This window comes from Oncorhynchus tshawytscha, linkage group LG07 (genome assembly GCF_018296145.1).
Source record: "Oncorhynchus tshawytscha isolate Ot180627B linkage group LG07, Otsh_v2.0, whole genome shotgun sequence".
NCBI lineage: Eukaryota > Metazoa > Chordata > Actinopteri > Salmoniformes > Salmonidae > Oncorhynchus > Oncorhynchus tshawytscha.
Window position 1 is genome coordinate 21433496 of NC_056435.1, and position 72089 is coordinate 21505584.

General features: G+C 42.1%; 1 protein-coding gene and 1 non-coding gene across 3 annotated transcripts; one reads left to right on the forward strand and one right to left on the reverse strand.

Moving 5' to 3' along the window:
• Nucleotides 1–2038: 2038 nt before the first annotated feature.
• LOC112254133 (matrilin-4) lies at nt 2039–58816 on the forward strand. 2 transcript variants are annotated; one of them, XM_024426400.1, is made up of 13 exons: nt 2039–2281; nt 6998–7139; nt 7359–7561; nt 7882–8272; nt 8690–8812; nt 9281–9403; nt 26175–26297; nt 29768–29890; nt 51577–51699; nt 53004–53408; nt 53702–53854; nt 54162–54266; nt 57678–58816. In XM_024426400.1, exons 2-13 carry the CDS (start codon nt 7067–7069, stop codon nt 57734–57736), a joined length of 2004 nt encoding a protein of 667 aa, XP_024282168.1. In that variant the 5' UTR covers nt 2039–2281; nt 6998–7066; the 3' UTR covers nt 57737–58816. The 2 variants fall into 2 exon arrangements, with proteins under 2 accessions (XP_024282168.1, XP_024282169.1); XM_024426401.1 differs by having other exon boundaries at nt 2039–2271.
• Nucleotides 3792–3846, reverse strand: LOC112255604. Its single transcript, XR_002954325.1, has one exon. It is a non-coding gene; the product is annotated as a U7 small nuclear RNA (small nuclear RNA).
• Nucleotides 58817–72089: the final 13273 nt, after the last annotated feature.

A 72089-nucleotide genomic window follows, 5' to 3' on the forward strand; every position in this document is an offset into this window, starting at 1 on the left:
ATTAAAGCACACCCTTCTCATTAACCTGTGGTGAGATATTCACAATTGTCGATGAACAAATAAGGTTTTATGTAAGATGGTTAAATAAAGAGCAAAATAATTGATTATTATATTAGTAGTGCCCTTGTCCTGTAAGAGCCTTGTCACTTCCCACGAGCCTGGTTGTAATAAACTCATTCGTTTAATAAATGTATCGTATAGTGTGTGGCAGGCTTACAATGATGGCAAAATAACTACATTTGAGGGTGCTCTAACCTTGGTGCTAGAGCGGGAACGCAGCTGGAGATTGAATGTTTGAAGGGGTACGAGAGTATAAAAAGTTTGGGAACCACTGCCCTGGACCCACTACAATTCGCATACCGCCCCAATAGATCCATAGATGATGCAACCTTAATCGCACTCCGCACTGCCCTTTCCCACCTGGACAAAAGGAATACCTATGTGGGAATGCTGTTCATTGACTCCAGCTCAGTCTTCAACACCATAGTGCACACAAAGCTCATCACTAAGCTAAGGACCCTGGGACTAAACACCTCCCTCTGTAACTGGATCCTGGACTTCCTGACGGGCCGCCCCAGGTGGTAAGAGTAGGCAACAACACGTCTGCCACAGTGATCCTCAACACTGGGGCCCCTCATGGGTGCGTGCTTAGTCCCCTCCTATACTCCCTGTTCACCCACAACTGCGTGGCCAAACATGACTCCAACACCATCATTAAGTTTGCTGACGACACAACAGTGGTAGGCCTGATGACCGACGACTATGAAACAGCCTATAGGGAGGAGGTCAGAGACATGGCAGTGTGGTGCCAGGACAACAACCTCTCCCTCAATGTGAGTAAGACAAATGAGTTGATTGTAGACAACAGGAAAAGGCAGGCCGAACAAGCCCCCATTAACATTGACGGGGCTGCAGTTTCAGCAGGTTGAGAGTTTCAAGTTACTTGGTTACAACCTCAACAACAAACTATCATGGTCCAAACACACCAAGACAGTCGTGAAGAGGGTACGCCACAACTTTTCCCCTCAGGAGACTGAAAAGATTAGGCATGGGTCCCCAGATCTTCAAAACGTTCTACAGCTGCACCATCATCTGTATCAGTATCGACACATGCCTCAACAACCCACTTAGCAATCGTTCTCTCTGCGTAGTGTTTTGGGGAACACCGTTGTGTTGGAAAGATGCATCGCTAAAACACTCAGAAGCCCAAGTTCCATTGCTAACATGAAACCGGGCACAGTATAATAAAATTGGGGTTTAAACGCACAGGACAACAACTGTCCATCACTGGCAAATCCCTAGGCCAAACACATTATAGCAAAATAATAAAAACATCCAAGCTTACTGTATGTACAGTAGTTTTCCCACTGACTTTATGTACCAGTTCAGTTTATATGCTCGTCTCGTTTCTGTAGACATAGTGATGTATGTTAAAATGTCTCATTGAATTGTTTCACAATAACTTCACTCTTACAACTATTTTCCCCTTATATAGACTTTAAGAGGTGAGTGGGGCTCTAAGTTCAGAGAATGTTTTGTCCAGATCACTGAGCTCTTATTTGACCCTGGGTTCACAGTTGACTTGAGCTGTCTGCCTAAACACCAGGGTGCCAGGAGTTTAAATTAGACTTTCTCCTAGAGGTCACGGCATCAGGAGCACAGACCTACTGTTTTTTTACACCATGCATGGCTACATAAGTCATGAAGTAAACAAAATGCACTCCAACAGTTACGAAACTAGGCCAAAATTACTGTTAATGTTGTTATTGGTAAGTCGTTGTTACAGTATTAGCATTGGTCATTTGGAAAAGCACAGTGGGTAGCCTAGAGTTAAATAGTTTCATTAAACTTTATTTAGTCATCTCTAAGTTTGAATTTATTATATTCCACACAAAAGGCGCAAGATCATCCCAGTCCTGGCATGTGTCCCTACTGTGCCTTCCCAGCGGTTCCTATTTCAAAGGGGGGTGGGGTCTACACTTGCACTGTCATTGCCTGTATTTTAATACCTGCATGAGCCTCCACTCCTTCATTCCATGACAGAATACCAGTTGAGACGAGGCAAAAACCTCACAGGAACACTCATTCCTCCCAGCTTGGTGACTTGAATCTTGGATACCTTTGCTTTTACTTGGACTTTTTGTGAGTCACAACAAGCATTTTGTGTGTTTTAAAAAGTTGCATTTACAGCAGTAGCTTACCTGTTCCATTCCAACGGCCAAGGTTCCGTCCTACCCAGCATCATTCCCAGGAGAGTGAGCGAATCCCCGGGTGGGTACAGGTGAGTAGGGTCCATGGAATTCTGCAGCGATGCTGAAAATGTAATGGAGAGAGCATGTTTTTTTTCAGTATTCACTGACTGTTTATCTATAGACCAGTGTCTGTGTGTTTTGTTTTGCTACTCTATAGGCAAATAAATATTTTGGTCAAACAGGCAACATGACCCAGTAAGGAAATGTCTGTCTGACCCTTCATTAGTGGCACTATGGGATTGTCATTTCTGATGTTACCATCATAGAGTATAATAAGAGTTGCCAATATGAATTCTATCCCTGAGGTGTAGCTAATTTATATACACCTACACTGCTCAGTCATATCAAAGCTATGTATGCACTACTGTGCAGTCACGGTAGTCTACACTTGAAGATAAAAAAATGCTTTGTAGTAAAACTATTACAAATATTTACAACTTATGTTGTTAGTATTAGTGTTAGGCAAATACATTACTGTAGTAGAAATTGCAGCAGCAGTTGCTGGTAGCCTATCGGTCTGTGCTGGACTAGATAATGATTATCTTTAAAGAGTTCATTGGGATAGGTTGGAATTAGTCAAATCTATATTTGCCAATCTGTGCTTATTAGGCTAATGGTTTAATGAAATGCTATTATTAAATTGCAGCTTAAAAAGTATACCTTAAACAAAACTTGGCTTACACTATCATTTAGTACAATTCTTTATTTAGAAACTATCATCAAACAGGATAATATCGAACAAACCCACATCTCCCAGTGAAATTGTGTATAATGAGAATTGCGGTTAGTTTAAAAAACAAAAAGTGATTCTATACAACTTGGTTATCAATGCAACATTGTGTTTTGTAGAGCGAGTGTGTTGAGGGTGCTAACTGCCGGTATGTGTGGGTGCACAGTGACTGCCTGGAGAAGAAGAGGCAGGAGAAACTGCTAACAGTAGCAAAGTCCACATCTGCTTCCAATCGAGAAGGAACAAGAAGCTGCTGTGTCTTAATCTGAATATGTGCTCAAGCTGTCACTCAACTCCCTTCCAGCCACAGAGCCAGCCACAACTGTCTATTCTCTTCACTCACTATGAATGTGTAGCTCACTCTCCCTTCCTCCCTCTCTCCCCCTTCCTCTCACACCTCTTTCTCCCCTCTTGTAGAATTTACGTAATTAACTTGGTGGAACTTGATGTGCACCAGATTCATTCATGTAGAAATTAATTGACCAAATTTTGCCTTGTCTTTTTGGGGGAGGTAGAACTCATTAGAATAATCCCAAGCATATTTCGCAACCGTACCTTAACAACTGCTGGCTTAGGAACTGGCAGAGAAGCTCATCGGTGAGAAAGAAGCCCCACAGGAAAAATAGTTGAATTACTATATTTATATACTATACTATTCACTGGTGTTTTTGCACAAAAACATTACAATGAACACTGTGGTATTTACTGTTGTGTTTTTGCTGATATGACTGTAGTATTTTGCGGACATTAGTGTAGCATACTGTAGTCTGTTTATTTTATTTTTTTATTATCCTTTTTTATGATCTTTTTGGGGCTTTCTCCTTGAAGAAACCTACCGGACAAATACTAAAATAGTAAATTTTCCATAACCTGTAAGTAGGTAGGACTGGGGAATGAATGGCTAGGTTCAAAATATATAGTCACAAATATGAGGGAGGGGAAAGGGCATATGCAAATTGTATAGTATTCTACTACAACATTCTATAGTTAGCACTACACAATCAAGGGATAATACAATGTGTAGTATAGTATTCTACAGTATATTTAAAAAATATATAGTAAGCACTACATGATTGAGGGATACTAAAGTGTGTAGTATAGTATTCTACAGTATGCTACAAAATTCTATAGTAAGCTCTACACACGATTGAGGGATAGAAGTGTGTAATATAGTATTCTACAGTATATTACAAAATTCCATAAGACGTACTACACATGATCGAGAGATACTAAAGAGTATAGCATACTACAGTTTACTACTATAGAATGCTATAGTAAGCACCATAGTATTTTTTTTGTAAACAGTAGTATTTTGTTATGTGGGGCAGATGGGATCATAAAGCTCCCTACTGAAATCTTCACTATACCATCCATTGTTAATGTCACAATCTTGGAAATGAGCAGACCAAGGCGCAGCATGAGAATAGTTCCACATATTTGTTTAAGTGAAACTAACAAAATAACAAAACTTACAAAGACCGTGAGGACGTAGTGCCCAAACACTACGTCTACCAGCTGCCTCTAATTGGGAACCACACAAACCACCAACCTAGAAATCTATAAACTAGATAACCCCCCAGTCACACTCTGACCTAAACACCATAGAGAACCGAGGGCTGTCTATGGTCAGGGTGTGACAATTAACTGGAAATAAATATTTTGAATGTAAAGAAGTGTTTCATTTAGTAGCTAGGACGAATACAACTCAAAGAGCTAGAACTGACACAATTAATTCATTTGGGAGGTACTTGAGTTTAAACATGATTACCTGAAAACATTTTGTCAATCTGACATAGTAATTCAGTTATTATTTCTCAATTCAATAGGTGACTCTAGGATGATGTCCTTCTAGGCAGAGTTGCAAAGAAAAAGCCATCTCTCAGACTGACCGATAAAAATAAAAGATTAAGATGGGACACAGACACTGGACAGAGGAACTCATCCTGAAGGCCAGCATCCTGGAGTCGCCTCTTCATTGTTGACGTTGAGACTGGTATTATGCGGGTACTATTTCATGAAGCTGCCAGTTGAGGACTTGTGAAGCATCTGCTTCTCAAACTAGACAGTCTAATGTACTTGTCCTTTTGCTCAGTTGTAATGTACTTGTCTTCTTGGGCCTCCCACTCCTCTTTCTATTCTGGTTAGAGTCAGTTTGCACTGTTGTGTGAAGGGAGTAGTACACAGTGTTGTACCAGATCTTCAGTTTCTTGGCAATTTCTCAGAACAAGAATAGACTGACGAGTTTCAGAAGAAAGTTATTTGTTTCTGGCCATTTTGAGCCTGTAATCGAAACCACAAATGCTGATGTTCCAGATACTCAACTAGTCTAAAGAAGGCAAGTTTATTGCTTCTTTAATTAGCACAACAGTTTTCAGCTGTGCTAACATAATTGCAAAAGGGTTTTCTAATGATCAATTAGCCTTTTAAAATGATAAACTTGGATTATCTAACACAACATGCCATTGGAACACAGGAGTGACGGTTGCTGATAATGGGCCTCTGTACGCCTATGTAGATATTCCATTAAAAATCTGCCGTTTCCAGCTACAATAGGCATTTACAACATTAACAATGTCTAGACTGTATTTCTGTTCAATTTTCTGTTATTTTATTAAATAAGGCAAAAAAATTGCTTTTTTGTTAAAAACAAAGGCATTTCTAAGTGACCCCAAACCTTTGAATGGTAGTGTATATATATATATTTTTTTTAAAAATGGGAATCACATTCTTATCAATAGGCCATAATGGATTTTGGCCCAATAGGCCTGGCATATTGCCACGTTCAAGGAGCTTTCCATTTTGATTGGCTTATTTTGCCTAAAAACCTTTAGGACTACCTATATAAAAAAAACTGCATCTCTGCCCAGCCTGGCAAGAGTGACCAAAGGGATGTTATGCATCCCCAGTGGCTCTGCAAGTGTGGATGATATTCTCCGCTGCTGGCCTGCTCTCCTGCTCTCCAGTCACCATAGCATGAGCCTGAAGCCACAGACTGGCCAAACTCGTGTTTTAAAAATGAATTCAAAGGCACTAATAAGTCATTTTTTGTTTAATTTGTATTAAATTCTAAGTATGTCACAGCCTATATGTGCAATTTATAGACTATAGTGATTTAATACAAAGAAATGTTTAAATACTGACCACTTTCCAACAGGATTTCCAACAGCAGAACTCCGCTCACATACTCTGGTAGTGGGGCACACTGAAGCTTCTTTGTACCTGCACACAGTCACATGCACAGGGTTACGGCAGGAGGCTTCTAAAACACACGTCTAGAGTTATTTCTGCACTGAGTCTGGGAGGAGAACAAGTGAGACTGATCAAGACCACAATGCATAAGGCTTTCTCTGAGCAGGATCTGGGCTCTTTGCGAGGTCCTGATCTATCTTTTTCATCACACTTAGTTCTGTCTGTATCCCTCTTTTCTTCTTTCCATCGCTCTCTTGTTATCTATGAAATTAGTCTGTGGGATTTCACATACGTTTTCATATCAGAGGGATTCATGGCTCATGTCAATTGGCATCAGTTTAATGGTTCACTAAAACTTTGCTGCCAAGTAGGCATAGCACACTCCACAGTTGTTTTTTGATGTGGTATCTCCCTACTCTCTCTGAGGAAGTTGCTTCCATTGGGCATTCACAAATTGACCAAAATGAGGCTAATGAATGACAACAAGCACTTTTTCAAGGTACAGCTATCTAAGTGATAACGATAAACCTCACCAGGACCCCTCTCTCAGGACCCAAGAAAATAAGTGCTTTTTGTAATGTCCATTTCGTATAAACATGTCCCAGACATTGCTCTTTTCCAGTGATTACTCTTGTGCTGCGTTTGAACCCCTTGCATGTGGTGATTTGAAGGTGCAGCTGTCTGTTAGGATAGGACTGACTCCTGTATACCTCCGCCATCTTTGTGGCGTCAAGAGTTTTTATGGCAGAGCTGGGCAGGAATGTGCTGGTGGTAAAGTACCCATGGATGTCTCTGACATGTTTTGTTCTGTATTCTCTCATTGCAGTGCAGTGTGAAGCCTGCCTAAACCCAGACCAGCTCCGACAAGTCCAGCTCCCAGCCCAGCACCCTAAACATGAGGCAGCTGTGTGTCTGTGTGTCTGTTCTGCTAGTCTTGGCCACCCTGGCTGTGGCTAGGCCAAAAGCAGGTTAGCCTAATCCAACAGTAAAGTAATAAAATTACCATGAATGCATTGCAGTTCGGCACACATTCAATTGCTTCTTACCTCATAATGTTGTGTTAGATTCAATTAGAATGAGATCTGGCTTTGCTAGGAAGTTAATGAAATTCAAACAAAATTACTGTTTACTTGTATGCTTATGCCGTAGATAATTTCATATTCATGCAGCTTGTGATGAATTTGCAGCTGATTTTCAACTCAATTCCAATCCGGCACTGGAGCAGAAGTGCAAGTCTGGCCCAGTGGACCTGGTGTTCATTATTGACAGCTCTCGCAGTGTGCGACCCCACGAGTTTGAGACCATGCGCAAATTCATGATCGACATCATCCACACACTGGACGTGGGATCGAACGCTACCCGGGTGGGCCTGGTACAGTACTCCAGCCAGGTCCACAACCTCTTATCTAATTCTCAATTTATCTGTGTTTTTACACCTTAGTGAAGGACTACGCTTGGAGAGGGAAGATAGTTCTTGGCATGTATTTCTTATCTTGTCTTCTATTTCCAATCGTAGTTATTGTAACTCCACAAAGTCTAGAGAACTATCACTAAAGGCTAAAAGCTTTTGCAATGCCATGTTTTTTTCCCTAGGGTTTAACTAAAGTTTTCACTGTTAAAGACTCAGTTGTACCTAAATATAGATAGGTAGACATGCAAACCCTGCAGATGAAGAGGTGACTGATGCTTTGTATGCTTCTATGACTCTAGGTTCAGAACGAATTCTCTCTCAAGACCCACGCAAAGCTGCAGGGCATGGTGAAAGGCATCAATGAGATCATCCCCTTGGCACAGGGCACCATGACGGGCCTGGCCATCAAGTACGTCATGAACCATGCCTTCACGGCAGCTGAGGGTGACAGACCCAAGGTGCCCAATGTAGCTGTCATTGTAACGGACGGACGGCCCCAGGACCGTGTGGCGGAAGTGGCGGCCGAGGCTCGGGATAAGGGCATCGAGATCTACACAGTAGGCGTGGCCCGGGCGGATATGACCTCACTGCGCGCCATGGCATCGCCACCCTTCGAGGATCATGTCTTCCTGGTGGAGTCCTTTGACCTGATCCACCAGTTTGGCCTGCAGTTCCAGGACAAGCTCTGTGGTGGGTTGGGTTGATATGTAATATTTTTGAATTATCATCAAACGTGTGTACAGCAATATGCGCGATGTAAGCAATTATCAAGATACCACTCAGTTTCAATCATATTGAGAAAATCACACTTTACAGTTGCTGAAGTGTCAAGGTCATCAGTGTTCACAAAGGTATGTATTCGTACCTGAGACTTTTAAAGCTTAAAACGTTTATCCGTTAATTTGTCTTCATAAACTCAACTCATTTTCAGCTCTCGCTATAAGTTACATCCTTGGCAGCACAATATCAAACATTTAATTCTAATTCTAGCTTTGGGGAACTTGATCATCTTCCAAAACAGTATGAGCAAATCCTTGATATTTCCTAATGTCAATGATATGAGAGTGATTGAAGGTAGATTTCTTTGCTCACCTGCTGGGGTTCCAGGGATGGATCTATGCCTGGAGTCTGACCATGGCTGCGAGCACCTCTGTGAGAGTTCCCCTGGCTCTTTCCACTGCCTGTGTCGGCCAGGGTACACTCTCAACAAGGATTCCAAGACCTGCACAGGTAGGCTGTCCATTGGGCTAGACATGAGACAACTTAATGCTTTTTTTAAATTAATGAACGATATATAATGTCAGTCAAGTGCATGCATAACTGTAGTGTATTCATTTTCATCACTTGAATTTAATTTCATCACTTGAATTTAACAGTAACTGGGCCTGGTTCTTGTATATGCCAATGGGAAATTTGTAAGAAAGTTTTAATTGTGAGCATGTAGCCATGTATCTATTCAATATGCATTGCGGAAGTTCATCTTTACAGCATCATTGAAATTTAAAGGCAATGTTCTAGCTTAAGTGGGGACTGAATTCACGGTAAGCGCTGCATATGTCATCTCAAATGGAAATTATCTTCACATTTCTATCACAGAATCTGTAACGATTCAGATTGAATAGAGCCCTAGGTCAAGTTAGGATTCAGCAGTTACTGATTTACCATCAACCGTGATTTTTGTCTCTTTGTATGATACAGCCATAGATCTGTGTGCTGAGGGGAAGCATGACTGTGAGCAGAGCTGTATCCCCTCCCCTGGAGCCTTCACCTGCGGCTGCAACATTGGCTACACCCTCAACAACGACAAGAAGACCTGCACAAGTTAGTGAGGCCATCATAGCATAATCCATCCAAACCCATAGACCAGTGGTCACCAACCTGTTCTGAGTCAAGAACAGTTTCTGAGTCAAATTGCAAGCAGGGATCTACCGCTCAGATTTTTTTTAAACATTACTTAAAAGCCTATGAAACATTAACCAATTAAAAACAGTTATGTAGCAACGATGTTTGTGCAGTAGGCAATAGGCCGAATACATTATCACTGCATATTGGCTATGCTTGAATTACCCTGCCAATGTTGTTCTTCTCAGACCATTTAGAAATTCTTTTCAAAAATGTTAGGTATATACCTAAATCATATGTTTTATTACTTCTGAGGCACAGATGAGTGAGCATAATAATTAATTTATAGGAACACATTGATATACTCATTTATTGCAGCTGCAGCGCTGGTTTTAGCCAGAATGTAATTATTTATTTTTTAGATGTTTTATTATTATTACTTGTTAATTTTTTTCTCACAAAAGTAGTGCACTGGGCTATTAATAGTCCTGTATTAGCAGACCGATATAACGTCTGCAGAACGGGCAAAAGTATTTTCCCAGCATTGTGAAACACTGAATTTGGCCTTGTTGCTATTAGCCCATAGAAACACTTTGAATAACAGCTTCTTACTTGGATAAACAGACAGTCCCCCCAAAAGTCTAAATGAAGTTTATTCTGAAGTGTCATGAAACTTTAAAAAAAAATGCATTTAACCTCTTATTTTAGGCTCTAAACTATCTCCATATATATGTTTCTGTATATTTTTTAAACTGGTACCCGGCTACCTTCAGACTAGTTATGTGAGGCTTGTGGGCGTCCTAGAGCAAAACAACCAACATGTACGTGTTCGTGAGAGACTCACCTTTCCACCATATTAGTGTGTAGCCCAAACAGTTCGGACGCTACAGAGGCTTTCGTGAGAAGACTGATTTTCGGGATGTCTCGTGGTTTGACAAACACTGCTCTAGCTCTGACACCTTTCACCACAGTTGCGGATGCAGTGGAATGCGATGCAACCCATGCAAAATATGCGGAGTTCTACTTTCAGACACATGAAATTGTTCAAAATGGGAACACTTTTTGTTTTTACTGTCTATGGCTCGAGGAAACTGTGCAGACACAGTGATCTGAGCTATCTGATTGGCCAGCAGTAGGCCTATAGGTGCACTTGATTTGCTCTCTGGGCCTGCCGTGTAGTCGGAGTTCTACCTTCAGACACATGAAATGGTGAAAAATGGGAACACTTTGCCATTCCCGTGCTAGGGCTGCAAATTCAAGTGCACCTTGCTATAAGACTCTAAATTGAGCTCAGATGCATCCTGTTTCTACTGATCATCTATGAGATGCTTCTACAACACGATTGGAGTCCACTTGTGGTAAATTCAATTGATTGTTCATGATTTGGAAAGGCACACACCTGTCTATATTATCATCCATGAGATGAGGCCTTATACAGCTCATTTAGTGCCAGCATCGGTTTGTGGTGGTAAATAGACAACTCCGAAAAATATAGATGAAAACTCTTTAAGTAAATAGTGTGGTATACAGCTTATCATTCCACTGATACCGAGGGGCTCAGCGGTCTAAGGCACTGCATCTCAGTGCTAGAGGTGTCACAACAGACACTGGTTCGATTCCAGGCTGCGTCACAACCGGCCGTGATTGGGAGTCCCATAGGGTGGCGCACTATTGGCCCAGCATCATCCGGGTTAGGGTTTGGCCGTCATTGTAAATAAGAATATGTTCTTCACTGACTTGCCTAGTTATTAAATAAATAAAATAAAAAATATATAAATGAGATACTCTACCTCAGACGAGCAAAATCTTAAGACTTCCTCAATATTTGATTTTGTTCAGCTGTTCTATTATGCTGCTGGACCAAAAACTCAGCCAGCTGTATGTTAACCATGTCGGCTTCAGCCACGACTTTGTGAAACTTATGATATTACAGTTTTTAATGTCCCATTGGTTGGATTGTCTTGATCGGAGCTCATCCATTTAGTTATCAATTGATTGCACGTTGGCTAATAGGACTGATGGTAGAGGGGGATTACTCACTCGCCGTCAGATCCTTACAAGGCACCCCAACCTATGTCCCCAATATCTCGGTCTCTTCTTCTTGCGAATGGCGGGGATTTGGGCCTTGTCCATCGTCTGAAGTAAATCCTTCACGTCTGACTCGTTAAATAAGAAATATTTGTCTAGTACGAGGTGAGTAATCGCTGTCCACAAGCTCTTTCGGTCATAAGAGACGGTGGCAAAAACATTGTGTACAAAATAAGTTACAAATAACGTGAAAAAACACACAATAGCACAATTGGTTAAAACGGAAGCCATCTCCTCCGGCACATTCATCAAGGGTAGATGCAGGCGTTCTGTACTAACAACAGCAGTCAAGCACCCAAATGACCTTGCTAGCTACTTTCAGACAAAAATGAGGGAACAGCTCACTGAACATAACTTGCACTAGCAGAGCTGGTTAGGCTGATATGTTATCCAGAGTGTTGGTGAGTGCAACTGCGCTGTCAGATTGTCTGCCAATGAGTAGGGTTGATCCGAACACTCTGACCTCACAACGGCAGTCAAGCACCCAAGCTAACTGGCTAACATTGGCTAGCTTGCTAGCTACTTCCAGACACAAATGAGAGAACACCCCACTCTGACCATTTTAATCGCCCTAACAGAGCTGGTTAGGTTGTTTTCATGTTATCTAGAACGTTGGTGACTGTAACTGTGCTGCTGGCAACAATGTAATTACGATTTTTGGCCAAGATTTACTGACAGCGGCCATATTCAGTGGGTTTTGAGCATTAGTCAATTCAGCGCTCTGGCACACTCAGACGAGAGTCTTTTGTTCAGATGTGTAGCTAGCTAACAATGAGCCATAATCCCAACTCATGTGTCACGTTCGTCGAATGGAGGAGACCAAGGCGCAGCGTAAGATGAATACATTTTAATGAAGACAAAGAACACTTAAAACCTGTTGTGACTAGGGGGCAGTATTTTCATTTTTGGAGAAAAAAAACGTCCGTAGTAAATATTTTGTCAGGACAAGATGCTAGAATATGCATATAATTGACAGCTTAGAATAGAAAACACTCTAAAGTTTCCAAAACTGTAAAAATATTGTCTGTGAGTATAACAGAACTGATGTTGCAGGCGAAAGCCTGAGAAAAATCCAATCCGGAAGTGCCTCATGTTTTGAAAGCGCTGCGTTCCAATCCGTCCCTATTGAGCAGTGAATGGGCTATCAACCAGATTACTCTTTCTCCGTATTCCCGAAGGTGTCTACAGCATTGTGACGTACTTTCACGCATTTATGTTGAAGAATACGCGTAAGCGGCTACATTGCGCAAGTGGTCACCTGATGCTCTCAGAGAGATTCTCATGTAAAATACAGAGTTAGCCATTACTCCAATCGGTCCTACTGAAAAACGAATTAATTTGGAATATTTTTCGCCGTTTTCGTGATTGTAATTTCCGGGCGATTTCTCAGCCAAACGTGAAGAACAAACAGAGCTATTTCGCCTACAAAAATAATATTTTTGGAGAAAAGGAACATTTGCTATCTAACTGGGAGTCTCGTGAGTGAAAACATCCGAAGCTCATCAAAGGTAAACAATTGAATTTGATTGCTTTTCTGATTTCCGTGACCAAGTTACCTGCTGCTAGCTGGACAAAATGCTATGCTAGGCTACCGATAAACTTACACAAATGCTTGTCTAGCTTTGGCTGTAAAGCATATTTTGAAAATCTGAGATGACAGAGTGATTAACAAAAGGCTAAGCTGTGTCTCAATATATTTCCTTTGTGATTTTCATGAATAGGAATATTTTCTAGGAATATTTATGTCCGTTGCGTTATGCTAATTAGTGTCAGGCGATGATTACGCTCCCGCATACGGGATGTGGAGTCACTAGAGGTTGTTAACAAACTATACATAAACAACAAACCGAACGTGAAGCTATATAAAACTAGTGCAGACACAGGCAACTAGACATGGACATAGATATAGACAATACCCTGCCTAAATATGGTTGCCAATCAGAGACAACGATACACACCTACCTCTAATTGAGAACCAATCTAGGCAATCATAGACATATAAAACACCTAGATAGTAAACAACCCCAAAAACCTACAAGACCCCTAGACAGTACAAAAAACACATACATCACCCACGTCACTCCCTGACCTATCCAAAACATTAAAGAAAACAAAGAATATTCAGGTCAGGGCGTGACAGTACCCCCGACAGTACCCCCACAAAACCTAATCTAAAGGGGAGGGTCCGGGTGGGCCTTTTTCACGGCAGCGGCTCGGGTGCAGGACGTGGACCCCGCTCTACCTCAGTCTTGGCCCACTTAGGTGGCGACTCTGGAGCGGGGAGCCTCGTAGCGGGCGTCACTGGGCTGAGGAGCGGCTCTGGCAGCTCCAGACAGGAGGGAGATTCCAGCATCGCCGGCGTGACAGGCGGCATCGGCAGCTCCTGGTTGGCTGACGGCTCTGGCGGCTCCTGGCTGGCTTGACGGCTCTGGCGGCTCCTGGCTGGCTGACGGCTCTGGTGGCTCCTGGCTGGCTTGATGGCTCTGGCGGCTCCTGGCTGGCTGACGGCTCTGGCGGCTCCTGGCTGGCTGACGGCTCTGGCGGCTCCTGGCTGGCTGACGGCTCTGGTGGCTCCTGGCTGGCTGACGGCACTGGCGGCTCCTGGCTGGCTGACGGCTCTGGCGGCTCCAGACAGGAGGGAGACTCTGGCGGCTCAGGACAGGAGGGAGACTCTGGCGGACCCGGACTGGAGGGAGACTCTGGCAGATCCGGACTGGAGGGAGACTCACCGGGCTAGAAATCCGCACTGGAGACACCGTGCGCATCTCTGCATAACACGGTGCCTGACCAGTTACACGCGGTAAGCACAAGGAGTTGGCTCAGGTCTCCTACCTGACTTAGCCAGTCTCCTCGTGTGCCCCCTCCCAAAAAATCTTGGGACTGCCTCTCGGGCTTGCGTGCTAGCCGTGTACCCAGTCAGCTAACGTTAGCTAGCTACCAGTACACTTTAACTTGAAATGAAACCACTTTCTGTCAAAATTAAAAACATGTTATATCTGAACATTTTGCTCGATAAACTATCTTACATACATCACGGATGGACGCATCTCCTGTAGGATACCATGGTTGCCCTTAGTTTGCAGATGTAATCCAGAGACAGTTATTTTCTACATCTCCTTACCTATCATACTTTAATTACATTGATTTCAAAACTCAGTCCTCCAGAAATTGGAGAGCATACACCTAACGTTAGCTAGCTAACAGTACACTTTAACTTGACATTAGGCTCATGCAGTTTTACTATGCGATACATTAAACAAAAAAAGCTGTGTTAGACAGGATTACCTAGACATACTGACCAGCTGAAATAGACAGAAGCGTGCTGCATGACAGACCAGTCCAAATTCAAGTTTGTTATTAAAACCACTTACAGATAGGGGGCAGTATTTTCACTTTGGATGAATTGCGTGCCCATAGTGAACTGCATTAAAATCTGTCCTAAATTGCTAATATATGCATATTATAATTAATATTGGATAGAGAACACTCTAAAGTTTCTAAAACCGTTTGAATTATGTCTGTGAGTATAACAGAACTCACAGGGCAGGCAATCTTCCAAACAAGTTTTGAAATCCCGAAAGTTGGGGAAACTTTGATGTCATCGCCCCCTCCCTTCCCAACAAGTTATGGATCTGGAAACACTTCCTACATCTTCCACTAGATGTCCTCATTCAGTAGAAAGTGTAATGGAGCATTTGCTGTGAACTTTGACCTAATGGGAAGGAAAGTAGTTGGTGTCGCAAAAGAATACCATTTTGTTGTGGCGCGTTTGTCTTTGAGTGCTTCGGCTGTTCCAATCAGCCCCAGATGAAAACGAATGATCCGGTTGGAATGCTATTGGATATATTTGATTATAACATCCTGAAGATTGATTCTGCACTTAGTTTGACCAGTTTCTTCGACCTGTAATATGTCTTTTGGAAGTTTTGGAAGTTTTCATGCAAAGTTATCCTGGACCAGAAGTCATTTTATGGGCATGTGAGCTGAAAGTGGTAGCACATGCTGCTACTTGGACACTAGAATTTAACATTATGAAACAAAATGATTTATTGTTGAACTAGGACTCCTTGCACTACATTCTGATGAAAAGATCATCAAAGGTAAGGGAATATTTATGTTGTAATTTTGTATTTCTGTTGACTCCAACATGGCGGAGAAATATTGTTACGTCTGAGCGCCGTCTCAGATTATTGCAATGTTAGGCTTTTTCCGTAACGTTAAAAAACAATGTGACACAGCGGTTGCATTAAGAACCAGTGTATCTTTAATTATATGTAGAACATGTATCTTTAGTCAAAGTTTACGATGAGTATTTCTGTTATCTGGCGAAGCTTTCTATAATTCCTCCGGATATTTTGGAGGATTTTCTGAACATGGCGTCAATGTAAACCGAAATTTATGGATATAAAATGCATATTATCGAACAAAACAAAAATGTACTGTGTAACATGTCATATGACTGTCATCTGATGAAGATTTTCAAGAGGTTAGTGATGGATTTTTTTTTTTATCCTGCTTTTGTGATTTTTATCTTTTGCTGGAAAAAATGGCTAAGTTTTTTCTTTGGTTTGGTGGTGTTCTAACATAAATATATGTTGTGTTTTCGCCGTAAAACATTTTAAAAATCTGACACGCTGGGTAGATGAACAAGGTGTTTGTCTTTCATTTGAGGTATTGGACTTGTTAATGTGTGGAGGTTAAATATTCCTAAAGAATATTTTTGCATTCCCTGTGCTACCCTGAACGGGGGGGTGGAGTTCCCGTAGGGGAACCCAGCGCCTCAACAGGTTTTAAGGCACATGAAAATTCACATGTTCGCGAAGGCATTTCTGCCAATCAAAACGCATTTTGAGTTTAAAAATTGTTTACGTTCAAATGGCTCGCCTGTGAAGTAGTGACCCGCAACATACGCCTAGTTTCCTGAAATGCGTCACTTATAAGGTCCCACAGTAGACAATGCATGTCAAAGTAAAAACCAAAGGAATTTTCCGTAGAGCTCTGAGACAAGATTGTGTTGAGGCACAGATCTGGGGAAGGGTACCAAAACATTTCTGCAGCATTAAAAGTGCCCAAGAACACAGTGGCCTCCATCATTCTTAAATGGATGAAGTTTGGAGCCACCAAGACTCTTCCTAGAGCTGGCCGCCCGGCCAAACTGATCAATTGGGGGAGAAGGTCCTTGATCAGGTAGGTGACCAAGGACCCAATGGTCACTCTGACAGAGCTCCAGAGTTATTCTGTGGAGATGGGAGAACCTTTCAGAAGGACAATCAATCAATGAAATTTATTTTTAAAGCCCTTTTTATATCAGCCGAAGTCACAAAGTGCTGTACAGAAACCCAGCCTAAAACCCCAAACAGCAAACAATGCAGGTGTCGAAGTATGGTGGCTAGGAAATAATCCCTAGAAAGGCAGAAACCTAGAGAGGAACCAGGCACTGAGGGGTGGCCAGACCTCTTCTGGCTGTGCCGGGTGGAGATTATGACAGAACATGGCAGAGATGTTCAAACGTTCATAGATGACCAGCAGGGTCAAATAATAATAATCGCAGTGGTTGTAGAGGGTGCAACAGGTCAGCACCTCAGAAGTAAATGTCAATTGGATTTTCATAGCCCATCATTCAGAGTTAGAGACAGCATGTGGTGGAGAGAGAGTCCATAACAGCAGGTCCGGGACACGGTAGTACCTCCAGTGAACAGGTCAGGGTTCCATAGCCACAGGCAGAACAGTTGAAACTGGAGCAGCAGCATGACTAGATGGACTGGGGACTGTAAGGAGTCATCAGGCCAGGTAGTCCTGAGGCATGGTCCTGGGGCTCAGGTCCTTCGTAAGAAGAGAGAGCAAAAGAGAGAGAGGAGAGAGAGACGGAGAAAAAAAGCAAGAGAATTAGAGGGAGCATACTTAAATTCACACAGGACATCGGATAAAACCGGCGAAATACTCCAGATAACAGACTGACCCTAGCCCTCCAACACAAACTATTGCAGCATAAATACTGGAGGCTGAGACAGGAGTGGTCGGGAGACACTGTGGCTCTGTCTGACAATACCCCCGGACAGGGCCAAACAGGTAGGATATAACCCCACCCACTTTTCCAAAGCACAGCCCCCACACCACTAGTGGGATATCTTCAACCACCAACCTTCTACCCTGGGACAAGGCCGGGTATAGCCCACAGATATCCCCCCATGGCACGAACCCGAGGGGGGCACCAACACAGACAAGAAGATCACGTCAGTGACGCATCCCTCCTAGGGCCAGCATGGAAGTGCACCAGTAAGCCAGTGACTCAGCCCCCCTCGTAGAGGGTTAGAGGCAGAGAATCCCAGAGGAGAGAGGGGAACCGGACAGGCAGAGACAGCAAGGGCGGATCGTCGCTCCAGTGCCTTTCCGTTCACCTTCACACCCCTGGGCCAGACTACACTCAATCATAGGATCTACTGAAGAGCTGAGTCATCAATGAAGACTTAAAAGCCAAAACCGAATCTGCGTCTCTCACATGGATAGCTAGACCATTCCATAAAAATTGAGCTCTATAGGAGAAAGCCCCGCCTCCAGTGTTTGCTTTGAAATTCTAGGGACAGTAAGGAGGCCTGCGTCTTGTGACCGTAGCGTACGTGTAGGTATGTACGGCAGGACCAAATCGGAAAGATGGATAGGAGCAAGCCCATGTAATGCTTTGTATGTTAGCAGTAAAACCTTGAAATCAACCCTTGACTTAACAGAAAGCCAGTGTCGAGAGGCTAGCGCTGGAGTAATATAAAAACATTTTGGTTTCTAGTCATGGTTCCATCAGCTGTGTTCAAATCAAATCAAATCAAATTTTATTTGTCACATACACATGGTTAGCAGATGTTAATGCGAGTGTAGCGAAATGCTTGTGCTTCTAGTTCCGACAATGCAGTAATAACCAACAAGTAATCTAACTAACAATTCCAAAACTACTGTCTTATACACAGTGTAAGGGGATAAAGAATATGTACATAAGGATATATGAATGAGTGATGGTACAGAGCAGCATAGGCAAGATACAGTAGATGGTATCGAGTACAGTATATACATATGAGATGAGTATGTAAACAAAGTGGCATAGTTAAAGTGGCTAGTGATACATGTATTACATAAGGATGCAGTCGATGATATAGAGTACAGTATCTACGTATGCATATGAGATGAATAATGTAGGGTAAGTAACATTATGTAAGGTAGCATTGTTTAAAGTGGCTAGTGATATATTTACATCATTTCCCATCAATTCCCATTATTAAAGTGGCTGGAGTTGAGTCAGTGTCAGTTTAACTGACTGTTTGGCTGTTTAACAGTCTGATGGCCTTGAGATAGAAGCTGTTTTTCAGTCTCTCGGTCCCAGCTTTGATGCACCTGTACTGACCTCGCCTTCTGGATGATAGCGGGGTGAACAGGCAGTGGCTCGGGTGGTTGATGTCCTTGATGATCTTTATGGCCTTCCTGTAACATCGGGTGGTGTAGGTGTCCTGGAGGGCAGGTAGTTTGCCCCCGGTGATGCGTTGTGCAGACCTCACTACCCTCTGGAGAGCCTTACAGTTGTGGGCGGAGCAATTGCCGTACCAGGCGGTGATACAGCCCGCCAGGATGCTCTCGATTGTGCATCTGTAGAAGTTTGTGAGTGCTTTTGGTGACAAGCCGAATTTCTTCAGCCTCCTGAGGTTGAAGAGGCGCTGCTGCGCCTTCTTCATGATGCTGTCTGTGTGAGTGGACCAATTCAGTTTGTCTGTGATGTGTATGCCGAGGAACTTAAAACTTGCTACCCTCTCCACTACTGTTCCATCGATGTGGATAGGGGGGTGTTCCCTCTGCTGTTTTCTGAAGTCCACAATCATCTCCTTAGTTTTGTTGACGTTGAGTGTGAGGTTATTTTCCTGACACCACACTCTGAGGGCCCTCACCTCCTCCCTGTAGGCCGTCTCGTCGTTGTTGGTAATCAAGCCTACCACTGTTGTGTTGTCCGCAAACTTGATGATTGAGTTGGAGGCGTGCGTGGCCACGCAGTCGTGGGTGAACAGGGAGTACAGGAGAGGGCTCAGAACGCACCCTTGTGGGGCCCCAGTGTTGAGGATCAGCGGGGTGGAGATATTGTTGCCTACCCTCACCACCTGGGGGCAGCCCGTCAGGAAGTCCAGTACCCAGTTGCACAGGGCGGGGTCGAGACCCAGGGTCTCGAGCTTGATGATGAGCTTGGAGGGTACTATGGTGTTGAATGCCGAGCTGAGATGAACAGCATTCTCACATAGGTATTCCTCTTGTCCAGATGGGTTAGGGCAGTGTGCAGTGTGGTTGAGATTGCATCGTCTGTGGACCTATTTGGGCGGTAAGCAAATTGGAGTGGGTCTAGGGTGTCAGGTAGGGTGGAGGTGATATGGTCCTTGACTAGTCTCTCAAAGCACTTCATGATGACGGAAGTGAGTGCTACGGGGCGGTAGTCGTTTAGCTCAGTTACCTTAGCTTTCTTGGGAACATGAACAATGGTGGCCCTCTTGAAGCATGTGGGAACAGCAGACTGGTATAGGGATTGATTGAATATGTCCGTAAACACACCGGCCAGCTGGTCTGCGCATGCTCTGAGGGCGCGGCTGGGGATGCCGTCTGGGCCTGCAGCCTTGCGAGGGTTAACACGTTTAAATGTCTTACTCACCTCGGCTGCAGTGAAGGAGAGTTCGCATGTTTTCGTTGCAGGCCGTGTCAGTGGCACTGTATTGTCCTCAAAGCGGGCAAAAAAGTTATTTAGTCTGCCTGGGAGCAAGACATCCTGGTCTGTGACTGGGCTGGATTTCTTCTTGTAGTCCGTGATTGACTGTAGACCCTGCCACATGCCTCTTGTGTCTGAGCCGTTGAATTGAGATTCTACATTGTCTCTGTACTGACGCTTAGCTTGTTTGATAGCCTTGCGGAGGGAATAGCTGCACTGTTTGTATTCGGTCATGTTACCAGTCACCTTGCCCTGATTAAAAGCAGTGGTTCGCGCTTTCAGTTTCACGCGAATGCTGCCATCAATCCACGGTTTCTGGTTAGGGAATGTTTTAATCGTTGCCATGGGAACGACATCTTCAACACACGTTCTAATGAACTCGCACACCGAATCAGCGTATTCGTCAATATTGTTATCTGACGCAATACGAAACATCTCCCAGTCCACGTGATGGAAGCAGTCTTAGAGTGTGGATTCAGCTTGGTCGGACCAGCGTTGGACAGACCTCAGCGTGGGAGCCTCTTGTTTTAGTTTCTGTCTGTAGGCAGGGATCAACAAAATGGAGTCGTGGTCAGCTTTTCCGAAAGGAGGGCGGGGCAGGGCCTTATATGCGTCGCGGAAGTTAGAGTAACAATGATCCAAGGTTTTTCCACCCCTGGTTGCGCAATCGATATGCTGATAAAATTTAGGGAGTCTTGTTTTCAAATTAGCCTTGTTAAAATCCCCAGCTACAATGAATGCAGCCTCCGGATAAATGGATTCCAGTTTGCAAAGAGTCAAATAAAGTTCGTTCAGAGCCATCGATGTGTCTGCTTGGGGGGGGATATATACGGCTGTGATTATAATCGAAGAGAATTCTCTTGGTAGATAATGCGGTCTACATTTGATTGTGAGGAATTCTAAATCAGGTGAACAGAAGGATTTGAGTTCCTGTAAGTTTCTTTCATCACACCATGTCTCGTTAGCCATAAGGCATACGCCCCCGCCCCTCTTCTTACCAGAAAGATGTTTGTTTCTGTCGGCGCGATGCGTGAGAAACCCGCTGGCTGCACCGCCTCGGATAGCGTCTCTCCAGTGAGCCATGTTTCCGTGAAGCAAAGAATGTTACAGTCTCTGATGTCCCTCTGGAATGCTACCCTTGCTCGGATTTCATCAACCTTGTTGTCAAGAGACTGGACATTGGCGAGAAGAATGCTAGGGAGTGGTGCACGATGTGCCCGTCTCCGGAGTCTGACCAGAAGACCGCCTCGTTTCCCTCTTTTTCAGTTTCGTTTTTTGGGTCGCCGCATAGGATCCATTCCGTTGTCCCGGTTGAAAGGCAGAACACAGGATCCGCGTCGCGAAAAACATATTCTTGGTCGTACTGATGGTGAGTTGACGCTGATCTTATATTCAGTAGTTCTTCTCGACTGTATGTAATGAAACCTAAGATGACCTGGGGTACTAATGTAAGAAATAACACGTAAAAAAACAAAACACTGCATAGTTTCCTAGGAACGCGAAGCGAGGCGGCCATCTCTGTCGGCGCCGGAAGTGAACTGAAGTTTATTTAGTGCTTTATCCAGGCAGCCGGAAAGTAAAGCTTGCCAGTAGTCTAATCTAGAAGTGACAAAAGCATGGGTACATTTGTTTGCATAATTCTTGGACAGAACGTTTCTGATTTGTGCCATGTTACTTAGATGGAAAAAAGCTGTCCTTTAAACATTCTTGATTTGTTCGTCAAAAGGGATCAAGGTCCAGATTAATGCTGAGGTCCTTCAGTTTTATTTGAGATGACTGTACAACCATCAATATTAATTGTCAGGTCCAACAGAAGACCTCTTTGTTACTTGGGACCTAGAACTAGCATCTCTGTTTTGTCCGAGTTTAAAAGTTAACTTCATATGGTATAGGGGACGCATGCGTCCCACTTGGCCAAAAGCCAGGGAAAATGCAGCGTGGCAAATTCAAATAAAATGATATAAAAATCCAACTTTCATTAAATCACACATGTAAGATACTAAATTAAAGCTTCATCCAGCCAACATGTCAGATTTTAAAAAGGCTTTTCGGTGAAAGAATAATAAGAAGCTATTATCTGATGATAGCACAACAGTAAACAAAGAGGGTAGCATATTTCAACCCTGCAGGCACTACACAAAACGCAGAAATAAAATACACTGCTCAAAAAAAAAGGGAACACTAAAATAACACATCCTAGATCTGATTGAATGAAATATTCTTATGAAATACTTTTTTCTTTACATAGTTGAATGTGCTGACAACAAAATCATACAAAAATGATCAATGGAATTCAAATTTATCAACCCATGGAGGTCTGGATTTGGAGCCACACTCAAAATTAAAGTGGAAAACCACACTACAGGCTGATCCAACTTTGATGTAATGTCCTTAAAACAAGTCAAAATGAGGCTCAGTAGTGTGTGTGGCCTCCACGTGCCTGTATGACCTCCCTACAACGCCTGGGCATGCTCCTGAAGAGGTGGCGGATGGTCTCCTGACGGATCTCCTCCCAGACCTGGACTAAAGCATCCGCCAACTCCTGGACAGTCTGTGGTGCAACGTGGCATTGGTGGATGGAGCGAGACAGATGTGCTCAATTGGATTCAGGTCTGGGGAATGGGCGGGCCAGTCTATAGCATCAATGCCTTCCTCTTGCAGGAACTGCTGACACACTCCAGCCACATGAGGTCTAGCATTGTCTTGCATTAGGAGGAACCCAGGGCCAACCACACCAGCATATGGTCTCACAAGGGGTCTCATCTCGGTACCTAATTGCAGTCAGGCTACCTCTGGCGAGCACATGGAGGGCTGTGCGGCCTCCCCCAAAGAAATGGCACCCCACACCATGACTGACCCACCGCCAAACCGGTCATGCTGGAGGATGTTGCAGGCAACAGAACGCTCTCCACGGCGTCTCCAGACTATCACGTCTGTCACGTGCTCAGTGTGAACCTGCTTTCATATGTGAAGAGCACAGCGCGCCAGTGGCGAATTTGCCAATCTTGGTGTTCTCTGGCAAATGCCAAACGTCCTGCACGGTGTTGGGCTGTAAGCACAACCCCCACCTGTGGACGTCGGGCCCTCATACCACCCTCATGGAGTCTGTTTCTGACCGTTTGAGCAGACACATGCGCATTTGTGGCCTGCTGGAGGTCATTTTGCAGGGCTCTGGCAGTGCTCCTCCTGCTCCTCCTTGCACAAAGGCGGAGGTAGCGGTCCTGCTGCTGGGTTGTTGCCCTCCTACGGCCTCCTCCACGTCTCCTGATGTACTGGCCTGTCTCCTGGTAGCGCCTCCATGCTCTGGACACTATGCTGACAGACACAGCAAACCTTCTTGCCACATCTCGCATTGATGTGCCATCCTGGATGAGCTGCACTACCTGAGCCACTTGTTGTAGACTCCGTCTCATGCTACCACAAGAGTGAAAGCACTGCCAGCATTCAAAAGTGACCAAAACATCAGCCAGGAAGCATAGTAACTGACAAGTGGTCTGTGGTCCCCACCTGCAGAACCACTCCTTTATTGGAGGTGTCTTGCTAAATGCCTATAATTTCCACCTGTTGTCTATTCCCTTTGCACAACAGCATGTGAAATGTATTGTCAATCAGTGTTGCTTCCTAAGTGGACAGTTTGATTTCACAGAAGTGTGATTGACTTGGATTTAGATTGTGTTGTTTAAGTGTTCCTTTTATTTTTTTGAGCAGTGTATAAAACATGACTTACCTTTGACGAGCTTCTTTTGTTGGCACTCCAATATGTCCCATAAACATCACAATTGGTGCTTTTGTTCGATTAATTCCGTCCATATATATAAAAATGTGCATTTATTTGGCGCGTTTGACCCAGAAAAAAATAGCTTCCAAATTGCGCAACATCACAAAAAAATATTTCAAAAGTTGCCTGTAAACTTTGCCAAAACATTTCAAAGAACTTTTCTAATTCAACTTTAGGTGTTTTTAAACATTAATAATTGATCAAATTGAAGACAGGTCTATCTGTGTTCAATACAGGAAGACAACAAACCAAGCTACTTTTCAAGTAACTCTCAACAGTGTTACGCAGTTCCTAGATGGCCATACTTCTTCATTGCACAAAGGAATAACCTCAACCAAATTCCAAAGACTGGTGACATCCCGTGGAAGCGGTAGGAACTGAAAACATGTTCCTAAGAAATATCGTTTCCCAATGAGATCTCAATGAATAGACAGAGACCTAAAAAAAGAATCTGAACGGTTAGTCCTCTGGGTTTTGCCTGATACATAAGTTATGTTATACTCACAAACAAGTTTTAGAAATCTACTAATAATATGCATATTTTATATTCTTGGCATGAGTAGCAGGAAGTTGAAATTGGGTACACTATTTATCCAAAAGTGAAAATGCTGCCCCCAATACCTTAAGAAGTTAAAAATGTGCCGCAATCCACTACCTTATGTCTGAAACACAGGCTTCCAGGGAGGGCAATTTTGGGGATTCACATGTTTCATCGAAAGTTACAGCTGTGTATTGTCCGCATAGTAGTGAAAGTTAAAATTGTGTTTCCGAATGACATCACCAAGAGGTAAAATAGTGTAAACAATAGTGGTCCTAAAACCAAACCTTGAGGAACACCGAAATTTACAGTTGTCTTTTGACCAACCATCCACAGAGACAAGCTGATATCTTTCCGACAGATAACATCTAAACCAGGCCAGAACTTATCTGTCTAGACCAATTTGGGTTTCCAATCTCTACAAAAGAATGTGGCCTCCAGTAGAAAGCAGCACTAAGGACAGGGACAGATGCAGAGCCTTGGTCTGACTCCATTAACCTCTAGTGACACCCCATCCCGTGAACTGGACTGTTGTCATCATCTGACACTAATTAGCATAACGCAACGGACATAAATATTACAAGAAAATATTCCTATTCATGAAAATCACAAGTGAAATATATTGAGACAGCTTAGCCTTTTGTTAATCACCCTGTCATCTCAGATTTTCAAAATATGCTAGACAAGCATTTGTGTAAGTTTATCGATAGCCTAGCATAGCATTTTGTCCAGCTAGCAGCAGGTAACTTGGTCACGTAAATCAGAAAAGCAATCAAATTAAATCGTTTACCTTTGATGAGCTTCGGATGTTTTTACTCACAAGACTCCCAGTTAGATAGCAAATGTTCCTTTTATACAAAAATATTATTTTTGTAGGCAAAATAGCTCCGTTTGTTCTTCACGTTTGGCTGAGAAATCGCCCGGAAATTGCAGTTACGAAAACGGCGAAAAAATATTCCAAATTAGCTCCATAATATCGACAGAAACATGGCAAACGTTGTTTATAATCAATCTTCAAGGTGTTTTTCAAATATCTATTCGATAATATATCCATCGGGACAATTCGTTTTTCAGTAGGACCGTTTGAAGTAATGGCTACCTCTGTATTTTACGCGAGAATCTCTCTGGGAGCATCACTTGCGCAATGTAGCCGTCTACGGGTGTTCTTCAACATAAATGCGTAAAAGTACGTCACAATGCTGTAGACACCTTCCGGATTGGATTTTTCTCAGGCTTTCCCCTGCAACATTAGTTCTGTTATACTCACAGACAATATTTTTACAGTTTTTGGAAACTTTAGAGTGTTTTCTATCCTAAGCTGTCAATTATATGCATATTCTAGCATTTTGTCCTGACAAAATATCCCGTTTACTACGGGAACGTTATTTTTCCAAAAATGAAAATACTGCCCCCTTAGTCACAATTAAAGCAATATTCCCCATAGACTTAAGGGTCCTGCTTTAAATGACGTGCAGCTTATGAAGCCTTCATAAAGCCTTCATTAGCACTACATAAATGTGTGACAAATACAATCAAGAGCATTATTGAATACTATTTAATATTATGCATTATAAATTAATTTCTATAAGCATATAATTTTCTTGCATTTTCCTTCCTTCAGTGATCGACTACTGTTCGTTTGGGAATCACAGCTGTCAGCATGAGTGTGTGGATGTACTCAATGGCTATTTCTGCCGCTGTGCTGAGGGATACATGCTCCAAGAGGATGGAAAAACCTGCCAAAGTAAGTTTCTACACACTTTAAAAGGCCAATGCAGCTGCTTTTATCTCAATATCAAATCATTTCTGGGTAACAATTAAGTACAGTTCCTTACTGTGATTGTTTTCAATTAAAATGGTTAAAAAATAAACAGCAAAGAGTTGTTTCAAGTAAGTATTTTTGCTTGGACTGTTTGGGAGTGGTCTGAGTGGGGAAAGGAAAACTGAAAACTAGCTGTTATTGGCAGAGGTTTGGAACTCTCATATTTATCTATTAGATCATTTACTGCCAGGTGATGTCAACAGGCAGGCCAAACCTCTATCCAACTAAAAGGGCATTATCATCAATTTCACAGTATTATTCCAACCTCATATTGTGGAAATATATATAAATCATAGAAAAATCACATTTTTGACTGCACTGCGCCTTTAAGAGGCTTGAATCTTTATAAAGCCAGGAGCACGCTTCAGCTATTGAACCCAAATATTGAAGTCTATGTAAGATTAATTGACAAAAATGTTTTTGTTCTTTTACATTAGTCTACACATAGCCATTTGGGTGTACAACTGTTTTATTTTACATGGGGGGAAAAATACTCTAAATTGGATGTTCGTAAAAAGTGGTGACCATTATCTGTGTGTACTGTTAATCTAATGAACGAACATTAGATTAATAAACACAAACCTAATAAGTGGTATGACCTACAGTAGTTACTCCTCTCTACTTAAAAACAAACAAACAAAAAAAGCTATCCAACCAAGCCTTTGTTATCCAATTCACTTTCACTGAGTTTTCTAACTTAATAAAATACACTGGACTCAACTGGATATGGTCACTTGCCTAGAAATACTCAAGAAAATCTCAAGATCAATCTGCTCTTTGACAGATAGTTCCCATGAAGTGAAACCTTATATTTTCGCCAGGCCACATCCATGGATGACTATACCGCCAAACATAATACTAAAGCCTTTATTAATTTATTAATTCATCATCATACATGTGCCAAAAAAAGTATGTTGGTTATTTCTCCAATTGGTACATCACATGCACGTATGCATACGTGCATAAATGTTTGCGAGTATCTCCTGATAATGCTTACTGGCCATATCAATATTTTTGTACTGTTTTGTTATTTATTTGTGCCAGACGTGTCTACAATTACAGTGGCTTGCGAAAGTATGCCCCCCCGTGTAATTTTTCCTATTTTGTTGCATTACAACATGGATTTAAAATAGTTTTTTGGGGGGGTTGTATCATTTGATTTACACAACATGCCTACCACTTTGAAAATGCTAAATATTTGTAAATTATTTTTTATTATAAGACAAAAAAACTGAATTTGAGCGTGCAATACTTTGTAGAGCCACCTTTTGCTGCAATTAAAGCTGCAGGTCTCTTGGGGTATGTCTCAATAACCTTGGCACATCTAGCCACTGGGATCATTGCCCCTTCAAAACTGCTCCAGCTCCTTCCAGTTGAATGGGTTCCGCTGGTGTACAGCAATCTTTAAGTAATACCACAGATTCTCAATTGGATTGATGTAGGCTATTCCAAGGCTAGGCTATTCCAAGACATTTAAATGTGTCGTAATGAGCGGACTAAGGCGCAGCGTGAGTAAAGTTCCACATATTTTTCATCTCCGTGAAACAAACAACTAAACGTGAAGTCATGACGTGCACACAGGCAACTAAACATAAACAATATCCCGCAAATGGCTACTTAAATATGAAAAATGGCTACTTAAATATGGTCCCCAATTAGAGGCAATGATTACCAGCTGCCTCTAATTGGGAACCATACGAAACACCAACATAGAAAATTTTAACTAGAAGACCCCCTAGTCACGCCCTGACCTACTACACCATAGAGAAACAAGAGCTCTCTATGGTGAGGGCGTGACAGGGTCATCGTCCTGCTGGAAGGTTAACTTCTGTCCCAGTCTCAAATCTCTGGAAGACTGAAACAGGTTTCCCTCAAGAATATCCCTGTATTTAGTGCCATCCATCATGCCTTAAATTTTGACCAGTTTCCCAGTCACTGCTGACAAAAAACATCCCCACATGCATCATGCTGATGCTGCCACCACCATGCTTCACTGTGGGGATGAATATCTCGGGGTGATGAGAGGTGCTGGGTTTGTGCCAGACATAACGTTTTTCTTGATGACCAAAAAGCTCAATTTTAGTCTCATCTGACCAGAGTACCGTCTTCCATATTTTTGGGGAGTCTTCAACATGCCTTTTGGCGAACACCAAATGTGTCTGCTTATTTTCTTCATTAGACAATGGCTTTTTTAGCCACTCTTCCATAAAGCCCAGCTCTGTGGAGTGTACGGCTTAAAGTGGTACTTTGGACAGATACTCCAATCTCCGCTGTGGAGCTTTGCAGCTCCTTCAGGGTTATCTTTGGTCTCTTTGTTGCCTCTCTGATTAATGCCCTCCTTGCCTGATCCCTGAGTTTTGGTGGGTGGCCCTCTCTTGGCAGGTCTGTTGTGGTGCCATATTTTTCCCATTTTTTAATAATGGATTTAATGGTGCTCCGTGTGATGTTCAAAGTTTATGATATTTTTTTATTACCCAACCCTGATATGTACTTCTCCACAACTTTGTCCCTGACCTGTTTGGAGAGCTCCTTGGTCTTCATGGTGCCCCTTGCATAGTGGTGTTGCAGACTCTGGAGCCTTTCAGAACAGGGGTATATATACTGAGATGATATGACAGATCATGTGACACTTAGATTGCACACATGTGGACTTTATTTAACTAATTACGTGACTTCTGAAGGTAATTGGTTTCACCAGATCCTTTTTAGGGGCTTCATAGCAAAGGGGGTGTACACATTTGCACGCACCACTTTTCCGATTTGTTATTATTTAGAATTTTTTTAAACAAGTATTTTTTTTCATTTCACTTCACCAATTTGGACTATTTTGTGTATGTCAATTACATGAAATCCAAATAAAATCGATTTAAACTACAGGTTGTCATGCAACAAAATAGGAAAATCTCCAAGGGGGATGAATACTTTTGCATCATTGGTATTACCAGGTCGCAGTTGTAAATGATAAATACAATAACTCAAACGGTAAACAGTCAGAAAGTACATTAGACTGACTGCCGGAATATTTTTCTCAGCTGATCCTCAAATCTGCATAACATTCAAGATGGTTAGGATGATCAGTAGTAAGCTGGACTGCCAGTATGAAGTAAATGGGTATCACTTCACCTAAGGTGCACACGCGTAATAAATTAATATTAGTTATAAGCATGTATGTTTTACAGTCAACACATGATATCTCCTGTCTTTGGCAATTTTTCAACACGACTCAAAAGATTTTACCTCAGGATCATTATGGAATGATAAGACATTTTAAGACTGTCATAACTCCTTACTGCATGACAATGCATAATGTGTGTGGACCTTAATGAACTGTATTCTGTACATGACACCACAGCCATGCCGTAATCAGTGTCTCTGTTTTTTATGAAACACAGTGATGGACCTGTGTGGTGAGGGGAAGCATGACTGTGAGCAGATCTGTATCGCCTCGCCAGGCGTCTTCACCTGCAACTGCAATGCTGGCTACACTCTCAACAATGACAAGAAGACCTGTACAAGTTAGTGAGGCCAAACAGTAGAATGTATTTAGCTGGGAGCAGATCTATCCAACAGCATATTTAAGGTGGCTGCTTGTTAAGGTTTGCGGTGATCATTGTGAGCACAACAAATCTACATACTCTTCCATATTGGTCAAGCCCGAGACCCGCCTTTAAAATATGAATAGTGAAAATCTGTTCTAAAATGTCAATCAATCAAAATTATATTTAACGATTAACTTTGACTATATATCCATAACACATTCATTCCACATCTATAAGTGTTTAATGAACATGTTATAACATGTCCCAACCACATTATTAAAGATTAATGAAAAATATCCATAGCATATCTATAGCACATTCATATCATGCTATGCAAGAGTTCATATTTAGGCATCTTAATAGATGCATTGTTACAATGACAGAGTAGTGTCATCATTATGACTGTTCTGAAAAGTGTGCTTCTGCCATACCATTGTTATCGTATATGCCAAAAGGCCAAATCAAATTTTAAAAATGTTGAAAATTATGCTTATTTATACAACGGGTGTTTTGGAATTCCCATTGTTAGACCTAATGTTATAGTCAAGGGCAGCAGGTAGCCTAGCGGTTAGAGTGTTGGGCTAGTAGCCAAAAGGTTGCTGGTTTGAATACTGGATATGGTCACTGAGCCGTCAAGGTGAAAAATCTGTTGCGGTGTCGCCAATTTAGCAACTTAGTTGCTATATTTAGTGAGTTTTCAGACCCTTCCAGAGACTTTTATGGGTAAAAGACTCTAGCGACAAATTCAAAATGCCATCTAGTAACTTCTGGGACAAATCAAGGAGCCAATAGCAGATCTCACTGAAAAATAGTTGGCAACACTGATCTGTTGATGTGTCCTTGAGCAAGGCACTTAACCCTAATTTGCTCCAGTGGCGCCGTACTACTACGGCTGACCCTGTAAGACAACACATTTCACTAGACCTATCTGGTGTATGTGATAATAAAACATCTGTTTATCATGCCCATGATACACTAAATACCATCCACATGGCGAGTACATTCAGAAAAAGTGCCATCATTTACGTTGTTACCAAGCAAGCACTACTCCTACTACTACTTTTACAGACCCACTGCCCAGCCATGCAATTTATAAACTTAATCACCACTGTAAAAAGCATCTAGACATTATAATTTGCAACATCAATTTTGAAATTCAATCTCCACTGTGTCTCAGAGTAATAAACGGAACGAGACCAATGATTTATAAACAAAATGATATGACTGATAGGGGGCACTGTGTCCCATAGTAGGGAGTTGGAACGAGACCAATCATTTATAAACTATATACACTAGATGACTGATAGGCGCTGTGTTGAAGCCACAGTGTCTCCATCTTGGCATCCCCTTACCATTTTCCATTTTTTGGGGAAGCTTTAGAAATGCATTTATTAATGTCTACATTAGTTTTTGCCATATCAGGGTGATTCGTGCAAGTTGGTGGAAGAACACGGGAGTTCTTATAGAACACCAGCAAAAAAAGCCTCTATTTACATGTTGCTTATGAGTGCATTGCATACTACTTTTGGATTATAATTGGATTTTAAGGCTCGTATGATTGTCCTGCTTAATAATAAACTTCAACCAGTACAATGGCTCTTTGGCTAGCTTTTTTGATACAGCCTATGTCAATGAGCGTTAGCATTCCAACTAACAACTGCTGCATTCCAGATAGTTATTTTGTAAAGAGCACAACCAAATATAATCTTAGAGACTGTTGAAGCATTTTAGAAGTAATAAAATTCAAATCTAGACTATGTTGAATGGGAGCAGATGGCGATGGTTTTCTTACTGCAGCCAAGAGTCTCGCGCATCTGTGTGTGACGTCAGTGTGTCGTGTACTGGAAAAGGTTGTATTAATATCAAATCAAATCAAATGTATTTATATAGCCCTTCTTACATCAGCTGATATATCAAAGTGCTGTACAGAAACCCAGCCTAAAACCCCAAACAGCAAGCAATGCAGGTGAAGAAGCACGGTGGCTAGGAAAAACTCCCTAGAAAGGGAAAAACCTAGGAAGAAACCTAGAGAGGAACCATCCTATGAGGGTGGCCAGTCCTCTTCTGGCTGTGCCGGGTAGAGATTATAACAGAACATGGCCGAGATGTTCAAATGTTCATAAATGACCAGCATGGTCGTATAATAATAAGGCTGAACAGTTGAAACTGGAGCAGCAGCACGGTCAGGTGGACTGGGGACAGCAATGAGTCATCATGTCAGGTAGTCCTGGGGCATGGTCCTAGGGCTCAGGTCCTCCGAGAGAGAAAAAGAAAGAGAGAATTAGAGAGAGCATATGTGGGGTGGCCAGTCCTCTTCTGGCTGTGCCGGGTGGAGATTATAACAGAACATGGCCAAGATGGCTACATTATCACCATATTAGATAACAGAACTAACGCATTAGTAAACCCGCTACAGTCATGCAGTAAGTACAGTGCACAGTTAGCAAGCAGTTTAGCAGTTACACTGGTGGGTCCCAGTAGCAATAAATTATTAAAACTAAAAGCTTACCTTGACTTGGAAGAGTTCCAGTGTTGGATAGCCATAACCAGTTTGGTAACATAGCATACCTCTCTGTTTGAGCCGGGTGTTTGAGTAGGCTAAGCTAGATTGCTGATTTTTTAATTTTTTTAAATATAGCTAGGTCTCTCTTGCTTTCCCTTAAGTTTTTGTTCAAAACTGTTAAACTATTGTCTTTCTCTCTTTTTAAGTCAACTACTCACCACATTTTATGCACTGCAGAGCTAGCTAGCTGTAGCTTATGCTTTCAGTACTAGATTCATTCTCTGACCCTTAAATTGGGTGGACAACATGTCAGTTCATGCTGCAGAAGCTCTGATAGGTTGGAGGATGTCCTCCAGAAGTTGTCATAATTACTGTGAAAGTATATGGAAGGGGTTGAGAATCATGAGCCTCCTCGGTTTTGTATTGACGTCAATGTACCCAGAGGAGGATGGAAACTCCGGCTACGCTATGGTGCTACCCGACAGTGCTGTTGAGGCTACTGTAGACCATTGAAAAACAGTGTTTTAATCAATTATTTGGTGATGTGAATATATGTAGTATAGTTTTATCTAAAAAGGATAATGTTTCACAATTTAATTTCTTCTGAAATTCAGGATGGTCCTCCCTTTCCTCCTCTGAGGAGCCGCCACTTGTGTAGAGTGCATTCGGAAAGTATTCAGACCTTTTTCTACATTTTGTTACAGTACAGCCTTATTCTAAAATTGATTAATAAATATATTTTTTACTCATCAATCTACATACAATACCCCATAATGACAAAGCAAAAACAGTTTTGCAAAGTTATTGAATATAAAAAAACAAAAATAACTTATTTACATACGTACCACCTCTACTCTCCTGTAGCTGACTCCTTCCATGCCTGCTGTAGCACGCTATCAGCCAGCCACAGTCTTTCAAACTTTGACCACAACTCTTTGGTCGCGAGTGAGAGTGCTGTTACCTCTTCCCACGGTGGCCTCACCTGTGACTCAACCCACTGTAGCACTGGCTGTAGGTCTGTGTCCTGTCCCTGCTGCTGCCCCCATTCAGCCACGTTGACAGTCTGCAGCTCACAGCAGACAGGCCCGCTCGTCCGACAGACTGTGGCACAGACCCCCTCCTCTGCACACAGCTCTCTCTCACGTCCCTCTCTCCGCTCACAGTGGAGGCAGCCATCTGCAGTAAAGGGCAGACGGGACATGGCGTTGGCGTTAGAGTGGCGTGCCCCTGCCCTGTGCACCACTGTGAAGTCATATGGCTGAAGCTCCTCCAACCAGCGTGCCACCTGGCTCTCTGAAAGACATGAGCCACGGGAGAGCAGAGTGGTCAGTCCTTACAGGCCACCCAGGTAGTACTTGAGGTGTTTGATGGAAGCCACAACAGCCAAGAGCTCCCGCCGGGTGACACAGTAGCGGCGCTCATGTTTGTCAAATGTTTTGCTGTAGTACGCCACCACTCTCTCCCCCTCTGGCCCCATTTGGGCCAGCACCCCACCCATGCCCACATTGTTCGCGTCTGTGTCCAGGATAAAGGTCAAGGTGAGGTCAGGGGGGTCGAGCACGGGGGCCTCGATCAGTGCACGTTTGAGGGTGTTGAAGGCCCCTTCACACTCCACTGTCGAAGTGAAGGCCTTGTCCTTCGGCAGTAGGCAGTACAGGGGAGAAGAGACGCTTGAGAAGCCCCATACAAACGTCCTCTAGTACGAGGCCAGACCCAGGAATCTCTTCAGCTGACGCTGGTCGGTGGGGGTGGGCCAGTCTCGGACAGCCACCACCTTGTCCTCCATGGTGCTGATGCCCTCCTTCCCCACTCGTTGGGCCGAGAGGGACACCTCTCATGAATTGGCACTTCTCTGGGTGGAGCTTCAGACCTGCGGCAGCCACGCACTCCAGCACACGCCGTAGCGCCACCAGGGCTGACTGGAAGGAGCTGCCATTGGCCAGGATGTCATCGAGAGATACCAGACATGGCTGTCGGGGGAAGCCATCCAGTACCTTGTCCATCAAACGCTCAAAAGTAGCTGGAGCGTTGCACAGGCAGAAGCACAGGACCTTGAACTGCCAGGGTCCTCGGTTAGCGGAAAACGCAGTTTTGGCTCTGTACTCTGGGGAGAGGGGCACCTGCCAGTAGCCACTGCGGAGGTCTAGTGAGGAGAATCAGGAGGACCCCTAACCAGGTCCAGCGACTCATCGATACGTGGTATGAGTCCTTCCTGGTTTCCTCATTCAGCCGCCTGTAGTCCGCACAGAACCTCAGCTTGCCCCCATTCTTAGGAACCATGGTGACTGGCGCCGCCCAGGGGCTGTCTGAGGGCTCGATGAAGTCTGCCCGCTGCATCTCCAACACAGCCTCGTCTGCCGCCTCCTGGCGTGCCAGCAGGATACGGTGTGGACGCATCTTGATGGGTCGAGCATCACCTGTGTCGATCTCATGCTGCACCAGATGAGTCTGACCCACCTCTTCCTCACTCAGCGCAAAGCTGTCTCTGAATTCAAACAGTAACCGTTCCTGCTGCTCGTGGTCAACACCAACACAGTTCCACTGCAGACACAGACATTGTCCTCTCCTCTCCCATCTGGGGTAGCTGGGCTGTGGTGGCGTGGCCCGGGCTCACGGAGGGATGTGTTGTGGAGGTAGCTGGGGTATGTAACACACAGTCGTAGGTGACAGGGGGGCTGGGGAAAAGGCACAGACAGATGTGGGGGAGGGGGGGCAGCCATGAGTCTCTGCTGCTTTAACTGTTGGAGTAAAGTGTACGTTGGGTTGAGTGAATGTGAAATTAGGGGGAGCCATGGGGACTGCCGGGCCTCCCTGGAAGCTCAGTGTGCCCCCATTTAGGTCTAACTGGCAGCCTGTGCTTTTAAGAAATTTTAATCCCAGGATACAAGGGTCCTGCACAGCTGCACCCACACAGGATGACAGACAGACCTGCCCCCTACTGTCAGATCATTATTCTCTTCCCTTTCATGGCTGCCAGCTCCCCTGTGACTGTGTGGAGCTGCACAGTTGTGGGCTCACACTGAGTCCAACCTGGCACAATATCCGGCCTCACCAGGGTTACTGTGGACTCGGTGTACCCCAGGGCAGAGCAGGGCACCCCCTCCACAGTGACAGCGACATGACAAAAGTCCCCAACACAGGTCCGACCCAACACAACAGGCTCCATCAGCTTGCCCTCGTCTGCTTCTGAGACAAGTGGAGCCTTGCTTCCCCGTCTGTGCCGGTGGGCTCCTCCTGAAGATGATGGTGGTTTGGCAAGAAAGCCAGGGGTCTGCACTACCCTGTCTATGCGGATCCCGAGCCGTTTCCCTGAGCTCTGGGGGACATGGGGCAATCCCGGTGCAGATGGCCTGGCTGGCCACACCCCCCAGCAGACCCTGGGACCAGGGCGTGTGTTTCTTGTCGCCTGTAGCAACACAGCACTAATGAGTTCAGTCATTTCAGCCACCCATGCAGGCTTTTCCGTCTCTGGGCTGCTCTGCCTCACAGCCCGCACAGTGGGTCTGTCTCCCTGCACCCCCATCAAAGCCCCATCTGAGGCCTCAGCCCACACCAGCTCCTTCTCCAAAGCCATCTGAAATTACTCAGGATGAGCCAGCTGGGTCTGTTTGCTCAGCTCCATAGGAGAAAGTGCATGTATGAACTGGTCCCGTGCTAGCTCGCAAGTTCGCTTGCAAGGAGGGGGGCATGTGAGCATATTCACGCCGAGAGAGGCTCTCAATGTCATTAGCTAGCACCCGTAGTGGCTATCCAGGCTGCCTACGTCTATTACTCAGTTCAGAGCGCAGCAGCCTGGGCTGTACACACTGTCCAAAGCATCTCCGCAATTTTCCCACTACAGCCCCATAATCACATCTGTCCTCTGGGCTAATCAATATTAAACAGGCCAGAGCATCATCTGTGAGGCACAAAGTCAACTGCAGTGCCCTTTCTTCATTCGACAACCCCTCAAAATTAGCTAACAGTTCAAACTGAGCATGAAAAGCTTCCCAATCCGCCTTACCGGAATACTTTGGGGTCTTAACAGATACGGATGCAACCGGGAACTGGGAGCCACCATGTTTGTATACATCCTGAGCCCCCCCAATTCACACAGGCTACTGTTTGGCCGTAGCCCACGCCAAATGATACCCTATAAACCAACCGTGAGCTTCTCTTGTGAAGACCAGACGTAAAAGAGAGAACAATGGCTAAACCTGGTCTTAACTTCCAATGCTCCATCCCCCTGCCCAACCCCCCTTCACGCCACTCCGCCAACCACCAACATTCCAGGCATTCCCGTGATTGGCAGATAGCAGGTTGATTGGCATGTCGGACCCCGTAAACACTGGGTACTGGTAAGTACAACACAACCAACTGATAGCCTAACACATAACAGACTGTCTGTGCAGGTCGCTACAGTATTAAGGATCCTCATTGGCACTCTTCCTGGGGTGCAACAACATTAAGGCAGTTATAAACAATAAAAAATATTACATGAAATTACATTTCACAGCACATTAAGTGTGTGCCCTCAGGCCTTTACCACATATCTACAATACAACATCCATGTGTAAGTGTGTATAGTAAATGTGTTAGTATGTGTATGTCTGTGCCTGGTTGTGTCTCTTCACAGTCCCCGTTGTTCCATAAGGTGTATTTATATCTGTTTTTTATCTGATTCCACTGCTTGCATAATTTACCTGATGTGGAGTAGAGTTCCATGTAGTCATGGCTCTATGCAGTACTGTGTGCCTCCCATAGTCTGTTCTGGACTTGGGGATTGTGAGAGTCTTCTGGTTGCATGTCTTGTGGGGTATGCATGAGTGTCTGAGCTGTGTGCTAGTAAGGCTAGGCGTCCCACTAGCGGGACACCTGTCAACAACATCCGATGAAATTGGTGGGCGCGCAGTTCAAATAAATAATCGTAATATTAAACATTTATGAACATACATGTGTCTTATATAGTTTAGAAGCTTAAATTCTTGGATAATCTAACTGCATTGTCTGATTTACAATAGGCTTTACAGCGTAAGCATACCATGTGATTGTTTGAGGATGGTGCCCCACAACATATTATTCAAGCAGCATAGGCTTCATAAAATCCCAAATAGTGATTAAATAAATCATTTACTTTTGAAAATCTTCCTCTGTTTGCAATCCCAAGGGTCCCAGCTACAGCATGAATGGTCGTTTTGTTAGATAAAATCCTTCTTTATATCCCAAAAAGTCTGTTTAGTTAACGCCATCAATAGAAATGTAAAATTAGCTGATTTTCAACTGAGACTCTTTGTACAAAAACTCAAAATTCTTGCTTGTTTTTGAAGAAACAAGCTTGAAACAATGAACAAAGACTGTTGACATCTAGTGGAAGCCATAGGAATTGCAATCTGGGAGCTGGAATTACATAGAACCCATAGCTTTCCATTATAAGAGCCTGGGAGTTTTTAAAAAATCATTCCGGTTGGTTTATCTTTGGATTTTTGCCTGCCATATCAATTGTGTTAAAGTCGAATACATTATTTAATCATTTCTACAAACTTCAAAGTGTTTTCTATCCAATGCAACCAATTATATGCATACCCTGGCTTCTGGGCCTGAATAACAGGCAGTTTCCTTTGGGCATGTCAGTCAGGAGGCTTATTCAGGAAAATAAACCCTAGCCCTAAGAACAGACAGCTTGGTACATTTATGTCAATTCTTCTCACAAATGCAAGTAGTGACGAAGTTACTCTCTTCTCTACCTTGAGCCAGGAGAGATTGACATGAATATTATTGTTAGCGCTCCGTGTACATTTAAGGGACAGCTGTGCCCTCTTTTGTGCCACCTGAACACACGACTGGATGGTAGTCTGTAACAAACCTAGGGCCTGTAGGACCTGCCTTGTTAATAGTGTTGTTAAGAAGGCAGAGCATCGCTTTATTATGAACAGACTTCTCCCCATCTTAGCTACTGTTGTATCAACATGTTTTGACCATGACAGTTTACAATCCAGGTTTACTCCAAGCATGTAAACCTCAACTTGCTCAATTTCCACATTATTTATTACAATATTTAGTTGAGGTTTAGGGTTTACTGAATGGTTTGTCCTAAATAAAATGCTTTTAGCTAGGACTAACTTAGGACTAATCTTTGTTAAGTTTTGCAGCGATTTCACTCGCTGTAGTGTGGGAAGCATTTGAGTCAACATGGGCCAGCATCCCTGTGGAACCCTTTTGACATCTTGTAGAGTAAATGCCCCAATGAATTAAGGCTGTTCTGAAGGCAAAAGGGGTGCAACTCAATATTAGGAAGGTGTTCCTAATGTTTTGTACACTCAGTGTATATTCGGATCTGCGTATAAACGTATAATATGTTATGAATTTTCAAAACGTATGATAGGTTACGAATTCTAGGTAGGTGGCTAACGTTAGCTAGCTCGCTAACTTTAGCTAGGCTAGGGGTTATGGGTTAAGGTTAGGGGTAGGGCTGTGGCGATCACAAAATGTATTCCGCAGGTGACTGTCAAGCAAATAACTGTCGGTCTCACGGTAATTGACTGCAATTAACATAAACACATTTAGCATCTCCTGGCTTCCACACAGCCTACACGCCACTAATGCAGACCTTGGAACTACATTTTTAAAAGTCTAATAAATCCATGTAATATAGTCTACACCATCACAATAAATCCATTATTTATTTTAGACAGGTCGAAAGAAACATGATATGAAGAAAATGTAGTCTATTTCAGAAGAACAGAACAGCATACTCTGAGTTGTCCTTATGTTAGGTCCGGATCTGGATATGCCAAAAGGCTATGGGCTACATTAGTTAATTTAGCTTAGAATTTTGCTTAGAATTCCATGGCATTATTTTATATTTTTTTATAGTATGAAGAATACAATTGAATAAATCTGAATAAAAGTGAAAGGATATTTTCTCCAAGTGATTTGAAGGAGTGCGGTTATAAATAGTTACTCCTATATGCTTAATTTAGAGTTATAAATGTAATTTATGTTTTGATTTTTAATACATTGTAAGGATGCATTATGCGACTCTAATGATGATTTGAAAAAAGTGTCTTGAAAGTCATGAGTTCTTGCTTAGTTCTTGGCGCAGGCTGTACACACTTCATCAGTCACTCATTCACAAATTGACATGCACTTGATAATGTCCTGAATTTCACGGCGGCATCCCCTTTGTGTTGCCATAATGCACCCTTTTGTGGCCTGTGGCCGTGGTGCCCTTGGCCCGGAGTGCTGCGTTGTGCCCTTCTCCCTGCATATGTAGGAACTCCTTCAAGACTGTTGGAAAAGCCTTCCTCATGAAGCTGCCAAGATGTCATAAAGGCAAAGGGTGGCTTCTTTGAAGAATATAAAACATAAAATATATTTTTATTTGGTTACTAAATGATTCCATATGTGTTATTTCATAGTTTTGATGTCTACACTATTATTCTATAAATGTAGAAAATAGTACAACTAAAGTAAAACCCTGGAATGAGTAGGTGTGTCCAAACTTTTGACTGATACTGTATCTTAAGCTATCACTTTAAATACGGTGTACCTTTTTAGCTAGAATTTTGTTGACAGACTCACTAGAATACACTGTATATTGAGAGAACGGGTTCAGAATATTATGGATCAATGGAAGAAATCTATCTAAATATATGCATATTCGTCTCCATTTCAAATGGTAGATCTACAAATACTCTGATCATGTAAATTATTAGTTAGACAAGTATTTATGAATCATACTGATGAATAAAATACAGTGGTTTGATTCATCCTGAAAGTTGCGAAATTCAGTTATACAACCGATAGTAATGTTGGAAGATTAGTGCACATAGAATTATAATAGGGAGAAGAGTGTACAATACAGGCTATACCATCGTCTATTGTCTGCACTAACCATCAGGTTCTGCTCCATAATGATTTAATAAGCCTACATGTCATTTTTTAAAAATATTATCAACTGTAACTAATGAAACTACCAAGATGATCATACCAAGATGGCGTAGCAGTCGGAAGTGTGTTTGTCTTTGTCTTATCCTGTGTAAATAGTTTTTTTTCATATATATTTTAATCTCACTTTCTATCTATGAACTAAATATACTTTCCTGTAACCCGCCTCACCCAATGTGGTACAGATCTGCTTTGTTTATTCCTTATAACTGGAACCTCCATCAGGAGCTAGCTACTAGCTATCAGTCTTTGTTAGCCACGGCTAGCGGTCTTCACCTATAGCTCGGACACCAGTCAGCTTTACCTCGGACAATACCTGCTAGTCTGCACAGCATGATATCAACCCAGAGCATATCGGACTGCTTCTCTCTACCACGTCACCAGATTCCTGCCTCAAGCTCTAGACCATTACACCAGATCATCGCAGCTAGCTAGCTGCAATCGAGTGGCTACTGTTAGATAACGCCTCTGTCCCGAAGCAAGCACCAGTTAGCCTCGAGCTAGGCCCATATACCAGCTAACTTCTTGGGCTACAATGCCTCTTTTGCCAATTGGCCTGGACCCTTATAGTCGACATGGAGCCCCGCCGATCCATCACAACTGGTCTGCCGACGTAATCGTCAGATGTGGTTTCAACAGGCTTTTCCGTTGTGATGTCGCCAAAGACCCATCTGCTAGCCCGCTAGCTTTCTGAACACCGTTGTCCCCCGCTTGCCAAGCATAGAGCGACTACCGAACGGCTCTCTGACTCATCAGACTCTATGATCACTCGGCTACACAGCTGATGCCTGTTGGACAATTCACTAACGCGGTACCTCTTTTTGTTTATCAGTCAGCCCCAGCCTCAAACTCAGGTCCTGTGCGTATCTATTGACCCTCTCTGCCCATTCATCGCCATTTACCAGGTGTTATTTAAGCTCTCCCGATCAACACCCGTGATTGCTTATGCCTCTCTCTAGTGTCAATATGCCTTGTCTACTGCTGTCTCAGTTAGTATTTATTGTTTTATTTCACTGTAGAGCCCCCAGTCCCGCTCATCATGCCTTAAATAGCTCTTTTGTCCCATCCCCCACACATGCGGAGACCTCACCTGGCTTAACAGGTGCCTCCAGAGATGCAATCTCTCTCATCACTCAATGCCTAGGTTTACCTCCACTGTACACACTTCCTACCATACCCTTGTCTGTACATTATGCCCTGATACTATTCTACCACGCCTAGAAATCTGCTCCTTTTATTCTCTGTTCCCAGCGCACTAGACAACCAGTTCTTATAGTCTTTAGCCGTACCCTTATCCTACTCCTCGTCTGGTGATGTAGAGGTTAGCCCCCAGTACCACACACCTATTCCCCAGGCGCTCTCATTTGTTGACTTCTGTAACCGTAAAAGCCTTGGTTTCATGCATGTTAACATCAGAAGACTCCTTTGTATTTTTCACTGCTTAGCACACTCCACCAACCCTGTTGTCCTAGCAGTGTCTGAATCCTGGCTTAGGAAGGCCACCAAAAATTCAGAAATTTTCATCCCCAACTACAACATTTTCCGTCAAGATAGACTTGCCAAAGGGGGCGGAGTTAGCCTGCAGAGTTCTGTCATACTATCCAGGTCTGTGCCTAAACTGTTCGAGCTTCTACTTTTAAAAATCCACCTTTCCAGAAATAAGTCTCTCACTGTTGCCGCTTGTTATAGACCCTCCTCAGCCCCAAGCTGTGCCCTGGACACCATATGTGAAATGATTGCCCTCCATTTATCTTCAGAGTTCATACTGTTATGTGACCTAAATATGCTTAACACCCTGGCCATCCTACAATCTAAGCTTGATGCCCTCAATCTCACAGGAATTATCGAGGAACTTATCAGGTACAACCCTAATACAAGGGCACCTTCATAGATCTCATTCCGAACAACTTGCCTTTTAAATACACCTCTGCTGTCTTCAACCTTCAACCAGGATCTCAGCGACCATTGCCTGCTTCCGTAATGTGTCAGCGGTCAAACGCCCACCCCTCATCACTGCGAAACCCTCCCTAAAACACTTTAACGAACAGGCCTTTCTAATCGACCTGGGTATTGACCTCATCCCATCAGTAGAGGATGCCTGGTTGTTACTTAAAAGTGCTTTCCTCACCATCTTAAATAAGCATGCCCCATTCAAAAAATTTAGAACTAAGAACAGATATAGCAATTGGTTCACTCCAGACTTGACTGCCATTGACCAGCACAAACAATTCCTGTGGTGTACAGCATTAGCATTGAATAGCCCCCGCAATATGCAACTTTTCAGGGAAGTTAGGAACCATTATACACAGTCGGTTAGGAAAGCAAAGGCTAGCTTTTTCAAACAGAAATTTGTATCCTGTAGCACAAATTCCAAAAAGATGTGGGACACTGTAAAGTCCATTGTGAATAAGAGCACCTCTTCCCAGCTGCCCACTGCACTGAGGCTAGGAAACACTGGAAACACTGGCCCTTCTTTGGACACGATAAATATTTCAAGAAGCATTTTTCTACGGCTGGCCATGCTTTCCACCTGGCCAACCCTACCCTGGCCAACAGCTCTGCACCCCCCGCAGCAACTTGCCCAAGACCCCTCCCCCCACATCTCCTTCACCCAAATCTAGATAGCTGATGTTCTGAAGGAGCTGCAAAATCTGGACCCCTACAAATCAGCTGGGCTAGACAATCTGGACCCTCTCTTCCTAAAATTATCTGCCGCAATTGTTGCAAGCCCTATTACTGGCCTGTTCAACCTCTCTTTCGTATCGTCTGAGATCCCTAAAGATTGGAAAGCTGCCGTGGTCATCCCCCTCTTCAAAGGGGGAGACACTCTAGACTCAAACTGTTACAGACCCATATCTATCCTGCCATGCCTTTCTAAAGTCTTTGAAAGCCAAGTTATTTAACAAACAGATCACCGACCATTTCGAATCCCACTGTACCTTCTCCGCTATGCAATCTGGTTTCCGAGCTGGTCATGGATGCACCTCAGCCACGCCGCTCGTGGTACTAAACGATATCATAACCGCCATCAATAAAAGACTGTACTGTGCAGCCGTCTTCAAAAACCTGGCCAAGGCTTTCGACTCTGTCAATCACCGGATTCTTATCAGCAGACTCAATAGCCTTGGTTTCTCAAATGACTGCCTCGCCTGGTTTACCAACTACTTCTCAGATAGAGTTCAGTATGTTAAATCAGAGGGCCTGTTGTCCAGACCTCTGGCAGTCTCTATGGGGGTGCCACAGGGTTCAATTCTCAGGCTGACTCTTTTCTCTGTATATATCAATGATACTTCTGGCCTTTCTTTGTACACTGTGTTAACAAACCTCCAAACCAGCTTCATTGCCATTCAACACTCCTTCCGTGGCGTCCAACTGCTCTTAAATCCTAGTAAAACCAAATACATGCTCTTCAACCGATTGCTGCCCGCACCCGCCCGCCCGACTAGCATCACTACTCTGGACGGTTCTGACTTAGAATATGTGGACAACTTCAAATACCTAGGTGTCTGGCTAGACAGTTTTCTATTTTGCAACAAAGCCTCCTTCACTCATGCTGCTAAACATACCCTCAAAAAACTGACTATCCTACCGGTCCTTGACTTCGGCGATGTCATTTACAAAATAGCCTCCAACACTCTACTCAGCAAATTGGATGTCATCTATCACAGTGCCATCCGTTTTGTCACCAAAGCCCCATATACTACCCACCACTGCGACCTGTATGCTCCCACTTCATATTCGTTGCCAAACCCACTGGCTCCAGGTCATTTATAAGTCTTTGCTAGGTAAAGCCCCACCTTATCTCAGCTCACTGGTCACCATAGCAACACCCACCTGTAGTAGGCGCTCCAGCAGGTATATTTCACTGGTCATCCCCAAAGCCAACACCCTTTGGCCTCCTTTCCTTCCAGTTCTCTGCTGCTAATGACTGGAACGAATTGCAAAAATCACTGAAGCTGTAGACTTATCTCCCTCACTAACTTTAAGCATCAGCTGTCAGAGCAACTTACCGATCACTGCACCTACACACAGCCCATCTGTAAATAGCCCACCCAACTACCTCATCCCCATATTGTTATTTATTTTTGCTCTTTTGCACCCTAGTATCCCTACTTGCACATCATCATCTGCACATATATCACTCCAGTGTTAATGCTAAATTGTATTTATTTCCACTATAGCCTATTTATTGACTTTCCTCCCTAATCTTACTACATTTGCACACATTGTATATAGATTATTCTATTGTGTTATTGACTGTACGTTTGTTTATCCGATGTGTAACTCTGTGATGTTGTTTTTGTCAAACTGCATTGCTTTATCTTGGCCAGGTCGCAGTTGTAAATGAGAACTTGTTCTCAACTGTCCTACCTGGTTAAATAAAGGTTAATTAAAATAAAAAATTCTTAGCATTAACCACATGGCCATGAGAGCGTTTACAGAGAAGCAAATGTAGGTAAACAAAACAATGTAATTAGTTCTCTACACCAGGATTAGATTGATTCATCTGACAGAAGAGTGTAATTGCATTTGGTTAGGAGAATAACTCAATTTAGTTGGTATCTTCAACGGTTGTGGTCCCAGCCAAACCCCATGAATTCCTGGTTAATCAGCTGGTTTACCTTTTCAGAAGGTTTAGCCGCCTTTGTCTTCCTTCAGATGCCCTTCATCTGCCAGTTGGGTTTCGGTGAGGGCAGCACTGTGAATCCAATATCAACTCAGTTCTCTTGGAATGATCGCAGTTCATCTCTCCGGTTGATCACTGGTTGCATTGTTCATCAGAGTTTGCACTTTCCAGGCTCCAAAATTAAAATGTTTGCTTTCTGACCTTAAAGAGGTGATCCTACTGGCAGCTCCAATGGCATGCAGCCTATGACGACTGGTGACCTTTCGCTACTGCAGTCTTCCTCCACCTTTACAACCATTGTGACCATTATATTCTGCATGCTCTGTAGTTAAGGTCTTTGTTCTATCACACTTTGCCTGTAACATCCGACCTTACTGCTATGGGTGACCCTACCAGGAGCTTAAGCTCCAGACGGCAATTCAGAATCTTGCTGACAAGAAGACCTGCACAAGTTAGTGAGGCCATCATCAGGCTAAACAATATAATGCATTTAGCTAGTGGCAGAATTACCCAACATCGTATTTGAGCCAGCTGCTGGGTGAGATTTTTGTTGTGATCATTACAAGGGGAACAAATCTACATTTTACTCTGTATTAATCAATTTCGAGCTCCATCTTTAAAATTGGAATAATGGAAATCCATGCATCAAAACAACAACAACAACGTTTTTACAAATTAAATGTGCAATATTATAACTTTCTCTGTCATTTCCTGGTTGCTAAAATTTGAATTATTTTGCCTAATTTCAGTTTGTGACCAAACAAGCAATTTATGTAGAGAATCATTGTACCATCTAAACCACTGTGAAACATATTTTTAATATAACCCAAAATATTATATTTTCAGCTGTTTGAGACTGGTGTACAAAACTGAATGTAAAAGATGTAAAAAACTAAACTTAAGAAGGGGAAGCATAGAAATAGCACACACAGAACATTTACCGGTTCTTAAACTTGCTTTCAATGAGAATGACAGAGCTATAACTCACATTTGCCCAAAAAGTTATATATTGCAGCTTTAAAGGAAGATAAATATATTTTTCCCCATCCTTATTACTTCTACACAATAGGATTTTGTTCAAATCTCTCAGCAGAACTGAGTTCAAATAGTCTGATTTATTTCAAATACTTTTGATTGTCTGATTCAGCCTACCTGGAGTGTAGGATTGATGGATTGATGGATTGTACTTTTTGGACTATATCATTGCTTCCATTGCGCTGGCCAAGCTCAATCAAAAGCAACTCAAGTTACCATTATAGACGATCACTGTAGGTTGAGAATTATTGTCCTCCTGTTGCTTCCTGTTTGTGGGTCTTCAGATAGTTTAAGAGGATAATCCAAGAGATGCAAGATTCTGCTGCAGTGTGGCCAAGGGTATGTGATGGTGGTGGATGATTGGTGGGCCTTCTTGGAGGTAAAGCTCTCCTTACATTGTTGTCACTTGTCTTCTGCGGAGTGGCAGAGTTCTTGTAGTGTAACTCCCTTGTTGACTGTCTTCCTCCATGTGGTTCTGTCCTATGCATTGTCCTCCTAATTAGTGGTGTTGATAGGGCACTTTTTCAGGTTGGTACTTGTAGCGTTTCTTCTGTCCACCAAATTGCTTTGCGGTTAGCTGGGAGTACAGGACCTATACTAGTGAGCTGCTGATGGTAGTGGTGATGCTTTAAAAAAACACGAGTCAATACTTCACGTCATTTTGAATATTGAATAGCTTCCTGTGTGTTTATGTTAGAGACTTATCGTTTCTTTCGGTAGCTGCAGCTCAATACCCATTTTCCATCTATATAAAGCTTGTGCCCATTCCCATAACATGGAGCTTGTGGAAGCTGTGTTTTTCTACACATGAGAGGATCTGAACAAGACAATCATCACAAAATTGTCTGGTAAACCCGAACCGTTTGAGCTAGCAACTCATCACCCCATGTTGTTGTTTGTTTTGCTCTACAACATCCACAAGCTTTAAGGCAGTTGTCTGAACTTTCTGATGCCTACGACCTAATTTCGGAAACTGACTGTTCAGACAGAAATGTTTGAGCAACAACAACATCGACAGGTAGGACTCTCAGGAACAATTAGCACTCACTTGTTTTGCTCTACGACACACACAACCTTCAGGGGAGTCGTCATTCGGTAACCCAGTACCGGACCATATAAATGGCACAATGTGAATAAGGTGTAAGAAGTTCCATAGCCAAATTGGGTAAGTTTGGGTCTAAATATATATATATATAAATATATAAAACATCCTGAGTTGCTTATACTGTATATATATCTCCTAGACATAAGACAGACACTTCAAAACCTTATTCCTCATTGTTATTATATTTACTCTCTGTTTTATAAATGTGTTATTCACATTTGTATGGGCTATGACAGTAAAGGCCTTTTTTTATTTTTAATATACCTACAGGGGTCCTAAAATTTCAATTCAAATAGCTAAATTATCCATCATATGACCATCTTAAAACAATTCCATATGTTAGCTTAGTAGATATTGCGAACCAAGGGCTTAGACATACAAGGGTTTAACATGTTGAGTGTAGGGGGCAGTATTTTGATGTTTGGATGAAAAATGTACCCAAATGAAACTGCCTATTTTTCAGGCCCAGAATCTAGAATATGCATATAATTGTCAGATTAGGATAGAAAACACCCTAAAGTTTCCAAAACTGTCAAAATATTGTCTGTGAGTATAACAGAACTGATATTGCAGGCGCAAACCTGACGAAAATTCAACCCAGAAGTGCTGTTTTTCCTGAAAGCTCTCTGTTCCATTGCCTGCCTTCGCTCCATTTAAAGGGATATCAACCAGATTCCTTTCCTATGGCTTCCACATGGTGTGAACAGTCTTTAGACATAGTTTCAGGCTTTTATTTTGAAAAATGAGCGAGAAAGATCACATCGTGTCATTGGATGGCTGGGTGCCAGCAGCATTTTGCATGTGCAACAGCTTGGAGCAGACATTTTCTCTCTCTCTCCTATTGAAGAAGCTACAGTCCGGTTGAAATATTATCGATTATATATTATAAAAACAACCTGAAGATTGATAATAAAAAACGTTTGAGATGTTTCTACGAACTTTACGGATACTATTTGGAATTTTCGTCTGCACGGTCGTGACCGCTCGAACCTGTGGATTCCTGTGAGCACGCCAACCAAATGGTACCACCATTTTGGAAATAAAATAATCTTTATGGAACAAAAGGAACATTTATTGGGTAACTGGGAGCCTCGTGAGTGCAAACATCCGAAGATGGCTGCTAGCTGTTTGTAATGTTTTGTCTGCTGAGAGAGATGTCCTTACATAACCGCTTGGTATGCTTTCACCAAAAAGCTTTTTTGAAATCTGACACGACCGGTGGATTAACAACAAGCTAAGCTGTGTTTTGCTATATTGCACTTGTGATTTCATGAAAATGTAATATTTTTAGTAATTTAATTTGAATTTGGCGCTCTGCAATTCAGCGGATGTTGACGAAAATTATCCCGCTAACGGGATGGGTGCATCAAGAAGTGTTAATGTTTGCCTCCTGTCGTGGAAATTTCCTGTGTTACCAAATCATGAGAGCAAACCACACACAAGTCAGAGTTATCATAAAGTCCATCTTTAATTCTATGAGCTTCACCATAGCCCTGTGATCAATTCAGTGTCTATAAATGAATACTCTGAGAGTGCTTACATATTGGCAACTGAGATCCTTTATAGTAAAGACACACATAGCCAGACAGCATTGGCTATAAATTATTGTTTAGTTTGGTCTCCTAAACCAAGTTCTTATCTCGTTCTTGGTACCACTTAGAAGCAAAAACATTACCCCATCCAATGGCATACAGTGGGGCAAAAAAGTATCTAGTCAGCCACCAATTGTGCAAGTTCTCGCACTTAAAAAGATGAGAGGCCTGTAATTTTCATCATAGGTAGTACACTTCAACTATGACAGACAAAATGAGAAAAAAAATCCAGAAAATCACATTGTAGGATTTTTACTGAATTTATTTGCAAATTATGGTGGAAAATATGTATTTGGTCAATAAACTTTTGTTATCTCAATATTTTGTTATATACCCTTTGTTGGCAATGACAGAGGTCAAACGTTTTCTGTAAGTCTTCACAAGGTTTTCACACACTGTTGCTGGTATTTTGGCCCATTCCTCCATGCAGATCTCCTCTAGAGCAGTGATGTTTTGGGGCTGTTGCTGGGCAACACAGACTTTCAACTCCCTCCAAAGATTTTGTCTGGTATTGCCAACACGTATTGTTTTGGGCGGTGTTGTCTTATCAGGTCGGGCTTGGTGTCTTTTTTATGTTTAGTGCCAGACCCAGGACTGTGTACGTTTTTGCGAAGGCATCCAGGATGCCCAGTAAGTGTTCTTCCAAGTGGGCAGATATGGCATTGTCATGTGCATACCGGAGCTCCATGATGAAAACCTATTTGCTGTTTGTCTTGAATTTGTTTAGGTTTGGACTCCCTGAAACAGATTTGAGCTGTAAGGTGAATGATGGCAGCAATGAAGAATGGGTGGGGACAATGATCCAGTTTCACCCCAGGTTTCATCTTTAAGGATTACTTTTTAGCACCACTGTTATCGATCCCTGGTGAGTTTGTCAGCCAAAGGGCATCATAGTTCATAGATTCAAATACTTTTGTAAGGTCATAAAGGCCATGTAAATTGTTTGCTTTTGCTCCTTGCATGTCTGTTGTGCCTCTGGTTGTACGAAAGCCGCATTGTGATTCTGGGAGGAGTAGGAGTCTTTATTTTCCTAGTGGTGTAAAGGAGAAAGAACACACTTTCTTAACCTCCGTTTTAAAGATGGTAACAATCAGGGCGTCCTTGATTTGTGTGGGAATGTTATTCTCGTACCAGAGCAAGGCATATACAGTATGTGGTGTAAGAGCTCTCAGGATCATGTATGTGGTCTTGTCATTTTTTACCTTCTGGGTGGCATCTTGTACGTCCTGCTTGCTAGGTGATTCACCCATGTCTACCTTTATGAGTTGCTGAGGGTTTTGGTCGATGATCTACATCTCAACGGTTGTACTTCGGTTTGAAGAGTGCTTCTAGGTGTTCTTTCCACCAGGATTTCATTGATTCATCATCATTCAGCAGCTTATGTCCATCTTTGGAGCGGAATGGGTTTAGGCTACAGTAACTGGGTTTGTATAATGCCTTGGTGGCATGAAAGAAGCCTCTGGTATCGACAGGGTCCACCAGATTTAGGATCTCCAGTGCCTTTCCTGTGTTTGAGTCCCTCACTCAAGGTTGGACATTTACCTTCACTCTGCGGTGAGTCTCTCTTTTAGCTTAAAAGCTTATGTCATTCTGTCAAGCGCAAACGTTTATTGGTTTTGTGTCGATGGGTTATACAAGTTCGGTCATGTTATCAAATCAGTCCTTGTGCTTTTTGATCTCATAGACAATGGTATTCTTGAAGGTGTTGAGCATGGTGGACTTGAGCATGCTCCAGTATGTTTCGATATCCTCAGGTTATTCTTTGGGGAATTCAGCACCAAGAGGTGCATCCTGAGGTGTTGCAGTTTGCTGGTATCTCTCAGACGTCTTGGCCGTCTTAGCCCTAGTTTTCACCCTTTTTATTCATTAGTCTACTGGACATAATGGAGCGGATATAATGTCCTTTCCAAAAGTTTCTGGGACTCGTCATCGCTCTTGGGATGTTCACAACACAACAATCCTTACCTCAGACAATACATAGCCAATGATATGCCATTGTGTGGATGCATCCAGGATGTTTTGAATTTGTTTTTCTGATTGAAGATGACAAGGTCATATTCTACAAATTTGGTTAGGAGAATAACTCCATTTGAGTTGGTATTGCTGACACCTTCCTTCTTATCATGCCTCTTCAAATGTTGTGGTCCTGGCCGACCCTGGCAAAACAATCCCCAAGAAGTATGATCTTCCTTAGGAATACTTGAGAGTCCAAGTTGGTATAGAATGTCTCAAACAATAGAAGAATCCTGGGCATGAAACCACAACCTTCCTTTCAATCTGTAATCAGTGTATCTGTTTGTATGATACAATGATAGACCTGCATGCATGACTGTAAGCAGATCTGTATCGCCTCCCCATGCACCTTCACCTGTGAATGAACACTTCAAACTCAAGTTAGTGAGGCCATCATCAGGCAAAACAGTAGAATACATAGGGACAGATGTATACAACAGCGTATTTGAGGCGGCTGCTGCGTGAGATTTGTGGTGAACATTGCAAACTCAACAAATCTACATACTATCCTGTACTTATCAAGCTTAAAATACATATTTTCTGTCCTTATTACTTGCACACAACAGGATTTTGTTGATATTTTTGATCAGACCTGGGTTCAAATAGTATGTGTTTTCTTTGTAATATTTTTAGCATTTGATTGAGCATGTCAGGAGTGCCAGTTTGCACATTCGGGATTGGTCATTGGTTGAAGTGCTCCAAGCAAGCTCAATCAAAAGCAACTAAAGTATTGCTAACAATACAAATTCTATTTGAACCCATCGTGTTCCATTGATCCCGGACATAACCTATGACACTACACACTTCTCATCCATTGCACCTCAGTTTGTCAGTCTCTCCATGTGTGTTTGTCCTCCACAGATCTTGACCTGTGTAACACAGTGGTGCATGGCTGTGAGCACCAGTGTGTCAGCACACCAGGATCCTACTACTGCATCTGTCCTGAGGCACAGCTACTGGCGGAGGATGGCAAAGGCTGCGGAAGTAAGTATACCTCACACACCCACTGAATACAATAATGAATATCCTCTAATACCCTCTACAACTCCTGTGGTTCACCAGGATGCAATGGCTCTATACAACTACTACCATTCAGTTGTCCCTCTGTAGTATCTAGAAAATCATATCTAATATCTAATGTACTCCAGGACTAGGACTGGAATTGCATAACCTACAAATAAAACATCTTCCAAAATAAAATATTTAGCCATATAAGTAATTGAGAAAGTTTTACAGTAAGGACCTGTTAAAATGCATAATAACTGCACATTCCACAGTGTATTATTTTTGTTCGGTAGGTTACAGGTACATTATCCATTACCCATAGGCTACCACTCAAAAGTTTAAGTAATAATAAATTCAGTATAAACAGGAAAATAAAAAAGAAGGTGGCCTCTACACCCAACCTTTCATCTCGTTCTCCCAACCCCGCCCAGCCAACATGTCACCATCCCAGATAATGTATTTATAAATCCCATCATTGGGTGGTCGGTAGTTGGGTTGCCCAAGGGACTCCATAGTCCAGCATAGCTGACCTAAATTGTAAATACAGAAAAAATGATTTGATTTCTAATGTGTTTGGAATGTTCTCAAACCATTGCTGTCCATGATATCAGCAAGGGTACGGATTCCACATTTGGACTATTTGGGGGATGCAAAATACTGCTCTCCAGACCACAAAGCATTATTGTCAAATAGCGGAGCATAGCATTTCATTTTGCACCAATAGAAATTGTGTTAGAACTAATAGGACCAAAGCGTAGTTTACATTGTTAAAGGGATATATCAGTGACGAACACCTCTTCCATGTCTCTCTATACTCAGCAAGGGGGCAGAAGAATCATCTCTAAACCAAATTAGGATTGGGCGAAATGCTGCCTGGAAAAACAATTTAAAGTTTGGTACGAATAGTCCTCCTACGTCTTTCCCTCTTTGTAAGTTTGTTAATTTTTACAGGGAAAAATATAAAAAAGCCTTTTCTTCATCAAGAGAACACTGCCAAAGGAACTGTTGTTTCTGATGAATCCCACAGTGTTTTATGAAAGACCAACAAGGGGCGGCAGGGTAGCCTAGTGGTTAGAGCGTTGGGCTAGTAACCGAAAGGTTGCAAGTTCTAATCCCCGAGCTGACAAGGTACAAATCTGTCGTTCTGCCCCTGAACAGGCAGTTAACCCACTGTTCCTAGGCCGTCATTGAAAATAAGAATTTGTTCTTAACTGACTTGCCTAGTAAAATAAAGGTAAAATACTGTGTGAAAAGTGCCCTGATTTGCCCCTTGTCCCACCCAGCCTGCAGATCAGCCAACATTGACCTGGTCCTCCTCATCGACGGCTCCAAGAGTGTGCGTCCCCAGAACTTTGAGCTGGTAAAGCAGTTTGTAAACCAGGTGGTGGACTCCCTGGACGTGTCGGCGCACGGGACACGAGTGGGCCTAGTGCAGTACTCCAGTCGCGTGCGAACCGAGTTCTCCCTCAACATGTACCAGACTGCGGTTGACATCAAGAAGGCGGTGATGAATGTGGAGTACATGGAGAAGGGCACCATGACGGGCCTGGCTCTCAAGCATATGGTAGAGAACAGCTTCTCAGAGGCCGAGGGTGCCCGCAAGAATGTCCCTCGTGTGGGCCTGGTCTTCACTGACGGCCGCTCTCAAGACGACATCACCGAGTGGGCCAAGAAAGCCAAAGAAGCAGGTACTGTAGATGACACACGGGCTGTAATTTATTTGCCTAATGTATTATAAAGCTTCTGCAGTAATGTTTCCATAAGACCAAGAACATTAAGATTTGATAATCTTTCTATAATGAGAGCTCAAATAACATGGTTATGAAATATGAAAGCCTACTACTTAAAGACAACAAATCATGTCCAAATGCCACTACTTGGTGAGTGGCTAGATGTTTCAACAAAACAGTGCTTGCAATCAAATACAATTCAGGACTTCATCCACCCCTTCAGTGAGATACTGCATTGTCCTGTGTGCCAGGTATCACTATGTATGCTGTTGGTGTTGGGAAGGCCGTGGAGGATGAGCTGCGCGAGATTGCCTCGGAGCCACACGACAAGCACTTCTTTTATACCACTGACTTCACTTTCATCAACCAGATAGCAGAGAACCTCAAGCTCAACATCTGTGCAGGTATTCTATTCTATGAGCAGATCACAACATAATCGGAACTTGTTATTTTAGAGCACCATCTAGTCAGGCAAAGATTAATAGATAAGATGAGGTTAAATACTTTTTACACAATAGACACCTCCTTACATTTCTTAATTTGGAGAGAAAGTGACTTTTTTTCACAATGTGTATGTGATCCCCTGTGGCTCAGTTGGTTGAGCACGGCGCTTGCAACACCAGGGTTGTGGGTTTGATTCCCATTGGGTACCAGGAAGGGGGGGGGGATGGATAGAAGTGTCTGCTAAATGATGTAAATGTGTGTTTTCAGAGGAGAGCCAGGGAGAGATTGAGGTAAAAAACCCATGTGCCTGTGAGAGTCTGGTTGAGTTCCAGCAAGCCACAATGACCACGCTGGAGCAGCTGACAACAAAACATATCCTTTTATATACAGTTCCTGTTCATTTAAGGTGAACTTTGTAGCAAATCAAATCATATGTATTTATATAGCCCCTCGTACATCAGCTGATATCTCAAAGTGCTGTACAGAAACCTAGCCTAAAATCCCAAACAGCAAGTAATGCAAGTGTAGAAGCACGGTGGCTAGGAAAAACTCCCTAGAAAGGCCAAAACCTAGGAAGAAACCTAGAGAGGAACCAGGCTATGAGGGGTGGCCAGTCCTCTTCTGGCTGTGCCGGGTGGAGATTATAACAGAACATGGCCAAGATGTTCAAATATTCATCAATGACCAGCATGGTCAAATAATAATAATCGTAGCAGTTGTCGAGGGTGCAGCAAGTCAGCATCTCAGGAGTAAATGTCAGTTGGCTTTTCATAGCCGATCATTGAGTATCTCTACCACTCCTGCTGTCTCTAGAGAGTTGAAAACAGCATATCTGGGACAGGTAGCACGTCCGGTGAACAGGTCAGGATTCCATAGCCGCAGGCAGAATAGTATATAAGCATGACTTATATACACACTCGTAGCTGAGACAAAGCTAACACACACCCAAATATTGTTCATTTATACTAGTCAGGGTGCCTGTTCCTCTAGTCTATTTATTTTATTTTGCACTTGCCACAATCTTCCCCCCCACCATGTGTGGTGTGGTCCACATACATTTGTTTTTGTCTCCACAAAGCCAGAAAATTGGCCTGAAAATAAAATCAACCAGTGTTAGCTGTCTCTGGTTAAATTATTATTTAGCTCTCTGGACAATATTAAAAATGATTGGACATCAAAGGGCACAATGAATACTCAAAACAGTCATCAACATATACATTAATGTCCAGTTTCCTGGACCCAGATTAAGCTTAGTACTGGACTAAAATGTTTTTCAATGGAGATTCTGCATGCTTTTTATTCCAGGACTAGGCTTAAACTGTGTCCGGGAATCCAGCCCAAAATGAAAAGAAAGATTTGGTTAAACTCATATGTATATATTTGTGTGGGATTCTTATCACTTTCATAAAAGGTAACATTCATGAAAAAAACATGTTGTATCAGTTCTGAGTCAGTAAAGCATGACCATGTCTGTTCTGGTCTACATGGTAAACTATCACTTTTAACTTAAGCGTAACATACTTAATATATTCATCACTGTGTAAAGTGGATCACTGTTTACTCAAAGGCTCTAGAAACAGATTCGTCCAAAGAGGGAACACTATCTGAAAGGACAACGTTTCAAAGACCAATTGTTTTTTTCCTTGTAAATGCTTAGGGATTAGAGGTGATGAGGAGTTACAATGGCACTTCTGTTGCAATGGAATTCCACATCAGTCTCCATCATGCTATTGCACATAAGTATCTTTTGATTGACTGTGCACATGGCTACTTTTCATTGGGAGGACATCTTTTTTGTGCAGCGCCCATTATAACATTTGTGCTAGTAGATTTGATTTACTGATGGCTATTGATCCAGATATTTCAGATACTACCTTATTTTGTCCTAACATTTTACAGTTTTGTGATAACAATTACTATAACAAAATACTTTATGTAGTTTAATATAAATGTGTTTTTAAACCATAAAGTTGTTAGTGCCTTCGGAAAGAATTCAGACCCCTTGACTTTTCCACATTTTGTTACGTTACAGCTTTATTCTAAAATAGATTACATTTTTCAAAATCAACTACACACAATAACCCATAATGACAAAGCGAAAACAGGTTTTTAGAAAAGTATTCAGACCCTTTACTCTGAGACTCAAAATTGAGCTCAAGTGCATCCTGTTCCACTGATCATCCTCGAGATGTTTCCTTGAGATGTTTCTACAACTTGATTGGACATGATTTTTAAAGGCACACACCTGTCTATATAAGGTCCCACAGTTTACATTGTATGTCAGAGCAAAAATCAAGCCATGAGGTTGAAGGAATTGTCCATAGAGCTTTGAGACAGTATTGTGTTCAGGCACAGATCTGGGGAAGGGTACCAAAACATTTCTGCAGCTTTAAATGTCCCCAAGAACACTGTGGCCTCCATCGATCTTAAATGGAAGAAGTTTGGAACGACCACCACAAGACTCTTCCTAGAGTTGGCCGCATGGCAAAACTGAACAATTGGGAGAGAAGGGTCTTGATCAGGGAGGTGACCAAGAACCCGATGGTCACTCTGACAGAGCTCTAGAGTTCCTCTGTGGAGATGGAAGAACCTTCCAGAAGGACAACCATCTCTGCAGCACTCCACCAATCAGGCCTTTATGGTAGAGCGACCAGGCGAAATCCACTCCTCAATAAAAGGTACATGACAGCCCCCTTGGAGTTTTCCAAAAGGCACCTAAAGACTGTTAGACCATGAGAAATAAGATTCTCTGGTCTGATGAAACCAAGATTGAACTCTTTGGCCTGAATGCCAAGCGTCACGTCTGGAGGAAACTTGGCACCATCTCTACGGTGAAGCATGGCGGTGGCAGCATGATGCTGTGGGGATATTTTTCAGTGGCAGGGACTGGGAGACTAGTCAGGATTGAGGCAAAGATGAACAGAGAAAAGTACAGAGTGATCCTTAATGAAAACCGGCTCCAGAGCACTCAGGGTCTCAGACAAGTGGGCAAAGGTTCCCTTTCCAACAGGACAACTACCCTAAGTACACAACCAAGACAACATGGGAGTGGCTTCGGGGTAAGTCTCTGAATGTCCTTGAGCGGCCCAGCCAGAGCCCAGACTTGAACCCGATCTAACATCTCTGGAGAGACCTGAAAATAGCTGTGCAGCAACGATCCCCATCCAACCTGACAGAGCTGAGAGGATCTGCAGAGGAGAATGGGAGAAAGAAGACCCAAGAAGACTCGAGGCTGTAAGCACTGCCAAAGGCGCTTCAACAAAGTACTGAGTAAAGGGTCTGAATACTTATGTATATGTGATATTTCAGAATTTTTATTATTTATAAATGAGCAAAAATGTATAAACTGTTTTTGCTTTGTCATTATGGGGTATTGTGTGTAGATTGAGTCGAAAAATCAACAACAATTTAATCAATTATAGAATAAAGTTTTAACCTAACAAAATGTGGAAAAACTCAAGTGGTCTGAATACTTTCCAAAGGTACTGTACCTTAGGTACTTAATATATATGCATTTAAGTGATATACTGTTGGCCCAAATACGTCAGTGTCTGTAACTCAAGTTTTTGCACAGATCTTCCCATCAACATCAATGCATGATTTATGCCAAAGTCCAAGTTTAGTGCACACATTTCAAATTAGGATTCGGACCAAAATTAATCCCATAAAAAAAGCCATATGATTCTTCTACTACAATATCATTCAACTCAGCTCAACTTCATTCGTTCAGCCCATTTGACAATAAAATGGAATGATGTGTTTATTTCCTTAACCCTTTTCTACTGGCGGGAATGACTGCTCGATTGGAGGACTTGGAGAACCAGCTGCTGTCACGGAAATGAGGGGTGTCAACCATGTAACCCAACAAGGATGTGGAGATGCATTGAGTATAGAGGACTCTTCCTGTCAAGAATGTAATGGGAAAAACAAGTCCTGTTAATGTTGAATATCCATGATGTAAATTACCCATAACAATATTTCATGTAGAGTATCTCGTATCAGAGCATGAATGCCCTGGACTTAAGTCATGTCAAACACATCAATAGGAACAGGTGGCACACTACTTACTGTAGACAGGCAACTAGAAAGTATAGCCATTGTTTATAACTTAAACACAGTATTTTTCCATTGACACACCAGATACCAGTTTCTTTGTGCCCTATTTATACTTGATCTGTTTTATATGGTTTGTTAAATGTGATGTATTTATAGCCATTTTTTACACCGGCAGTAGATATCTGAGAAAAGAGAAATTAAGAAGTGTTATTATTACCAGTCCTTATGATCTACACTAGGTCAATTCAAAGCACCAATCAGTGATTCGTATAAAGTAATATAATGCAATATTTGTAGAGGAATAAACAATAGCAGCATCAAAAAGAGTACAAATAATGGTTCCTGGATTTACAAAAGTGAAACCAAGCATCACCCAATTACCCAGATCAAACCAAAACATGACTGTCAAGAGGATGAGATCAAGTACTGTATTAACTTGATCACATTAATTGTCTTACTGGGGAACTATGTATGAAATTGAATTAGGTAATGACTTTACTGATATATTATGTGAAATCAAAATACCACCAAAAACAAAGCGAAGTTTATGCCCCACCTTTTGCTATGGTTTAATTTTAAACCGATTGAGCTTTTTACAGTTCAATTAATTATCCCTCTCTGTTATGCATTTTACTGCATTTTTGAAGGACAGAGAGAATGTCACTGAGATATGTAACTGAACAAGAGGGCCTTTTAAGTTTCTTGTTATTCTTTGTTTAGTCTTGTATTAAACGACCACGTGATGGAAAGATTTATACCCCTATATTTGGTTACCTGTAGTTTTTGTATATTTCTAATAACCTTTTTTTGTTATGTTCAAAGGCTCTCTGTATTCTGGCACAGGCGGCAATAAAGACTAAATTGTTCGCTGTGTTGTTTCTTCATAACTCTAAACAGAATCGTAGGATCATTGCAACCTGAGAGCAGTCACCCTGTAATTGGTCAGAGATGTGTTATGGTGTGTACACCCAAGGGACTAAATTTACGAGTGATGTGTAATGGGATTTTTCTTCATTATCGTTTTCAAACAGAGACATACTTTATGATGATGAACTTCAGTTCCTATCTCCATAGAGGGTCTAATAAGTCCCTAGGATACCTTTTGTTCTTTTCACAACAAGTGTTCCACCATGGATGACCTTTGTAAGTACCTTCTAATTAAGGCTAATGGGGGTGAGCTCCTCTTTCCATTGCCGTGTTTGTTGACTTCCAACCAAGACTCTGGAGAATGTGAAATGCCAGATGATCCCCCAAGCCTTGGTGAAAAAATGTTAATTGTCCCAAAAGGTAGCCTGGCCTTCGACTCTCACAAGAAGCTTTGGAAGAACATAAGCAAATGCTTTTCAACAACAAATTGCCTCTAAAGTTTTCAGACTGATGTAACATTGTCAAGTGAGTGCAGGAAACAGAGGAGCTCAGACAAGAATGTTTTGGCACACAGCATAGTAGCAACCTACCGGGCACACACTGGTTGAATCGACGTTGTTTCAGCGTAATTTGTCAACGTATTGTGTCATGGAATCAATGTGGAAAATACATTGGTTTTGAAAAAAGTAATCAACCAGTGCTGTTTTCATCTCATTTCTACCAGCAGTGTAAATATTAAAATGAGGGTAAAACGTCTACTTAAAAACATTGACTTAACCTGTTACATCAATGTAATTTCAAAATAATGATCAGATCTATGTACAGTATATATTGAAATTCTGTAGAAAATTCCATAAAGAAACAAAGAAAATCTTTTTCATCCTATATTCAATATACAGTTGAAGTCAGAAGTTTACATACACCATAGCCAAATACATTTAAACTCAGTTTCATCGAATCCTAGTAAACATTGTCTGTCTTAGGACAGTTAGGATCACCACTTAATTTTAAGAATGTGAAATATCAGAATAAAGGTAGCGAGAATGATTTATTTCAGCTTTTATTCCTTTCATCACATTCCCAGTGGGTCACAAGTTTACATACCCTCAATTAGTATTTGGTAGCATTGCCTTTAAATTGTTTAACTTGGGTCAAATGTTTTGGGTAGCCTTCCAATAGCTTCCCACAATAAGTTGGGTGAATTTTGGCCCATTCCGTCTGACAGAGCTGGTGTGTAGGCCTCCTTGCTCGCACACGTTTTTTCAATTTCAAATTTTCTATGGGATTGAGGTCAGGGCTTTGTGATGGCCACTCCAATATCTTGACTTTGTTGTCCTTAAGCCATTTTGCCACACCTTTGGAAGTATGCTTGGTGTCATTGTCCATTTGGAAGACCTATTTGCGACCAAGCTTTAACTTCCTGACTGATGTCTTGAGATGTTGCTTCAATATATCCACATAATTTCCCTTGCTCATGATTCCATCTATTTTGTGAAGTGCACCAGTCCTTCCTGCAGCAAAGCACCCTCACGACGTGATGCTGCCACCCCCGTGTATCACGGTTGGGATGGTGTTCTTCGGCTTGCAAGCGTCCCCCTTTCTCCTCCAAACATAACGATGGTCATTATGGCCAAACATTTCAATTTTTGTTTCATCAGACCAGAGGACAAAAGTACCATCTTTGTCCCCATGTGCAGTTACAAACTGTAGTCTGGCTTTTTTATCACGGTTTTGGAGCAGTGGCTTCTTCCTTATTAATGAGCCGCTTTTCAGGTTATGCCAATATAGGACTCGTTTTACTGTGGATATAGATACTTTTGTACCTGTTTCCTCCAGCATCTTCACAAGGTCCTTTATGACATCATTTTCTGGAATTTTACAAGCTGTTTAAAGGCACAGTCAACTTAGTGTATGTAAACTTCTGACCCGGTGGGAATTGTTATACAGTGAATTATAAGTGAAATAATCTGTCGGTATAAACAATTGTTGGAAAAATGACTTGTGTCATGCACAAAGTAGATGTAGACAAACTATAGTTTGTTAACAAGACATTTTTGGAATGGTTGAAAAATGAGTTTTAATGACTCCAACCTAAGTGTATGTAAACTTCCGACTTCAACTGTATATACTTACTTGCTGGTTGAAATTATGTTGGATTTTGTCTTTGATTAGACATATTTTATTTAACCTTGTTTAAATGTTGACAGTAAAATGTTATGTTTAAATCAAATTCATTGTTTCAATGTCATGCTACCAACCTAAATAAAGATGTTTATTGTAATAAAATGGGAAGTCACAGTCCAACGATTCCTGAACATTGCCTCCTACTGGTATTGCACTTCAGTGAGAACAAGTCTACCACCCAGGGGCCTCATTTATAATCGTTGCATACATTTTACACGAGTATCTGCTGCGCTGAAAAGACTGAAAAGACTGCACAAAAAGCACAAAAATATTGATATTTATAAACGTGGCGCATGCCATACATACGCATGTTTCCTTAAAAACTGAACAAAACTATAAACACAGCATGTTGGTTCAATGTTTCATCAGCTGAAATAAAAGATCCCTCTCTCAAATGTGTTCACAAATTTGTTTACATCCCTGTTAGTGAGCATTTATCCTTTGCCAAGATAATCCATCCACCTGATAATCCAAGATGGCGTAGCAGTCAGACATATTTGTCCTTCGTCTTGTCGTGTCCCATGTATATATATTTTTATATATGTTTCTTCGCATATCTTTTTATATTTTTCTAAATCCTTACTTCAAAATACTCTCCTGCAACCCGCCTCACCCAATGTGGTGAGGACCTGCTTTTTCTCTAAAGTATTTTTCTCTGCCTCTATTACTGGAATCTCTCCAACATAAATTAGCCAGCTAACGGTCATCAGCTAACCCCTAGCTCGGAAAGCTCTCGCCAGTTTGTACAACGCGATTCAACAAGAGCATACCGGACCTATTTTTCTCTCCATATCCCCGGATTCCTATCGCAAGCTCTGAACCTTCTCACCTTCTGTCCTTCGCAGCTAACGTCCCCTGAATGCTAGCTGTCTAGAGCACAACGGACTGTTGGCTTACGAGGCCCATCAAATCCATTCCGAAGCCACTAGCTAGCAGTCAGCTATCCTTTGCTAGCGGTCATCAGCTACCTTTATCCCGGACAACTCTCGCCAGTCTGTACAGCGCGACTCAAACCAGAGTTAGTCGGACTTATTCTTCTACATATCTCCGGATTCCTACCGCATGCTCTGAACCTATTTTTATTTATTTTTTTATTATGATTTTTAAAAAATACCCACCTGGAATTATAGCGGCTAACGACCCCTGACGCACAGCCGCTAATCTGCGGCCTGCTAGCTATCTAAAGCACATTGGACTGCTGGCTTAAGAGGCCCTTTGGACATATTTCTTCGGCCACTATACATATTTTGCCAATTGGCCTGGTTTACCACACGGAGCCCTGCTGATCCGTCCGCTGATGTAACTTGCACGAGGGAGCCACAACAGACTTTCCTCTGTCGCGTCATCCCTCTAAGGCCTTTCTGTTAGCCTGCTAGCCCCGTGCCGCTAGCTGCCTGAAGCCACGCACTGGACTTGTATGATCACCCAGCTACGCATGCTTTTCCCTAACGTCACCATGCCGTGTCGATTGCTGTTCTGGTTTGTAACTATTGTTTTATTTCACTGTAGAGTCTCTAGCACTGCTCAACACGCCTCGGCTAACAATTTAGGTCTACCTCCCACACACGCAGTGACATCACCTGATTTAAATGCTATTTCTAGAGACAATATCTCTTTCCTTATCACTATATGCACAGGTTTACCCCCACTGTATTCACATCCTACTATGCATTCAAGATATTCTACCGTGCCCAGAAATCTGCTCCATTTACTCTCTGTTCTGAACGTACTAGACATGCAGTTCTGTTATCCTTTAGCCGTACCCTTATCCAACTCCTCCTCTGTTGCTCTGGTAATGTATAGGTTAATTCAGGCCCTGCTGTGTCAACCTCCACTCCCATCCCCCAGGCTCTCTCATATGTTGACTTCTGCAACCGTAAAAGCCTTGGTTTCATGCATGTTAACAATAGAAGCCTCCTCCCTAAATTTGTTTTATTCACTGCCCTAGCACACTCCACCAATTCACTCCACCAATAGTGTCTGAATCTTGGCTTAGGAAGACCACCAAAAACCTTGAAATTTCCATTCCTAAAATTTTCCGACAAGATAGAACTGCCAAAGGGGGCGGTGTTGCAATTTACTGCAAAGATAACCTGCAGAGTTCTGTCTTACTATCCAGGTCTGTACCCAAACAATTTGAGCTTCTACTTCTAAAAATGTACCTTTCCAGAAACAACTCTCTCACCGTTGCCGCTTGCTATAGACCACCCTCTGGCCCCAGCTGTGCCCTCGACACCATATGTGATTTGATTGCCCCCCATCTATCTTCTGAGCTCGTGCTGCTAGGTGACCTAAACTGGGACATGCTTAACACCCCAGCCATCCTACTATCTAAGCTTGATGCCCTCAATCTCACACAATGAACCTACCAGATAGAACCCCAAATCCATAAACACGGGCACCCTCATAGATATCATCCTAACTAACTCACCCTCCAAATACACTGTTGCTGTTTTGCATCCGTAATGGGTCTGCGAGCAAACGGCCACCCCTCATCACTGTCAAACGCTCCCTAAAACACTTCTGCGAGCAGGCCTTTCTAATCGACTTGGCCGGGGTATCCTGGAATGACATTGACCTCATCCCGACAGAAGAGGATGCCTGGTTATTCTTTAAAAGTGCCTTCCTCACCATCTTAAATAGGCATGCCCCATTCAAAACATTTAGAACCAGGAATAGATATAGCCCTTGGTTCACTCCAGACCTGCCTGCCCTTGACCAGCACAAAAACATCCTGTGGCGTTCTGCATTAGCATCGAATAGCCCCCATGATATGCAACTTTTCAGGGAAGTTAGGAACCAATATACACAGGCAGTTAGGAAAATTAAGGCTAGCTTTTTTAAACAGAAATTTGCATCCTGCAGTACAAACTCAAAAAAGTTCTGGGACACTGTAAAGTCCATGGAGAATAAGAGCTCCTCCTCCCAGCTACCCACTGCTCTGAGGCTAGGAAACACTGTTACAACCGACAAATCCACTATAATTGAGAATTTCAATAAGCATTTCTCTACGGCTGGCCATGCTTTCCACCTAGCTACCCCTACCGAGCTACCCCTACCCGGGTCAACTGCCCGGCACCCTCCACAGCAACTCGCCCAAGCCCCCACCATTTCTCCTTCACCCATATCCAGATAGCTGATGTTCTGAAAGAGCTGCAAAATCTGGACCCCTACAAATCAGCCGGGCTAGACAATCTGGACCCTCTCTTTCTAAAATGATCTGCCGAAATTGTTGCAACCCCTATTACTAGCCTGTTCAACCTCTCTTTCGTATCGTCTGAGATTCCCAAAGATTGGAAAGCTGCCGCGGTCATCCCCCTCTTCAAAGGGGGAGACACTCTAGACCCAAACTGCTACAGACCTATATGTATCCTACCCTGCATCTCTAAGGTCTTCGAAGGCCAAGTTAACAAACAGATTACTGACCATTTTGAATCACATCGTACCTTCTCCACTATGCAATCTGGTTTCCAAGCTGGTCATGGATGCACCTCAGCCACGCTCAAGTTCCTTAACGATATCATAACCGCCATCGATAAGAGACATTACTGTGCAGCTGTATTCATCGACCTGGCCAAGGCTTTCGACTCTGTCAATCACCACATTCCTATTGGCAGACTCAACAGCCTTGGTTTCTCAAATGATTGCCTCGCCTGGTTCACCAACTACTTATCTGATGGAGTTCAGTGTGTCAAATCGGAGGGCCTGTTGTCCAGACCTCTGGCAGTCTCTATGGGGGTCCCACAGGGTTCAATTCTCGGGCCGAGTCTCTTCTGTGTATACATCAATTATGTCGCTCTTGCTGCTGGTGATTCTCTGATCCACCTCTACGCAGACGACACCATTCTGTATACTTCTGGCCCTTCTTTGGACAATGTGTTAATCTTGAAGCTAGGGGGCAGAATTTTCACTTTTGGATAAATAGCGTGCCCAATTTCAACTTCCTGCTACTCATGCCAAGAATATAAGATATGCATATTAGTCATATATTTGGATAGAAAACCCTCTGAAGTTTCTAAAACTGTTTGAATCATGTCTGTGAGTATAACAGAACTTATGTAGCAGGCAAAACCCAGAGGACTAACTGTTCAGATATTGTTTTTTTCCCTCTCTGTTCCCTGTTTTGTCTTTGCCATGGAATATTTCATAGGAACCTATTTTCAGTTACTACCGCTTCCACTGGATGTCGCCAGCCTTTGGAATTTGGTTGAGGTTATTCCTTTGTGCAATGAAGAAGTAGGCCAACTTGGAACTGATGACACTTTTGTGAGTTGCGCAAAATGTGAAAAGCAGCTCTGGTTTGTTTTCTTTCCTGTATTGAATACAGATCGCCCCATCTACAATTTGATCGATTATTAACAGTTAAAAATACCTAACGTTGTATTACAAAAGTACTTTGAAATATTTTGGCAAAGTTTATAGGCAACTTGTGAAATATTTTGTAGTGACGTTGCGTTTTTGTAAGCTGTTTTTTCTGGATCAAACGCGCTTTATAAATGGACATTTTGAATATATATGGACGGAATTAATCGAACAAAAGGACCAATTGTGATGTTTATGGGACATATTGGAGTGCAAACAAAAGAAGCTCATCAAAGGTAATGCATGTTTTATATTTTATATCAGCATTTTGTGTAGCGCCTGCAGGGTTGTAATATGCTAGCTCCTTTGTTCACTGCTGGTGCAGATGTTGCAGGCTATCAGATAATAGCTTATTTTGCTTTCGCCGAAAAGCCTTTTTAAAATTTGACACGTTGGCTGGATTCACAACGAATGTTGCTTTAATTGAGTATCTTACATGTGTGATTTAATGAAAGTTTGAATTTTATAGCATTTTATTTGAATCTGGCGCTCTGCATTTCCCATGGCAATTGGCCAGTTGAGACATTTGCGTCCCGCCTATCCTTAAGAGGTTTTAACCTCCAGATGAGCTTCAATTCCATACAACTCTACTTCCGTGGCCTCCAACTGCTCTTCAATGCAAATAAAACTATATGCATGCTATTCAACCGATCATTGCCCATACCTGCCCGCCCATCCAGCATCACTACTCTGAAATATTTGCATTGCAAGCTGGTAAGTAAGTACAGTATTATGTGCAAACGGGAGATATGATGAAAAACAGGAAAACATATAAACCATTTGCCATTATTGAGAAGAGCTTTTATTCTTAGAATCTAAAATAAGCTCATCTCTCATTTAATTGGATCTAGTACCCCAGTGAATAGATAGGCTATATGTATTTCAAGTTTTGCAACTGATATTTTACATTGAACTAGGCCTATGTGTCAAGTTTAAAGTTTTTATTGTCACGTGCACAAGTATAGGGAAATGCCTTTCTCGCTTACTCTTTCTCAACAATGCAGTAATGAATATCAGTAGTACTTTAACAAATAAATAAAAAAGTAAAATAAAACAAAAACATATGAGAAACAGAACTGTAAGTATTGTAATAAGTACTGTAATTAACAAAAAAAATTATAGCCTGCCCTACAATGTTTAAGAATCCGCATCCATCCGAGTCCATCATATTTAGGTGGGTATAAAACATTGTTGAATTCAAATGTTATGCTGACAGGTCCATGACAATTTCCCATTGTTTTCTCGTTCAGAAAGGACACATTAAAAATAAAGAAAAACCCCTGTGTCGGTGTGTCCAAACTATTGACAGGTACTGTATGTCCTTCCTTAGTATAGGCTCTGATATTAAATAGGCTATAATGCCGCGCTCCTATCGCACGGCAATACTGTGGCCTATATCCATACTGTCAAATATTTTACATAAACTACCGGTCTACTGAGCTGGCAGAATGTTTGAAAATGTAGCCTTAATTTATGATGTATCTGGAAAAGCACTATTTTCTACATTGTAGAATAGTAGTGAAGACCTCAAAACCATGAAATAACACATATGGAATCATGCAGTAACCAAAAAAGTGTTAAACAAACATATTTCATATTATTTCATATATTCTTCAAAGAAGCCACCCTTTGCCTTGATGGCAGTTTTGCTCACTCTTGGTATTCTCTCAACCAGTTTCACCTGGAATGCTTTTCCAACAGTCTTGAAGGAGTTCCCACATATGCAGAGCACTTGTTGGCTGCTTCTCCTTCACTCTGCGGTCCAACTCATTCCAAACCATCTCAATTGGGTTGAGGATCGGTGATTCTGGAGGCCAGGTCATCTGATGCAGCACTCCATCACTCTCCTTCTTTGTCAAATAGCCCTTACACAGCCTGAAAGTGTCATTGTCCTTCCTAAACAACAGGTGTAGACTAACAGTGGTTCCCAACCAGGGGTACTAGGCCTATCAACAGGGGGTACTTGAGAAGACTCACATCACTGTGCACACCATGTCATTTCAAAGTAGAAATGGGGGTAATATTTGGTTGAGACATTGATCAATGAGATTTCAACCTTACTTCACCCACTCAAAAAGGACAACCAGAAGTTTGTTGAATAGCCAATGCAACAAACACCAACACAGTTCAAATGGGAATACAATGACAGATATTTTGTACTCACACAATAATTTAATGTATTATCGCTGTGCTTCATCTAATAGCACAACCAAATGACCTGGATTGCATTTGAGATTACATTAAAAGTACATAGTGCAGGTGAGCAATGCTGTTTGAGATTCTGCACAGATTATTATAGCAATTGTGTAACGGTTTTCTTCCGTCGAAGGAGAGTCGGACCAAAATGAAGCGTGGTTAAATCGAGACATCTTTAATGACGATGAATACGAACAATACAAAACAACAAACGGAATGTGAAAACCTACACAACCTGTCTGGTGACAACTAACACAGAGACAGGAACAATCACCCACAAATACACAGTGAAACCCGGGCTACCTAAATATGGTTCCCAATCAGAGACAACGATAATCACCTGACTCTGATTGAGAACCGCCTCAGGCAGCCATAGAGTTTCCTAGACAACCCTACTCAGCCACAATCACAATACCTACTAAAACCCCAATACAAAAACACACCACAAAATAAACCCATGTCACACCCTGGCCTGACCAAATAAATAAAGAAAACACAAAATACTAAGACCAAGGCGTGACAAATTGTGAGTTGCACAGACCTGTGACTTTTGCATGCTATGTTGAACATACATGCTTTCTAATATTACATAAGATATTTATAGTTACAGTAACCTCAAAATGTGTCAATTAATAATTATTGTTACATTAGTTTGTCAGATATCCTTAACTTTTGGCTATTTCTTGTATTACAAAGGTAATATTAAATTGTGTTTGGTTGACAATGCAACCAAATATCAACATTTAAAAGTGATGAATCTAATGCTTTGGGAGTTTAATCTAAGCCACTGATTTAATCCTATTCTTTAACTTTAATGTTTGGTATATTTGGAGATCCGGTGTCCCAGAATCAGGACAGTTGTTGCTCAATATGCGATAATGTGACTAGAATGACGTTGTAAACAACAGCCAATTCCAGGACATTGACATGTCTTATATGGGCAGAAAGCTTCAATTCTTGTTAATCTAACTGCAGTGTCCAATTTACAGTAGCTATTAGAGCAGAACAATACCATGCTATTGTTTGAGGATAGTGCACAACAACAAAACACTTTTCACAGCAACTGATTTGATACATTCACGTCTGAAGGTAAATAATGCACTTACACTCAGTTATCTTGCTCTGATTTGTCATCCTGAGGGTCTCAGAGATAAAATGTAGCATAGTTTTGTTTGATAAAATCATATCATATTCAAATGTAGGAACTAGGTTCACAGTTTGACCCCACTGCTGATTCTGGCTTCGCCCACTAGTATACCTTGCAAGCTAACTGAGTTAGCTCATCAAACCATATTTAATTAGCTATTTCTGGACAATGGCACTTATTAGAGCCTTGAATCTCATGGACCTCATTGTCACTCGTCTAGCTAGCCATGTAGCCAGCAGGGTTGCATTGGTTTCCATTGGACTAGGACTAGACTAGAGATTTCTAGCTAGTTAGCTAATGCTGGCTACAATGTAGAAAATTGAATAAGTAGGTGTGTCTAAACTTTTGACTGGTACTGTATATATATATTTTTTTTACCAAAGTCCATTTTTTCTTCCACTTAGACAGAGTATTTTGTGTAGATTGTTGACAAATAATGACAATTAAATCCATTTTAATACTACCTTGTAACACAACATTTGTAAAAGGTCAAGGTGTGAATACTTTCTGAAGGCACATTGTTTAAAATATTGTTTAATTTATACTTTATTTTAACAACAAGTCTCTTGACGTACCTGAATCTGGAAAAATCACTAACTGTATTAGTTGCTAAAAGGGTAGTGACTCCTCAAAAACTACGAAAATAAAATAAAGCTCCATTAAAGTTTTATATAATCAGTGCTTTAGACTCTAAATAACACAGTTGTTTTACTTAACAAAGGCATTTGATACTGTGTAGACCAGTGGTTCCCAACCTTTTTCGGTTTCTGTACCACCAACTGAATTTTACTTAGCCCGGAGTACCCCTGAGATGCCCCCTCATGTGCATTTTATCAGTAGACCTATGGTCTCATCCCACTGGGGACAAACATTTTGAATCAACGTTGTTTCAAGGTATTTTGTCAATGCATTGTGACGTGGAATTTATGTGGAAAATACATTGGATTTGAAAAAAGTCGTTGTTTTGAGGGTGAAATTTCAGCCACAGGATTATGTCATCATGGTAACCAACTTTCAACAAAGACAAACCTTCTATAAAATATGTTGACTTTCACCTCTGAAATAACTTCAGAACTTTAACGTTATATCCACTATCTCCTACTGGAGAGTTAATCTATCTGAGGCTATACATTTGGTCTCCCATCCAGGGTTTTAATCTAGCCCAGCTTTGATATATCTATTTTACTACTACCAATGTGCAGTCATGAGAATTATTAGAAACTAAATAGATTCACTGTTCAAATGAAGCCATCCCAAAATGTAGGTTTAACAGGGTAAATCAAATGTAACCATACTTTATAAGTCCTATACCATCAATGATAATATTTAGTTGAAGTCGGAAGTTTACATACACTTAGGTTGGAGTCATTAAAACTCGTTTTTCAACCACTCCACAAATGTCTTGTTAACAAGCTATAGTTTTGGCAAGTTGGTTAGGACATCTACTTTGTGCATGACACAAATAATTTTTCTAACAATTGTTTACAGACAAATTATTTCACTTATAATTAACTGTATCACAATTCCAGTGGGTCGGCAGTTTACATACGCTAAGTTGACTGTGCCTTTAAACAGCTTGGACAACTCCAGAAAATAATGTCATGGCTTTAGAAGCTTCTGATAGGCTAATTTCAATGTTTTATTTTTTATTTCACCTTTTGTTAACCAGGAAGGCCAGTTGAGAACAAGTTCTCATTTACAACTGTGACCTGGTCAAGATAAAGCAAAGCAGTGTGACAAAACACAACAACACAGAGTTACACGTGGGATAAACAAAAGTACAGTCAATAACACAATAGAAAACTATATACAGTGTGTGCAAATGGCAAAAGGAGGTAAGGCGATAAATAAGCCATAGTAGTGAAGTAATTACATTGAAATTAAGTAAATACTATGCAAGAAAGAACAGATAAGCAAAATCTCACTTTGCTAAGTGAATGTAACGTACATACCTCCGTGGCTATCACATCCACATGGTGCTGTGGTGAATACGATGCTGGAGCTGGCAATTGCCCTAATTGAAAGACAAACCAGATTAGCTACACGAATAAAGGTCATTTTTTCTCCTCTAAATGTACATATAACATTAGTCAAAGTTGTTAGCTAGCCAGCTAAATCATATACCGTTAGCAAACTAGCTATCTAGCTAAGTATCTCGGATTGCAATGATATACAATCAGATAACAAACTAGCCAACGTAGCAGCATGTATCATCATTCTCTAGCTAGCAACAGCCAACTTCATGTTTCTAACTAGCTAGCTAACATTAGCAAGCTAGCCAAGTAACATTAACTAGCTAAACTAGCTAGCTAACTTGTGTCATTATTCTCGTTGACGTTAAAGTTACACACAAACTACACACAAATGAAGGAAAGCAGTAACTTTGCTTACTTGAGCAAACAAATTTTGCATTCCAATTTGGTACATGAACAAATAAAAACAAGAAAAATGTTCAAATGCAATGGTTTAAAAAACAACCAAACAAAAGGTATATTGTCTCTGGTGAACAATCCACTCTAGCATGATACAAAATTTAGGCTAGCGAATTGTTGCGCCATCTATCTATATCAACTGAATGGGTGCCACTAGTGTATTATTTTTTCGGTATTTCAAAATGTTTGGTGGTGATAAATACAAACAATTGCACTGTTTTGTAGTTTCAAAAACCTGTGTCATTTTCTTTTTCAAAAGGTTCTGGCTACCATCAAGTATTGAAGACAGGTTTGAAAATTTGATGGTGGATGGTAAAAAATATAACTATTCTGCTATTCGGCTTCTTCTGAGAGGTTTAAGAGGTGCCACCACCTACTGTACATAGTGATCAACAAGTGGCAATCAAGTGGGTGAGGCGGTTTAGGAACTGGTATTTATTGCTAGAAAGGAACCGTTTGGTTTGCCTGTTAATTCAAATGCATTCCAAGTTACTACCTCATGAAACTGGTTATGAGAATGCCAAGATTGTGCAAAGTTGTCATCAAGGCAAAGGGTAGATACTTTGAAGAATCTCAAATATAAAATACATTTTGATTTGTTTAACACTTTTTTGGTTACTACATGATTCCATGTGTTATTTCACGGTTTTGATGTCTTTACTATTATTCTTCTATGTTGACAATATTAAACATAAACAAAACCCCTGAAGGAGTAGGTTGTCCAAACTTTTGACTGGTACTGTATGTCCACATTGACTACAGCTCAATGTTCAACACCATAGTGCCCACAAAGCTCAGGACCCTGTGGCTAAACACCTTCCTCTGCAACTGGATCCTGGACTTCCTGATGGGCCACCCCCAGGTGGTAAGGGGCCCACGTGTTGATCCTGCGTGCCTAGTCCCCTCCTGTGCTCCCTGTTCACCCACTACAGCATGATCAAGCAAGACTCC

Coding starts and splice junctions, on each gene's coding strand:
- LOC112254133 (XM_024426400.1), top strand. CDS start 7,067: ATGAGGCAGCTGTGTGTCTGTGTGTCTGTTCTGCTAGTCTTGGCCACC. Junction 7,140..7,358: donor TGTGGCTAGGCCAAAAGCAG/GTTAGCCTAATC, acceptor ATGAATTTGCAG/CTGATTTTCAACTCAATTCC. Junction 51,700..53,003: donor GGATGGCAAAGGCTGCGGAA/GTAAGTATACCT, acceptor TGTCCCACCCAG/CCTGCAGATCAGCCAACATT.